This window comes from Xyrauchen texanus, chromosome 9, assembly GCF_025860055.1.
Source record: "Xyrauchen texanus isolate HMW12.3.18 chromosome 9, RBS_HiC_50CHRs, whole genome shotgun sequence".
NCBI classification, from domain to species: domain Eukaryota; kingdom Metazoa; phylum Chordata; class Actinopteri; order Cypriniformes; family Catostomidae; genus Xyrauchen; species Xyrauchen texanus.
The window spans coordinates 42852061-42924149 of NC_068284.1; the positions used below are offsets into that span (position 1 = coordinate 42852061).

General features: G+C 36.9%; 3 protein-coding genes across 4 annotated transcripts in view; all 3 read right to left on the minus strand.

Annotated features, from left to right (window-relative positions):
- The window catches only part of LOC127649739 (uncharacterized), a 16180-nt gene extending 5817 nt beyond the window's left edge, over positions 1–10363 (minus strand). Inside the window, exons 1-2 of the mRNA XM_052134966.1 lie at positions 9941–10363; positions 1–873 (exon numbers count right to left, since the gene is read on the minus strand). The exon at positions 1–873 is cut by the window's left edge and continues 2187 nt beyond it. Of these exons, the coding sequence (XP_051990926.1) occupies positions 1–873; positions 9941–10314 (1247 nt within the window). The 5' untranslated portion in view covers positions 10315–10363. The remainder of the gene's footprint in view (positions 874–9940) is intronic.
- Positions 10364–27920: 17557 nt separating this feature from the next.
- On the minus strand, positions 27921–55768 carry LOC127649542 (G protein-activated inward rectifier potassium channel 3-like). 2 transcript variants are annotated; one of them, XR_007971301.1, is made up of 10 exons: positions 55374–55768; positions 44965–45418; positions 44500–44713; positions 41069–41270; positions 39605–39797; positions 37352–37549; positions 37126–37256; positions 34548–34840; positions 32189–32235; positions 27921–31989 (listed from the first exon to the last, which is right to left on the minus strand). XR_007971301.1 is itself a non-coding variant. In XM_052134700.1 (9 exons), the coding sequence occupies exons 2-8, from the start codon at positions 45257–45259 to the stop codon at positions 34565–34567; spliced, it is 1509 nt and encodes a 502-aa protein (XP_051990660.1). In that variant the 5' UTR covers positions 45260–45418; positions 55374–55768; the 3' UTR covers positions 27921–32235; positions 34548–34564. The 2 variants fall into 2 exon arrangements, 1 of the variants encoding a protein (XP_051990660.1); XM_052134700.1 differs by having other exon boundaries at positions 27921–32235.
- Positions 55769–70914: 15146 nt separating this feature from the next.
- Positions 70915–72089, minus strand: part of cdc34b (cell division cycle 34 homolog (S. cerevisiae) b) — a 25106-nt gene continuing 23931 nt past the window's right edge. Inside the window, exon 5 of the mRNA XM_052134353.1 lies at positions 70915–72089. This exon is cut by the window's right edge and continues 613 nt beyond it. The gene's annotated coding sequence lies outside the window, so the exon portion shown is untranslated.

Genomic DNA, 72089 nt, shown 5'->3' on the forward strand with positions numbered 1-72089 from the left:
GCACTTTGTGAGTGGCTCACCAAGCGGTCTCTCAGTGGTTCTGCAGTCTGCGAAAAACAAATGGACCGATCTCGTAGAAGCTCAGTGCTCTGAGAGTAACAACCAGACCTGTCTCTTACTGGATCAAAATTCTGAGAGAAGCACATGGAGCGGTCTCTGGGTTTGGACACTGGTTCCGAGGACAAAGTTTCCAAGCTCCCCCTGTTTTGCTGGTGAGTCTCATAAGATGGAGGTTTGACAGGGCGGCTGAACCTTGGCTTTGGTACAACTGCAGCAGGGCCGTGACTGTATGTCTGACTACTCCAACGCTCTCCTGCTGGCCAATCACTATGGTATCGATTATATGGAGCTGAGCTGTTGCTTCTTAGTGAGGGTGGCTGACTTGGGGCACCACTTTGAGGCAGTTCTCCATAATGTGGATCCTCTGGGGAAAGGACTCGAGGGAGTGACTGGGACTTAGCACGCACTGTGGCAGACACGTTCCCCTCTGCTGGCCGCAGACGGTGTTGCTGTTCCTGAGACCAATGTTCAGCCTCCCCATCGGACAGCTGCCGGCCCAAGCCCACTGCAGGGCGCCACTCCTCTGTGCCCAGGCTCTGGCATTTCCTCTCCCCAGTCACACGTAGAGTCTCTGGACCTGAATCTATTGGTTCCCGTATCCATGGTGCTTCTTCCCACCGTGCCAGTGGCCTCTCTGCTCTCAGCTCCTCAACAGTAAGCACTGGGCCTCGCCACAATCCTCCAGACACTCTGAGCTCCCTGGGATCAGCATAGTCCAATAGAGCACTAAAGTCCTGTCCCCTCCTTCTCCAGAATGAAAGATCTCGCTCATCTGCATGCTCAGAGAATGTCAGGCTGGGAGCATCATAGAACCTAGCAACAGAGACAAATATAGAACATTAATTAAACCAGTTGTAGAATTTTCAAAAACTGCAATTCATTATTATTCATTATTAAAGTTTCCAAAAAGTAAAGTGGTGCAGTTTCAGCAGTCAGAAAATGTAACCTTAGATTGTAACTTTAAAAAAAGTTTTGTGGATTTAAGTCAATGTCTGTTGGACATGCTGAGAGGGAAAAAATGAACTTACACAGTCACACAAAGTGTATATGCAGTGCATTCAGAAAGTTTTATGACACCTTCATTTTTATTAAATTATTTTCTGTTGCAGCCATATGCTAAAATGCTTTAAATATCAATCAGTCTATACTCCATACCCCATAATGACAATGCAAATAACAGATTTCTGATTATTTGCAAATGTATTAAAAAGAAAAAAGTGAAATATTAAATTGACTTAAGTATTTAAACCCTTTGCTATGGTACTTGAAATTTAGCTCTGGTAAATCCCATTTCTATGGATCATTTTTAAGATGTTTCTACACTTTGATTGGAGTCCATCTTTGGCTAATTCAATTGACTGGATATGACTTGGAAAGGCACACATCTGTCTATATAAGGTCTCACTGCTGAAAATGCATATCAGAGAAAAAATAAGCCATGAGGTCAAAGGAACTGCCTGCAGAGCTCAGAGACAGGATTGTGTCAAGGCACAGATCTGGGGAAGGCTATACATTTATTTCGGCTGTATTAAAGGTTCCCAAGAGCACAGTGGCCTTCATAATTCTTAAATGGAAGAAGTTTGGAACAACCAGGACTCTTCCTAGAGCTGGTCGCCCGGCCAAACTGAGCAATTGTAGGAGAAGGGCCTTGATAAGGGAGGGGACCAAGAACCCAATGGTCACTCTGGTTAAGCTCCAAAGATCATGTGTGGAGATGGGAGAAACTTGCAGAAGGAGAACCATCACTGCAACACTCCACCGATCTGGGCTTTATGGCAGAGTGGCCAGACGGAAACATCTCTTCAGTGCAAGACACATAAAAAAGCACCTAAAGGACTCTCAGACTGTGAGAAACAAGATTCTCTGTTCTAATAAAAACAAAGATTGAACTGTTTGGCCTCAATTCCAAATAACAAGTCTGGAGGAAACCAGACACGTAATGGTACGCAACACCATCCCAACGGTAAGGCATGGTGGTGGTGGCATCATGCTGTTGGGGTGTTTTTCAGCGACAGGGACTACGGGACTAGCAGGGTTGAAGGAAAGCTGAACACAGAAAAATACAGAGATATCCTTAATGAAAACCTGGTCCAGAGTGCTCAGGACCTCAGACTGGGCCGAAAGTTCACCTTCCAACAGGACAATGACCCTAAGCATACAGCCTAGACAATGCAAGAGTGGTTTAGGGATGACTCTGTGAATGTCCTTGAGTGGTCCAGCCAGAGCCTGAACTTGAACCCAATCGAATATCTCTGGGACCTCTCCGTGAAGAGACCTAAAAATGGTTGTCCACCGAAGGTCCCCATCCAACCTGTCAGAGCTTTAGAGGACCTGCAGGGAAGATTGGCAGAAAATCTTCAAATCCAAGTGTGCAAAGCTTGTTGCATCATACCCAAAACAAACTTAAGGCTGTAATCACTGCCAAAGGTGCTTCAACTAAGTACTGAGTTAAGGGTCTGAATACTTATGTCAATGTGATATTTCAGTTTTTTCTTTTTAATACATTTGCAATGTTGTCATTATGGGGTATGGAGTGTAGATTGATGTGAAAAAATAAATAATTTAAAGTATTTTAGCATAAGGCTGCAAAATAACAAAATGTCAATACATTCTGAATGCACTGTAAAAGTTTAAAATTTACAGAATTTTCCTTCTGGGAATACGTAAAAAAATATTAATGACTCATCTTGCATTTACACATTTTGTGTAATAAAATTATCTCAACAGTGAGTATGTCCCTCCCCCTGATACCACATACTTCTGACTAGTGATGGCAAGTTTCAACTCATGATTCATGATTGTTATGTAACTAAAGGCTATTGGATTCTTAATGTTGCTCATGTGGGTTCCCAATGTTGTCATATAGTAGATTGTTGACAATGGGCTAAGTAGTCTAAGAATTATGGGTAGTAAAATAACCAACCTTTTAAAACCACAACCGCAAATAACATCCATGATCTTATAAAAATGTATGAAATTTCCTCAGTTTTACCATAATGACAAATAATACACTTTTGTTGATAGAAAAAAAGTTTGTGTTCTGCATTCTCACATGTCCAATCACTGTCACTTTACACACATACAAAACACTACTCAGGGGAAGCTATAGATGTGATTACATTCACATGACCGATTCCTTTCAGGCTACACTACATTGATGTTGCCAAAGAGTCTGGATATTTAATGGCATGTTCACAGTGGAATAGATTTGGCTACAAGATGCAAGAAAGATATATCAAGGTTAGTTTTTTGTACTGAAATAAGAGCCAGAAAAATCAGTCAGGTTTTAATAATAGAAAATTGTGGATTTTTGTGGATTTTTGTCCATGTCTATAAGCTATTGTACTACACCTAAAAGTTGACTAAATTAACTTATTATAGCAGAGATACAGATTTAAAATGTACAGACTCTCTCTTCCAGGAAAACTTAAATCTAAAATATTGATGACTCATCTTGCATTCAGGTGCGTGTATAAATTTCTGTCCAATTAAATGCTCTCTAGAATGTCGATGTCTCCCTAATACAAAATACCACTGACTAGCATTAACAAGTAGCAAATCATGATTCATAGCTGTCACATAACATAAAGACAATTGCCTATTCAAAAAAGGTGTGTGGTCAATGAGACCTTTGATATGTCCTGTCATAACTTCCTGTTTCAATAGGAAATATGTCAACACAGGAAAGAAAACTGCAATCGTCAAGCAATTTCATGGGGTCTTTTAAAAGAGCTCTCCTGAAGAGCGCATACACTCGAGAGCAATACACGTGTTCTTGCACATAGCAACATAAACTCACTGAGCACTTTATTAGGAAAACTTGTACACCTTCTTATGTGATTGTTTAATCAGCTTCAGTTAATGTTCACATCAACAATCAGAATGGGGAACACATTTTCTCTCTTTGCTTTGTACCCTGTAGAATGGATGTTGAATGTTTTGATAGCTTCATTAAAGGACTGGTTTGTTGATTTTTTTAACCTCACATTTTATTCAGACAGGTATTTTTGTTTTGCTTCAATGTTGCAGATAAGTGTCATTTTGAGAACAAATATCTACTAAAATAATTTTCGAACCTTTCACTGAGTTGAATGCACACAAATTGGTGTTGTTTAAAGCTTTAAAAACAGAAATCTGCAAAGCCGTGGTCTAGTCCCTTTAGTCAGTGTGTGTAGCCTTCTAAAACACCTTCCTATAAAACATGCTTTGCATAAGAGTTTCATGACTTTACTTGGATATTCGACCATAGGCATGTCTAGATGCCAATAACACGATGTTGGTGCTTCTTCCTTCATTATTAATAGTATTGGTTTATTTTATTATATTTTGAGTATGCAGAATGTGTGTGAATGTTTCAATTGGTTTTAATATGTTGTAGGAGTAGCAATTATTAAAAAAGGCCAGTTTGATAAAGTTATTAACTATATATCAACTACACATCAACTATATATCAATTATACATCAACTATATATCAACTACATATCAACTATACATCATCTATTTATCAACTACATATCAACTATACATCAACTATATATCAACAATATATCAACTACATATCAATTATACATCAACTATATATCAACTACATATCAACTATACATCAACTATATATCAACTATATATCAACTACATATCAACTATACATCAACTACATATCAACTATACATCAACTATACATCAACTACATATCAACTATACATCAACTATATATCAACTACATATCAACTACACATCAACTATATATCAACTATATATCAACTACATATCAACTACACATCAACTATATATCAACTATATATCAACTACATATCAACTATATATCAACTATACATCAACTACATATCAACTACATATCAACTATATATCAACTATATATCAACTACATATCAACTATATATCAACTATATATCAACTATATATCAACTACATATCAACTATATATCAACTACATATCAACTACACATCAACTATATATCAACTATACATCAAATATATATCAACTATACATCAACTACATATCAACTATACATCAACTACATATCAACTATATATCAACTACATATCAACTATACATCAACTATACATCAAATATATATCAACTATACATCAGCTACATATCAACTATACATCAACAGCATATCAACTATACATCAACTATATATCAACTATACATCAACTATACATCAAATATATATCAACTATACATCAACTACATATCAACTATACATCAACTACATATCAACTATATATCAACTACATATCAAATATACATCAACTATACATCAAATATATATCAACTATACATCAACTACATATCAACTATACATCAACTACATATCAACTATATATCAACTACATATCAACTATACATCAACTATATATCAACTACATATCAACTATATATCAACTATACATCAACTACATATCAACTATACATCAACTACATATCAACTACATATCAACTACATATCAACTATACATCAACTATACATCAACTATACATCAACTACATATCAACTACATATCAACTATACATCAACTACATATCAACTACATATCAACTACATATCAACTACATATCAACTATACATCAACTACATATCAACTACATATCAACTACATATCAACTACATATCAACTACACATCAAATATACATCAACTATACATCAACTATACATATCAACTATATATCAACTATACATCAACTACATATCAACTATATATCAACTACATATCAAATATACATCAACTATACATCAAATATACATCAACTATACATCAACTACATATCAACTATACATCAACTACATATCAACTATCACTATCAACTACATATCAACTATACATCAACTATATATCAACTACATATCAACTACATATCAACTACATATCAACTACATATCAACTATACATCAACTATACATCAACTACATATCAACTACATATCAACTACATATCAACTACACATCAAATATACATCAACTATACATCAACTATACATATCAACTATATATCAACTATACATCAACTACATATCAACTACACTTCAACTACATATCAACTATACATCAACTACATATCAACTATAAATCAAATATATATCAACTATACATCAACTACATATCAACTATACATCAACTACATATCAACTATACATCAACTATACATCAACTACATATCAACTACATATCAACTACATATCAACTATACATCAACTATACATCAACTACATATCAACTACATATCAACTATACATCAACTACATATCAACTACATATCAACTACATATCAACTATACATCAACTACATATCAACTACATATCAACTACACTTCAACGACATATCAACTATACATCAACTACATATCAACTATAAATCAAATATATATCAACTATACATCAACTACATATCAACTATACATCAACTACATATCAACTATACATCAACTATATATCAACTACATATCAACTACATATCAGCTATACATCAACTATATATCAACTATACATCAACTACATATCAACTATACATCAACTACATATCAACTACACATCAACTACATATCAACTATACATCAACTACATATCAACTATACATCAGCTACATATCAACTATACATCAACTACATATCAACTATACATCAACTACATATCAACTATATATCAACTACATATCAACTATACACCAACTACACATCAACTACATATCAACTATATATCAACTACATATCAACTACACATCAACTACATATCAACTACATATCAATTATATATCAACTATACATCAACAATATATCAACTACATATCAACTATATATCAACTACATATCAACTATACATCAACTATATATCAACTATGCATCAACTATATATCAGCTACATATCAGCTACATCAACTACATATCAACTATGCATCAACTACATATCAGCTACATCAACTACATATCAAATATACATCAACTATACATATCAACTATATATCAACTACATATCAACTACACTTCAACTACATATCAACTATACATCAACTACATATCAACTATAAATCAAATATATATCAACTATACATCAACTACATATCAACTATACATCAACTACATATCAACTATACATCAACTATATATCAACTACATATCAACTACATATCAACTATCAACTACATCAACTACATATCAACTATACATCAACTACATATCAACTATAAATCAAATATATATCAACTATACATCAACTACATATCAACTATACATCAACTACATATCAACTACACTTCAACGACATATCAACTATACATCAACTATATATCAACTACATATCAACTATACATCAACTATATATCAACTATACATCAACTACATATCAACTACACATCAACTACACATCAAATATACATCAACTATATATCAACTATACATCAACTACATATCAACTATACATCAACTACATATCAACTACATATCAACTATACATCAACTATATATCATACATCAACTACATATCAACTATACATCAACTACATATCAACTACACATCAACTACATATCAACTATACATCAACTACATATCAACTATACATCAACTACATATCAACTATACATCAACTATATATCAACTATACATCAACTACATATCAACTATACATCAACTACATATCAACTATACATCAACTATATATCAACTATACATCAACTACATATCAACTATACATCAACAGCATATCAACTATATATCAACTATACATCAACTATACATCAACTATATATCAACTATACATCAACTACATATCAACTATACATCAACTACATATCAACTATACATCAACTATATATCAACTATACATCAACTATATATCAACTATACATCAACTACATATCAACTATACATCAACTATATATCAACTATATATCAACTACATATCAACTATACATCAACTATATATCAACTACATATCAACTATACATCAACTATATATCAACTACATATCAACTACACATCAACTACATATCAACTATACATCAACTATATATCAACTATACATCAACTATATATCAACTACATATCAACTATACATCAACTATATATCAACTATACATCAACTACATATCAACTATACATCAACTACATATCAACTATACATCAACTACATATCAACTATACATCAACTATATATCAACTATACATCAACTATATATCAACTACATATCAACTATATATCAACTATATATCAACTATACATCAACTACATATCAACTATACATCAACTATATATCAACTATATATCAACTACATATCAACTATACATCAACTATATATCAACTACACATCAACTATACATCTACTATATATCAACTACATATCAACTACACATCAACTACATATCAACTACATATCAACTATACATCAACTATATATCAACTATACATCAACTATATATCAACTACATATCAACTATACATCAACTATATATCAACTATACATCAACTACATATCAACTATACATCAACTACATATCAACTATACATCAACTATATATCAACTATACATCAAATACATATCAACTATACATCAACTACATATCAACTATACATCAAATATATATCAACTATACATCAACTACATATCAACTATACAACTACATATCAACTATACATCAACTATATATCAACTGTACATCAAATATATATCAACTATACATCAAATACATATCAACTATACATCAACTACATATCAACTATACATCAAATATATATCAACTATACATCAACTATATATCAACTATACAACTACATATCAACTATACATCAAATATATATCAACTATACATCAACTACATATCAACTATACATCAACTACATATCAACTACATATCAACTATACATCAACTATATATCAACTACATATCAACTATACATCAATATATATCAACTATACATCAACTACATATCAACTATACATCAACTATATATCAACTACATATCAACTATACATCAACTATATATCAACTACATATCAACTATACATCAACTACATATCAACTATACATCAACTACATATCAACTATACATCAACTATATATCAACTACATATCAACTATACATCAACTACATATCAACTATATATCAACTGCATAATCATAATACAAATAAATAATGACAAATGATACATACAAAAAAATTGCTGTAATGAACACATTTACACCCTTTTCCACGGACAAGGTGAAGGTGCCACTGCACCAAAAGCAAAAAATGCTGAATCAATACTAGAAAGTTAGGTCAGGAAAAGTTATCACATTTATATCATGTTGTCACAAGATTTTTAAATGGCATACATTAACACAAATTATTATTTACAATGTTTTGATATTTTTGTATGTTACACTTTCTATTTTTGTTGTTTCATGAATTGTTTTGTGCCTCATAATTCTTTACTTTTTTATATTTGGCTGAAAAACCTATAATCGAATGTTTAATATGGGTGTAGAAATTAAGAGAGCCGTAGATTTTGTTTTGGTGGTAGTGATGTGGCGCAAATATTCCCCCGTCTCCTTTCAATGTTCACAGTACACCTACAACCACTGGTTTAATGGCAGGTTCCATTGCAACAACATGCCCTGCTATTGTTACAAAAGATTAAATTGTGTTCCATAAACTATATCTTTTTCCTGGCCAAAAATGGTCAGTTAACTTTAACCCTGAGAGTTAATCACTGGAGTAAAAATTGTGACCATGAGCTCCGGTCCTCCCTTTTTCTTTTAAATTAATGGCACTTGGTTTGATGTTTTGTTATAAACTACTAAGTCATACATACTGTATATATAGAAGTTTGGCATAAGTCTCAAAATATTTTTGGGGGCTAATGTATCAAATAAACACTTACCCACTGTCCGTAGCAAGAGAATCTCCCAGAGGCTGCAGCTCACCAAGGAACGCAATAGGAACCTCCAACCTCCTCTGAATTCTGTCGTGGCCCTCATTAATATTGTTGTTATTTTCAGGGTAGGCCTTCACCGGTGCCGGTCTGTACACCCCCATGCCCGCTTCTGTTCTTCCGTCCGCTCCCCCGTCTGTCATCCCAAACCCGTTCAGAGCACCTCCACTACCACCAACACCACCAGGAGGCCGGTTCTCTACATTATCACGCCGACATTCGTTGTTTCGATTGTCATAAGGCGCAGAGGAAGAAGAGGAGGCGGGGCCACTCCTGGGCAGTTTGTATCCATGAGAGATCAGCAGGTCCTCCACACTGTACATGATGTGTGTGTGTGTGTGTATATGTGTGTGTGTGTATGGACTGAGTTGGAAAGGGAGCCCAAAGGCGAGTTTAAGTGTGTGTGTATGTGTGTGTGTGGCCTATGGGCAGTGCTGGTGCAGCAGGCAGGAACACAGCTGCTCAGCAAAGGCCATCACTGGAGAATAAGAGAGAGACAGAGAGAGAGGAAGGAGAGAGAGAGAGAACATTACACACTTAAACAATAACCATCTGCTCAGCAGAGTCTTAACCATCTTCTTGGTTGGGATATGAGTTTAAAACTACATATAGTATTTAGTCTGTAGATCTACTATGGCCACACCCTATTATAGTATTAAACAACCAATGCACAAACTCAAAAGTGCAGATTAAAGGTGATGTCATTTTTTATGTGAAAATACTTATTGTATCCCAGCTTAATATGAAGATACAACTATAATTAAGACTTTTTTTTAAGTTGATTGCCCCAAAATGTCAACATCTTTGTGGTACTATTCAAATATTTCTCTGTTCGTTTGAGCATCCCAACCATAGCAACATTGGCTCAACCAATAACGTGAGTTTTAAGTGGTGCAATCTGTTTGGCCAATGGTAAAAAGGGGAGTGTTCGGGAAACTATTTCTGTGTTCTTTGATGCCACCAGTGTTTGGGAAGTTACTTTGAAACTGTAGCTTCCCAAACTACAAGCTACTAATAACGTTACATAGTTAAACTACAAGTAGTTAGCTACACTACAAGCTACTAACAAAAAGTACCTTGATTGAAGCAATTTAAAGAAGAATATATTTAGATTGCAGATTGCATATATAGAATATATAGATTGCAGAATTCAATCAAAATCACATGATAGTTATATATTTAATAAGGGTGACTATATTTTAACCATGATATTTGTAAACAATAACACCTGATCATGTGTTTGTAAATTGTGTATAAAATAAACAATTAAATAAGAAATACAATTATTATTTAATATTTATTTTTATACACAATTTACAATAATTTTTATTCAAACTACACAATGATGACTAAGAATTTATAGATATTACAGTTTCATTTTCTGTTAATGCATGATTTTCTGTAAAGCTACTTTGAAACGATGTGTGTTGTGGAAAGTGCTATACAAATAAAAATGACTTGACTTGACTTGGTTGGTTACTAAAAATACTATAGTAAAACCATGGTACTACAACAATTCTAAAGCAAAACATGGTTAACAGACTTGCACTTAACAGAATATTTTGGGTTCAATTGACATACAATCACTGATCACTTTATTAGGAACACTATGGTCTTATTCAACTCTTCAGCTGTTGTAGCCCATCTGCCTCAGGTATAGCGGAGATGCTATTCTGCTCACTACAATTGTACAGGGTGGTTATCTGAGTTACCATAGCCTTTCTGTCAGCTCGAACCAGTCTGGACATTCTCCGTTGACCTCTCTGATCAACAAGGCGTTTACATCCGCAGAACCGCCGCTCACTGGATGTTTTTTGTTTCTGGCACCATTCTTAATAAACTCTAGAGACAGTTGTGTGTGAAAATCCCAGGAGATCAGCAGTTACAGAAATACTCAAACCAGCCCGTCTGGCACCAACAATCATGCCATTGTTGAAATCACCGATATCAAATTTTTTCCCCATTCTGATGGTTGCTATGAGGATTAACTTTTGCATTGCACTGTTGCCACACGATTGGCTGATTAGATAATCGCATGAATAATTAGGTGTACAGGTGGTCCTAATAAAGAGATCAGTGACAGTATTTGTGTCATAATTGCTGAACATCACAAAAAATATTTTCGACTCGTCCCTCGCTTATTAAATAAAATGTCAAGGTTACAGTAAAGCACTTACAATGCAAGTGAATGGGGCCAGTCCTTAAACCTTTATATTTATACTGTACAACAGCCATAATTTATGCTTTTTTTTTTAATAAACGAGGGGCGAGTGGTAATCAACATTATGATTGAGCTTAACTGATACTGAACCCGGAATATTCCTTTGATAAACACTTATTAAATCACACATTTCACTTCACAAGATTATGAAGACAAAGTTTGTGTGTGTTTATTTTTATAATGTGCACTGATAAACCATGCACAATAAGTAAATAAATAAATAGTGTCGATTTAGATTTTATGTTGACAATAAAAAGCAGCCACTCTGTCATAAAGCAAAACGCAAGTACATAGTACACAAGGGGAAATGTTAATCTACTAACAATAACTTTTCATGAGCAATAGTAAAGTTTAAATATTATATACACACAAGAGATGCGTCTACTCGCTCAGTAAATAGTGATTGTTGAACTGATGTTGGAATAGTTGCTCAATAAGTAATCATACGAAAACTCTCCATGCTTCTACATTGTTGAGAGAGCAACACTGTCTGTTTCCATGGTGATTTAAAATGCCTGAACCACAACTTGGTGCTGAATGTATCCTAGCAATAACCTTTGATCCCAACCATGACCTTAACTTGACCTTGAACCACATTGAAAGGCAATGACCTTGACTCATGCTCTGTAGGAGCTCTATGCCTATGTTTGTCTGTTTATATGTGTGTGAGACTCTGCCTAAAAATTGTCTTGTTATCTTGAGTAATGCTCAGCCCGATTTGATGAGTGGCATTCAGTCGGGCTGAAGCAATACCGCCAGCTATGCTTGAGGCTTTGGCTAGATCCTCTTCTAACTAGTCAGGAGCCTGCTTAATGTCTCTGCAGTTTGCGTTGTCAACACCACACATGCACCTGACCTCTGGATGACCTCTGCTCAAAATATGTGCATGTGTTTGTCTATGCTTATAGTGTGTTGTAGAGTGCCAGATATAAACATTAAGTCTATTTTATACTGTCCAATCATGCAAAAAACTTCCAGCACAAAATAACACATAAAATATACTTGTTGTCAGTTTGCTGATGCTTCAAAAAACCTCTTAGTGTGTTGATTATCATATTGTGCAACCATTAAAACCCTGGATGCCTTAATAACCAACATAAATTTGTCAGATTACAGTGAGGTTGATGTTACATCTCCCATGCCAGCTATAACTGTGATTGGTGTGGTATGGGTGTGACATCATCACTGTGAGCAGCCAATCCCATTTCTCTTAATCAGCAGCAACCAAAACTCCAATCAGCCACAACCAAAACTCCAATCTAGACTAAAATTAGGCTTAATAAAATGATAAACCTAAAAAAGGCTGACTGATGCACAGCTCTAGCACTCTAACTGCCTAGGACACAGTTAAAACCAGGCACCTCCCTCCAAAACTGCATCCTGAACAATACGAAAACGGATGGGGGTACCATCGCAGGGTGACTGCATCAGGCCACGGAGTTGTGTTTCGGATGCAGTCGTAAAGATCAAGGAATATTGCAATAGTCAAAGTGTGATTTGACCATGACAGCTGCTGTCAATGATAGCACATCTGTGTTGCTGGGTAGAAAAAGGGGTGTTGCTGCCTCATGTTGATTGAATATGAGAGTGTCACAGCATCACCAGCGGAATGGAGGTTCATAATTACAACCATTGACTGTATCCCAGAGGGGGACTTCACAAAACACTGATCTGACAAAATTCATATGATTAGGGCAATACTCCCTTCATTCTGAACTCTTGAGTCAGACTAATATCTCAATTTGCTCACTACTAAGGGTCGTCATCTATAGATACATGTAAATAGATTCATTTATTTTTTTTTGACCGTCAAACAACTTTTAAAGTTATGTCTTTGAGCGTTATGTCACGCTCAAAAAGTGATTTTTTATTCTGCAAATATTAATGATTTGTTCTTGTTGTTTTTACAAATTTAATGTAAGTATCTTCTCATTAACTCTATACATACAATAATATACATGTTAAATATATTAATGCATGATGTAAATAGCCGCGTTAAATATACATGGATAAAATAGAAATAATATACCCTATACACCTAATTGGCATCATAGCAATGCCAGCCTGGACATTTAATGTAAAATCCCATACAGAAATCTGACATTTGGCCATATATATATATCATTTCAGTTAATATATTTGAGCATATATACTACATATTCAAATTCCACAACTTTTTGGAAAAACCATATTACATACAGTATATAAAAACTGCCTTTTTTCTAGTGTTTTGAAATGTTTGTTGCATATGTGTACAAGTATGTGACTCAGTGGAAACCATGTATGAATGCATTTCATATGTGTGTGTTTCTATAGTATTATCAGATTTCTGTATGGGAATACAAACCCAAATCTCAAATAAGATCTCTTTAATACTGCTATTGTTTATCCTACAAAGCACTGAGATTGAGACTTTTGCTCAAGTCTCTTCCTTCGCTGATTTTATTCTTGAGGAAATAACACCAGTATACTCACATGTCGTCTATAGAGTTATAGTAGCCCGGATTTGCCCAAACACCAAAGTCTTCATTTTCTGATATGAAATATTTCTCATCCAGTTCATCCAAGACCAAATGATCACATTCATTTATATGTCCTTACTCATATGCTCAACAATTGCCTCCTTTGTGTCTATTTTTGTTTTATTTGTTTTATCATAGGAGAAACATTAGAGACAAAGTTGTAACAGAAATGTTACTGAAATCTTTATTAAGTCAATAAAATCGTCCTTTTGTACATAAAAGAGCACAAACATTGATCAAATACTGCTTCTAAGCAGCAGGCCCTGTTTAATGCTGTAGTAGTGTATAGTACAAGGCATGTCTCTTTAGTCAGCACACAAGCAAGTGATCAACTCAATCAATGTTCCGTCACTTTTACAGAAGACAACACAGGAGCCAACCTGTGACAACCAAATGACATCCATCCATGTGCCTCTATGCCAGAATTAATTAAGAACTTAGTACAGAGTGTGTGTGTGTGTGTGTGTGTGTGTGTGTGTGTGTGTGTGTGTGTAGAGAGAGAGAGAGAGAGAGAGAGAGAGAGAGAGAGAGGTGTGGTGGAGGGTTGATGGTTAAAGCAGAGTAACACCCAAACGCAGACACCATTTCCCACCTATGGGAGCGGACCTTAATATTAGTTCAAGAAGCCCAACTCAAATGCAATTTCCACCGCTCACTCATTTCATTTCGCGGAGGATCTCCACTGCGCCACAAACACGCGCGCAGCTCTGATCTGTACATCAACGCGGCGAAGGTGCGCACAAGCGCATAATATGACCTACAGCAGCAGCAGCACAAACGTGCTATGCTGGCAAAGCCCATACTGCAGTGTGTGTGTGTGTGTGCCACAGTATACATCAAATAGGCCGCCCAAGAATTATCTTTTAAAGTCAGCGAGCGATGCACCAAGCCCGTGCCAAATAGCGCATGTATACGCAACGCAACGCCGCAGGTAGAGAAATCACATCGCGCAAACTGAGTAATCCAATTTCAATTCCTTACATATTCCTCCCAGATCGACATATAAACACATAAATGGCCTAAACGCGCATCTTAAACCCGGTGCTCAGCAATTGCTTCGCAAACGCCTGAGAAATGCGTTTCATTCGTTTTTGCAGATGCGTCTAAGGCTTGAGTGTGTGTTTATCAAGAAGCGCTTGCTTTAAGGGAGAAAATGCAGACACACACACATAAACCGCTCCTTAGAAGAAAAAAATGCATGCATGCACAGGCTGGCTGTATATGTACATATTCGGCGGTTAAAGGGCGCGACGCGCTCGGATGTCATTCCAAATGCATATAAACACCTTACCTGGTGCTCGTTTGGCGCGCGGCCGTCGCAGTTCGCCTGCGCCCAGCGTCAGAGGCTGCGAGCGGCTGCAACTGCAAGACGTTTCAGCTGAGCATGCCTACAGCAGCAGCGGGCCGGTAACGACACGGGCTCTCCTCTTCTCACCGGGGGAGAGAGAAAAAAAGCAACACGAAATGGTTTCTTCCAAAGTGTGCGCTAAGTTTATTTTCCTTCGCTTTCTCGTGGTCGAAGAGTTGACGTCAGACATGCGTGAAATTGCTGCTTGATTTGACATTTAGTGGAGCTCTGTGCGCCAGCACTAATGCAGAGCCGCCTTCCATGGTGGCGAGTGTGTTCTGATGTCAGGGTCTCTACAGTGAGCAGGGCTGGATACGCTTTTAAAAATAAAAGGTTCCACATAGAACCTTAAATGATCTGCCATTTATTCCCCAGTTCTGTGGAAAATCTATGTACTGCTGCTTTAAAGACCCCATAAACCAATAAGCTGATCTGAAGAATCTGATGTAACTTCATGTAGAAAACTCAAGAACTTTATATGGTGAATGACGGTTTGATAAAGAAACGTATCAGCAAGTAAAAACGCTGACTATCACCCCTGGAGTCGCGAGTTCGAATCCAGGGTGTGCTGAGTGACACCAGCCAGGTCTCCTAAGCGACCAAATTGGCCGGTTGCTAGGGAGGGTAGAGTCACATGGGGTAACCTCCTCGTGATATCTATAATGTGGTTCTCTCTCTCAGTGGGACACGTGGTGAGTTGTGCGCAGGGCTGGACTGGTAATCTGGCATACCGGGCATTTTCCCGGTGGGCCGACACATTTTGGGGCCGATCAGGAGCAAACTGGCCATCGGGAGAACCGAGCGGGTTGGTGGGTCTGCCGCGATAAGCTACAATGAGCCGCCAAGTTATGTAGAACGGATCACAAAATGGAACCCCCCCCAAACTTTTGGGCCAGTTGCTATGTAAATTCACGGGCCGATTTCTCTTCCAAGTCCTGCCCTGGTTGTGCGTGGATGCCGTGGAGAACTGCGTGAAGCCTCCACACGCGCTATGTCTCCGTGGTAATATGCTAAACAAGCCACGTGATAAGATGCGCGGATTTACGGTCTCGGACGCGGAGGTGTCCTCCGCCACCCGGATTGAGGCGAGTTACTATGCTACCATGAGGACCTAGCGCATTGGGAATTGGGCATTCCAAATTGGGGAGAAAAAAGGGGAGAAAAACAAAATAAACAAAAACAATCTGTATCGGGAATGTTCAAATGAATATCGCGATTATTCGGAAAATCTCTATTTTTACCCATCATATCTCTTGATTTAACTTGTCAACTCCCTTCAACAACTGTTTTTGTTGAAGAAAACACAGTTCTTAAAACTTCTAGTATTACACAAATAATTGTGAATAATTCATGTATTCACAGTCCTAGTATTATCTCTTAACAATGCTTGAAAACAAGGAGTTCGGTCATCATTACTGCAGGAGTACCAGAGGAAATGCCACATGGAGAGAGAAACAAGGGTTTCAATGACTCATATATCCATATGATGAAATCATGTGGCATAAAATGTTTTTTTTTTAATCTTTTTTTTAATTATATGAGAGACTTCTAAACATTAACATTCATTTGGCATATGCTTTTAGCTCATTTTTAGATATTTGATTACACTTTACAATAAGGTTGTATTCGTTTAATTCCATAAATTAACAATACTTTGTCAGCACTTATTAGTCTTGGTTAATGTATATATCAACATATACTAATACATTTTTGGAACACAAAAGGAGATGCTAGGCAGAATGTTAGTTTCAGTCTAACATTCTGCCTGGAAATACCTGTAAAAATGCATAAACACACAATGTCCAACTCCCTTGAGCATATCACACCATACACATTCTCTCAGAGACCAGCCCATTTACATAGACACAAACACACACACACTTACCTCATCACCGTGAAACACTGACCCAGAATTCCTGGTGCTCTTGATCAGATCAGCATGTGTGAGTGCAATCCAGAGTGACATTCTGTTGAGAAGTTAGAGGTGTAGAGAGAGAGAGAGAGAGAGAGAGAGAGAGAGAGAGAGAGAGAGAGAGAGAAGGAAAGCGCCTGTATGTTGTTTGTGTGCAAACTTGCCTTGAATCACCCGATCAGATACACAACCTCTCAATTTATCAGTATACTGAGTATCACAGTTAGTGAATGTATTTGTCTAATTTAATCTTCAGAAATGATGTTCTGTTCTTACAACTTTAAAAGGAGATTCAAATAATGTGATTTAAGTCTTATAAGGTTTATGATTATTGAAGTCTTTTTGGTGTGACATGCAGTAGATTACTGACTGAACCTTTTGTTGACATTAAACTTTTCTATTGACATTAATAGTTTAAAATAATCAATAGAAGCAAAAAACTTGGCTACTACAGTACATAATGCAAGGCTATAAAAGCCTAATGTATGGATATATGTATGCCAGTATTGTAATGAAGAAAGAAGTGGGTATAACACAGATATGGAGAGAGGAAATATATATATATTTGTGTGTGTGTGTGTGTCAACTTAAGAAGGAAAGTTGTTTAAATAGAACAAAAAGGTGACTTAATCAATATAACTTGTTAAATGAGCTTTATGTCTTTTTAAGTAAACTTGACTTTCTAAGTTCAATCAACTTCATTCTAATTATTTTCAAACTGAATTTACAAGTTCCATTTGCATTTAAAATGATTTAAATCCATAGAAGTTTGGGCTATCCCATTGTCAGAGGTTAAATAAACTGCCAGTTGATGATCAAAGACCAACATCTGATCTATCAAACTCTTGTCAAGAAGACACGCATGATGCTCAACACACTGTACAAATTGCAGGTGGTTTCAACTAATTATCATTTAGTAATTAGTTCCACAGCTTTTTTACATTCTCTCGATTTCTCTCTCAAAAATGTCACCTGAATTGTTATTTTTTTAGTTGGCCCAAACTCAACTCCAATTCAAAGTAGAATGTTTGCTATGAAACTAGTTTCATAATCCATTCAACTAGAATGTTTTATTTAGGCCAACATTTTGGAAAATTAAGGCAAAGAGACTGTCAATTAAAAAATGATGAGTTTTACTCCATACGTTCAGTCAAATAGGACTTATTATTTGGACTAGTTATTTCACAACTAGAAATAGCTGTGGAACTAGTTACTAAACCCGCTTACATAACATTCGTCGTCACTGTTTGAGTCAGTTAGCTACACTTGAATGAATCCAATTGAAAACACAATAATTAAATCACACAAAGTTTTTTATTTTCAGCCTGTATTTAGGAATAATGTGCCATCAACATATATTTGACACATGCTAAATACAATACAACTGCAAACATTCAGTTTACAAAACTGTTTTCGGAACTGAAAAGGGATTGACCCCAGAACTTATAACACTGGTACTAATTTGTGGATTTTAAAGTTCACTAAAACTTTAAAAAGCAATAGTAAAATAGACAATGAAAAATGACATCTCCTAAAAAGATATAAGGTTATTTAGGGATAGTTTACCCTAAAACGATGATCCAAACCCCTATGACTGATTTCTGTGGTCCGTAAAGGGAGATGTAAGGCAGAAATGTACGGGACTAAATGAAAGCGAATGGTGACCAAGACTGTCAGTCCCTAACATTTCTACCGAACATCTCTTTTTTGTGGTCCACGGATGTCAGTCATACAAGTTTGGAACATGAGGGTGAACAAATGGCCGTTTTCATTTTTGGGTGAACAATCTCTTTAAAATCAGCTGTTGTTGTAAACTGTCATTAATAACTTGCATTTCTATTGTCAGAAACAGTTGTAAGAAAAAATGCATATGTTCCAATAACAGCTAAAATGGGCATTAAACACTAATATCATCATACTAGGCTAGACTTACTTCTGTTGACCCCTGTTAAGAGCTTCATGACACCTTAAGCAGGCTCAAAGTGACAACCAGGCTCGAGAGTCGATTCAGTTACTTAATATTTCCCTAAATGTTTAATTTGACAATAAACATTTACAAAATCACTGGCAATAACTCCTTTTGCTATTAGCATACATACCACATTTAAGTACATAAAGATCAAGTTAAGAACACTGAAACATTGTTTTGAGTAGTGACTTAAAATAGTGTCACAGCTCTGTAACAATAAGGGTAATAAGCATTAAAAAACAACAAAACACCCTTTACAAGTTTGTAACAGAAATGGTCTCTTTCTTGAGGGAAAGGAGGTGGCGGGAACTGGAATAACACTCACGAAGACTTTAATTCAACATAAAACACTTACTTTCAACTCATAAACAATGATGCACACACACAAAGCTTTGTGCGTGTCTCTGTCTCTGTCTGTCTGTATGTCTGTCTGTCTGTCTGTCTGTCTGTCTGTCTGTCTGTCTGTCTGTCTCTCTCTCTCTCTCTCTCTCTCTCTGGGTCCTGCTTTTATCTCTCTCCTGCTGATTGGGCAACTCACTGCCAGGCGTGTATCCTCTCGGCCCGGCCACGCCCCCCCCCTCCTCATCACACACCCCCACCACCCGATTCAGGCCAGGGAAATAGTTTAAGCATGAAAAAATTGTAAAATTAAAATGACAAATTCTCCTAAAAATAATTAAATAAATAATAATAATGAAAATTTTCAGTGTGCAATGTAGTCACGACTCACAATGTGTTTCATAAGCTGATACCCAATGTACATTAAAACATAATTTAATCACATGAATTACTTCTAAATTTATTCGAACACGTCCACGCAGATTATCTTGGGTGTCTGCGGAAGGTTAAATCTCCAGTTACTGCAGGATAACATATTACTGTGACTGGGGGTTTAGAGGGGGCAAAATGAGCACCATTTTGGCTGTCGTTGGCTATTATTAGCCCCGAAGTTCATAAGTTTGCACTCACTGAAATACCATACAACACAAAAACATTCTAGCAGATGTTAGTCACTCTGCTAATTAAAACAGGCAGGGCGTACTATTAGTAGTACATTAAATACATAGTGATAAATAAACGAGGATGATAAATGACACGTTTAAACAAAAGGCATTTTATCTAATACATGTTTGTTAAATTAATATAAAATGTCAATAATTAGCCATTTTGAAAGCACAAACCTTAAAAATGTGCATGTGTGGGATCTTTACTGACCATGATATTAATATTATTGGATCTATTAGTCCAGTTAACATTAGACTCTCTACATGTGGACTGGATTTGAAAATTATTCACTTTTTGCTAAATATTTTTGCATACTAAATATAGTCTTCTTAAATAAACCCAAGCAAAAATATTGATTCAACTCGATATCTTTATACTTCCAACATATTATTAGTTGGCATTTTTACAGTGCACTTTACACGCAAATCACAATGATGGTGGCAATCATCAATCAAAAAGATGAGCATTTGAATTAATGCTACATGACAAATAATGACAAATAACTGAAAGTGGCAACAAACACAACAACCAACAGCATACAGTAGACACAAGCATCTCACAATAAGTTGTTGGAATTTTGGCCCATTCCTCCAGACAGAACTGGTGTAATGGAGTCAGGTTTGTAGGCCTCCTTGCTCGCACACACTTTATTCAGTTCTGCCCACATATTTCCTATCAGACTGAGGTCAGGGCTTTGTGATGGCCGCTCCAATACCTTGACTTTGTTGTCTTTAAGCCATTTTGCCACAACTTTGGAGGTGTGCTTGGGGTCATTGTGCATTTGGAAGGCCCATTTGCGACCAAGCTTTAACTTCCTGGCTGATGTCTTGAGATGTTGCTTCAAAATATCCACATAATTTTCAAGTGCACCAGTCCCTCTTGCAGCAAAGCACCCCCAAAACATGATGATGCCACCCCCATGCTTCACGGTTGGAATGGTGTTCTTCAGCTTACAAGCCTCACCCTTTTTCCTCCAAACATAACTATGCTCATCATAGCCAAACAGTTAAATTTTAGTTTCATCAGACCAGAGGAAATTTCTCCAGAAAGAAAGATCTTTGTCCCCATGTGCCCTTGCACACTGTAGTCTGGCTTTTTGTTGCGATTTTGGAGCAGTGCCTTCTTTCTTGCTGAGCAGCCTTTCAGGTTATGTCGATATAGGACTTGTTTGACTGTGGATATAGATACTTGTCTACCTGTTTCCTCCAGCATCTTCACAAGGTCCTTTGCTGTTGTTCTGGGATTGATTTGCACTTTTTGCACCTTTTTGCAAACTACTTTCATCTCTAGGAGGCAGAATGCGTCTCCTTCCTGAGCAGTATGATTACTGCGTGGTCCCATGGTGTTTATACCTGTGCACTATTGTTGTACAGATGAACTGGGTACCTTCAGGCATTTGGAAATTGCTCCCAAGGATGATCCAGACTTGTGGAGGTCCACAATTTGTTTTCTGAGGTCTTGGCTGATTTCTTTTGATTTTCCCATGATGTCAAGCAAAGAGGAACTGAGTTTGAAGGTAGGCCTTAAAATACATCCACAGCTACAACTCCAATTCAGTACACCTCCTATCAGAAGCTAATTGTCTAAAGGCTTGACATAATTTTCAGGAATTTTCCAAGCTGCTTAAAGGCACAGTTAACTTAGTGTATGTAAACTTCTGACCCACTGGATATATTTGTGATATAGTCAAATAAAAGTGAAACAATCTGTTTTTAAACAATTGTTGGAAAGATTACTCATGTCATGCACAAAGCAGATGTCCTAAACGACTTGCCAGAACTATAGATGGTAATATGAAATCTGTGGAGTGTTTAAAAAATGAGTTTTAATGACTTCAACCTAAGTGTGTGTGAACTGTCTTCAACTGTAAATAAAAGCAGCAAACAGTAAAAAGAAAAGTATGAGAGTTTGCATAATTTATTCATGCTGCAGTGCATGCTGGGAATCAGAATACGTGAGTGTGATGTGTGAAGTTCTATTGATAATACTGATTTCAGCTGAAGAGTTTTCTTAAGCTCAATAACTTGTCATGGTCAGCCAACAAAAACTTGGTTAATTGAGTTATCTCAAAGAAATCAATCCAGGGCTGTTATTCTAACTCAACATTTTAAGTTTTAATAACTAAAAGGCAAAATCACTTTTTAAAGTGTTAAAACAAATATATAAATATAAAAAAATATGTTTATGATATATTTACATTTTTATATGGATAAATATAATGAACAAAATAATAAATAGAAAATTATAGAAAAATATATAATATATATTTGTGTTCATTTATATGGTTTGAATCTACCTGGCTGTACTGATTTTCTGTACTGATTTTGGGGGGAATTCTATGTAATTCTATAGAAACTTGGTACTCTTTAAACTTTTTACAATTTGTTAAATGGAGCTGACATAGCTACTACACTCTTACTGATAGATGAAAGCGGAAAAGCACAATAAATAGAGCAAAATATGTCATAAATCAACATACAAGAGGTGAGGTATTTGTGGAACTATATTTTTGTCTTGTTTTCCAAAAGCAAAATAACATATTTAGTTTTGTTTTCAGATAAATCTAACATATTTAGAAATGTTTAGGCTAATAACAAGAACTGTATATATTTTTAATATTTTCCAGTGGAGTAAGGGGAACAAAACATGATAAAACAATTTTTTTTTTTAATTCTTGCCCCATAAACAAATGGTTTGTGTATGTGTGTGTGTTTTAGGCATACATATAACTTAATTTTGTTAGATTGATCTGAAAACAGTAATATTTCTTATTTATTTTTTTGCAGTGCACAGTTCTAAAGAGCTTTGTGTTTGAGTTCTCCATGCACAGATTCAGTGTGGGCCTTGTTTTAAGCCTTTCAAAGGCAACCCTACTGAGCTTTGGGGGCTAAAAACAGATCTGTAGGTCTGTTACCATGTAGAATAGTAAAATGTTGGATCTATGCACTCAGCCACAGTATTATCACTATGCGCTCTAGTGGCACTGCCAGGCGTTGCAAGTCAACTTAACTGGTTTGCAGAGCTGAACATATGGATGCTTAATAGCAGCACATCCAAACATAACACAACTTTAGTTGGTTTTAAATAGGCAGTGTATTATATAATGACAGGGTGAAATACTGAAGCTAAAGTACCAAATTCAGCTGTACAGAGTGAGTTAACAGAGAGAAATGACAAAGGACAAAGAGTCAGAAGGGTCAGAGAAAAGTCAATACCTTAACATTTACCCATAATTCCACTGGGTTAAGAAGAGGACACATCAGTGCATGTGAAGTACCTGTGATTCTCATAACTTGGACACAGAAAGTGATAGGGTTTGCATGCATTTGGCGGTAATATTACTTGTATTTTCCATAAAATAAAGAAATCTATTTGTTGTCGTTTTTATTACAATAACTTGGATTGAACAGCTTGATGAATGCAGTTAAGAATACAATACAAAGCAAGGTTGAGTGCAAAAAATGGACCACTGCTAAACATTTAGTTTTTGAAAATTAAAATAAGTTATTCATATGAACCTAAACATTACATAATATTTTTGGCATTTTAAGGTATTTAATTAGCTAGATGTTACCTCTTACATGCAAAACACAAATACAAAGTGACAAAAGTGGCTGTGCAATCAAGATGTAATTAAGTTGGCTTGTGAGAGCCAACTTACTGAAATCCTACTTAAACTTATTATTATACCGATTCTTCTTCTTATTCTTCTTAGCGGTGAAATTTCGGTATCTAACTCCTCCTAGAGCTTTTAAGCTACAGGCACCAAACTCGGCACAGACCTTCAGACTAATCCCGAATAGTGTGCTATATCTTTTCTAACTGATCGGACTTACGGTTTTCCTAAAAATGACGATCAAACTCGGAAAAAACTCCCATTGACTTAACATTGCGGAATGTTCAGAAATTTAAATCCCAACTGACATTTTCACACACACAGACAAAAAGAGGGAGAGATGTCAGCCCTGCATCTCTCCCTCTCCCTCAGCCCTGCATCTCTCCCTCTCTCTCTCCCTCAGAGGATTTATTTTATCAAGCAGCCAAAAAGTAATGACCTAAAATCTTCATAGCCACATGCTAAAAACGTGCTAGCATCATGCTAACACATGCTAGCATCGCCTAGCGAAGTGCTAAAACATGCTAAAAACGTGCTAGCATCATGCTAACACATGCTAGCATCGCCTAGCGAAGTGCTAAAACATGCTAAAAACGTGCTAGCATCATGCTAACACATGCTAGCAACGCCTAGCGAAGTGCTAAAACATGCTATAAACGTGCTATCATCATGCTAACACATGCTAGCATCGCCTAGCGAAGTACTAAAACATGCTAAAAACGTGCTAGCATCATGCTAACACATGCTAAGCATCGCCTAGCGAAGTGCTTAAAACATGCTAAAAACGTGCTTAGCATCATGCTTAACACATGCTTAGCATCGCCTAGCGAAGTGCTAAAACATGCTAAAAACGTGCTAGCATCATGCTAACACATGCTAGCATCGCCTAGCGAAGTGCTAAAACATGCTAAAAACGTGCTAGCATCATGCTAACACATGCTAGCATCGCCTAGCGAAGTGCTCAAAAATGCTAAAAACGTGCTAGCATCATGCTAACATCGCCTAGCGAAGTGCTAAAACATGCTATAAACGTGCTATCATCATGCTAACACATGCTAGCATCGCCTAGCGAAGTACTAAAAAATGCTAAAAATGTGCTAAGCATCATGCTAACACATGCTAAGCATCGCCTAGCGAAGTGCAAAAATGCTAAAACGTCGTTAGCATCATGCTAACACATGCTTAGCATCGCCTAGCGAAGTGCTTAAAACATGCTAAGAACGTGCTAAGCATCATGCTAACACATGCTAGCATCGCCTAGCCGAAGTCGCTAAAACATGCTAAAAACGTCGCTAGCATCATGCTAACACATGCTAAGCATCGCCTAGCGAAGTCGTTAAAACATGCTAAAAACGTCGCTAGCATCATGCTAACACATGCTAGCAACGCCTAGCGGAGTCTTAAAACATGCTATAAACGTGCTATCATCATGCTAACACATGCTAAGCATCGCCTAGCGAAGTACTAAAACATGCTAAAAACGTCTGCAAGCATCATGCTTAACACATGCTAAGCATCGCCTAGCGAAGTCGCTAAAACATGCTAAAAACGTCGCGAAGCATCATGCTTAACACATGCTAAGCATCGCCTAGCCGAAGTCTAAAACATGCTAAAAACGTCAGCTAGCATCATGCTTAACACATGCTTAGCATCGCCTAGCAAAGTGCTAAAACATGCTAAAAACGTGCTTAGCATCATGCTTAACACATGCTAGCATCGCCTAGCGAAGTGCTCAAAAATGCTAAAAACGTGCTAGCATCATGCTAACATCGCCTAGCGAAGTGCTAAAACATGCTATAAACGTGCTATCATCATGCTAACACATGCTAGCATCGCCTAGCGAAGTACTAAAAAATGCTAAAAATGTGCTAGCATCATGCTAACACATGCTAGCATCGCCTAGCGAAGTGCAAAAAATGCTAAAAACGTGCTAGCATCATGCTAACACATGCTAGCATCGCCTAGCGAAGTGCTAAAACATGCTAAGAACGTGCTAGCATCATGCTAACACATGCTAAGCATCGCCTAGTGAAGTGCTAAAAATGCTAAGAACGTGCTTAGCATCATGCTTAACACATGCTAGCATCGACTAGCGAAGTGTTAAAACATGCTAAAAACGTCGCTAGCATCATGCTTAACACATGCTAGCATCGCCTAGCGAAGTGCTAAAAATGCTAAAAACGTTCTAGCATCATGCTAACACATGCTAGCATCGCCTAGCGAAGTGCTAAAACATGCTAAAAACATGCTAGCATCGCCTAGTGAAGTGCTAAAACATGCTAAAACGTGCTAACATCATGTTAACACATGCTAGCATCGTCTAGCGAAGTGCTAAAACATGCTAAAAACGTGCTATCATCATGCTAAAATCGCCTAGCAAAGTGCTAAAACATGCTAAAAACGTGCTAACATCATGCTAACACATGCTAGCATCACCTAGCGAAGTGCTAAAACATGCTAAAAACGTGCTAGCATCATGCTAACACATGCTAGCATCGCCTAGCGAAGTGCTAAAACATGCTAAAAACGTGCTAACATCATGCTAACACATGCTAGCATCGTCTAGCGAAGTGCTAAAAAATGCTAAAAACGTGCTAGCATCATGCTAACACATGCTAGCATCGCCTAGCGAAGTGCTAAAACATGCTAAAAACGTGCTAGCATCATGCTAACACATGCTAGCATCACCTAGCGAAGTGCTAAAAAATGCTAAAAATGTGCTAGCATCTATCTGTCTGTCTATCTATCTATCTATCTATCTGAGGGTCAATATCTATCTATCTATCTATCTATCTATCTATCTATCTATCTATCTATTTGAGGGTCAATATCTATCTATCTATCTATCTGAGGGTAAATATCTCTCTCTCTCTCTATCTATCTATCTATCTATCTGAGGGTAAATATCTATCTATCTATATCTATCTATCTATCTGAGGGTAAATATCTATCTATCTATCTATCTCTCTATCTATCTATCTATCTATCTGAGTGTCTATCTATCTATCTATCTAGCAACTAAGTTAAACCTGAAACTACTTTAAACTACAAACTACTTTAAACTTTAAACTAATTTAAACTACAAACTAATTTAAACTTTAAACTCATTTAAACTATAAACTACATTAAACTTCAAACTACTTTAAACTATAAACTACTTTAAACTAATTTAAACTAATTTAAACTTCAAACTACTTTAAACTTCTTCAAACTTTCTGGTCCAAACTTTCACAAGCCAACTTAAAGTTTGTCTCGACGAACTTTTTCAAGTTTAATGTTGTAGTAGTATGCCACTATCTCATTACATACTCAAAAGTATGTACTTTCCCCTTCACAAGCATGTAGTAGAAGTATGCGAATTGGGATGCAGCCAGAATCAAACAAATTAGATTGAAATACAGAATTAGAACAGAAGAGTTTGAAGATTTTTGTTGAGCAACCCTTACGATACTTATTTCCCAATTTATCCAAAAGTGGTAAACATAATATACTAAAAATATAACAGAATATATACTATATACAGTATTTATACTATACTACAGTCAATAAACTACTGTCACTTTTCACTCGAAACATCAGAATAAGACATGTTTACAATTACAAGAAAATGAGCTCTTTTAAAAAGAACAAATAACAGCAATAAACATTCAACTGTACACAATTTCTATTGTATCCAGAATTACCAGACTTTAGGTTTTATATATAGTTTTATTATTACTTGTAATACAGGAAATAATAAAGCTTAAAAACACAGATTTTAAAAATGTCAACAGCAGCAAAAGCAATAGAAGACCTGCATGGATCCAGATTTGTGCTTATAATGTGCTAAAGACATTAAAGTGAGCTACAAATCACATACAAGTCAGCACACACTAGAACATTTCGGGAAAAACACTTAACTTTCTCAGTACCTTTATAATTACTGTTGGAGCCCATTCAGTTGCAAATCACCCTCTTTGTAACTTTCCGAGCACATTTTAACTTTTTGAACTAAGAACATTGAAATTAAATGAATTCAAAGTCTCTGTCTTCAATGACGAAATCAAAACTTGTTAATAAAATGTCACAAAATAGCCCAGACTGACTGTTATATGTTACCACACATAAATTACACTACTTACGCAAATCAACATAAACACACATTCGTTTGTTACCATTAAGGTGTTTCCTACATTAAATTTCATAAGTGCAAATATGGTATTTTCAGCTGTTTTCAGCATAAGTTTATGTTAATACAACATGTACCATGTAACAGGCCCAAGATAAGTCTGATTTCTTCGACACATTATGAATAAGTGTTGATATGGGATCACTGTTCCGAAATCATAACATTCAATGCGATTGTCCCAGAGGAAACCATAGTGACTAAATTAAAAACTGAAAACTATATATATATATATATATATATATATATATATACACACACACACACACATACAACAGTTCCTCGAATCTGATTGGATGAGAGACGTTCCATGAGCACTGATAGTCTGACACCATCAGCACTCCGACGCTTCACTGTGTGTTTCACTCCGCTTGTGTTCATGCCATTCTAAACTAAAGTGTAAGAGCAGTGCAGATCTGTTAATAGCTGCTGTTTATATATTTTACATTACATATGTTAACCAGCAGGTGGTGGCAAAAGATCATTTTTGTGTGTAATATGAGCCAGTTAATTGACGTGAATCTGCGTCAGCCAGTGTTTACATAAAACAGCTATAATCGCTTGTTTTATTACTACTAAAGGTAGGAAATAGCTTTAAATGGCTTTAAACGAACAACTTCAGCATTACGGCTCATCACAGCTGAGAGACACAACAGACTGATTAATTACACAATGGGTGCTGTTTAAAATGGCAGAGGACATTGCAGTTTCTATAGTGATCGACACTTGTGCACCAGCTACTGTGAAATAGGGAGAAATATCCCCGCTTGGACACTATTTTTCCACTGAGAAACCTGATCTTCAGAAAGCTGACAGCATCTCTGCTGGGGAGTGGCAATAGGTGATTGCACACGCTACATCTCTTTTTCTCTCTCTCTCTCTCTCTCTCTCTCACACACACACACACACACACACACACACACACTCACTCCCTCTCATTCATCCTTGTTTATCCAATAACTAGTTCGAAACAGCACAAGCCGTGATACTATTTCTGAAGTTACATTTTTGAATTACTAACGGAGGCTTGGACGTTCATCATTAGGTTTGAACCAGTAACAGCAGATTCTAATCTGTCACGTCAGAAAGTAGTTCCATGCACAAATGCATTTTTTATGACTACTAATTTTTTCCAAATTCGTTTAAATTTACTTGTTCATTGAACTGTTGTATATAAGCAATATCACACTCGCAGTCTTGTTATATGGCCCTAAATCAGCACTGTTGTGATTACCTGTGGCTGAATCACAGCAGTGCTGATGTAGGGCCAAATCACACTCTTGCTCATGTGATATATATATATATAGAGAGAGAGAGAGAGAGAGAGAGAATATTTGTTCTAACCGGTAACCATTTCAAAGGAGGCTGCGGAACTTTTGAACCGTAAAGGAAAAATACAGTTTTTGCTCAGAATGAACCGAAATGGAAAAACATTTTGTTTTTAGTCCCTGCTTTACATTTTAAATGTGTATTTGCTAAAACACCTGACATTTTTATCTGCTAAAAGTTAATTTGGTCGACTTTTAGGAGTACACTGGCATATAGATGCTTCAAAGCTAAAAGATATTGAGTAAAAGATCAAACAAATCTCACATTTTAATTTAATTACAATTTATCTATCGCTCTCATTCTTTCCTGCTTTCTGACTTGGCGTGTTATGCTTTTTTTTTCCTGAAAGTGAATGGCACTTTACTCTACTGCAACAGTATGTGAGCAATTAGTTCTTGTATTGTTGCTATGGACATATTATAATCAAATAAAACAAGAGGAAGACAGAATAATAATGTGTCCTTTGTATTCAATCATTTATTTTGGCAACAGTTCATCAATCACTGGATGATGTTCATTTCTATGTCAGTTTAATTAGGAAGTTGCAATGTAAAATCTCCCTTTTTTATTTTAATGAATTTGTTGTCTAGTGACATGCCTCTTAAACTCTGAATGCAAATTGAATGACTTTCCCAGGCAAAACTCTGGACGGCGGTCATTTGAGCGTTCCAATTTTATCATTGCTTTGCTCTTAGCTAACGCTACACTCTGCTGTGATGTTGCAAACTGGAATGTAATGTCGCCATAGTAACACTTTCAACATCTTTTTCAGGTACATGTGAATCTAACCAATGGTACAGTAAACAACTTGCTAGCGATTGCTAGCTTCTAAACGATTGTTTTAAAAATAGTGCTGGTTCGTACCTCAGAACCGCTCTGGCTGAACACTTATGAAAGAAAGGCAGTTGAAACGTTTAACAGGATAGTTCACCCAAAATGTAAAATTCTCAAAATGTACTCACTCTCATGTTGTTCCAAACCTGCATGACTTGTGCACAAGCTTCTCTCATAGCGCTCATGGGCACACAACATACAAGATTTTCGCCAAAAATGATTTAGTTTTTGGGGTTTATCACTAAAACATATTGCATGCCACCAGAAGACTATGACGCAAGAGTCGCATAGACCAACCCTCTATGGAGATGCAAGAGAAAGAATATCCTTTGGCTAGTAAATGTTTGTTTTTACTTGCTAGACTTTTGACGACATGTGAACGAAATGCAAATTAAACCTGAAAAAGAGAGCAAATCAAAAAGGGGCCTAATCACATATCTTTAGTATTCATATATATGACTTCACACAGTATAGTATGTGGGATTGTACATTTTATTTTATATTTCACTTTTCATCATTTTAATCACATTCACATTCTATCAATTGCATTTCAATTGCATGATACAAGCTGTTTTTACAATTTGATTATTTCATACACATTTTTCAACAAAATATTCACAAGGTTGGAACCTAATAGTGAACATAGAATTACAAATATAATAATTATTTTACAAAAATAATAATTTAAGTGCTACTATATCAAAATGACTATGCAAAAAAAAAAAAAAAACAGTTTTACCAAAACCCTGCATAGATTCTGCAAGAGACTATTTGTTAAATTCTTTAATATTTACAGTGTTTTCTGAAGTTAAAATACTTCATAATGTATGATTGTGCCTTTAAATAGTTATGTATATACACATTTATTACACTTGCTACATAACACATTTTTTTGTAATTTTTTTTATGCACTTTGCAGTTTACATTGATACTGTAGCATATGTATAACAAGCACTAAAATGGTCTCTTCGTGAGAACCGGCAGCTCTGCGAGCAAATGTTCTTGGTTGTTTTCCCCTCATCCGTGCAATGTATGAATAGAATTAATGTTTATTTTGTACTTTTTGATCACAACTGACTGTAAATAACAGAAAGGATAGACTATTAAAAGCATGAAATGAGAATGGGGTGCCTGCATCTCGTCTTTGGACACACAATACACGGCATGAAGCAAAAGAAAACTTTTACTTGCATAATGTGAACTGACTTGCTTGTACAAATATATATTGTACAAGTTTTCAAATTCAAATCTACAAGCCCTCGAAAAACTTTTTTACCTTCTAACAGACGTCCAACACAGGCGCATTACTGGTCTGTATCCATGCTGCAAAACAAAGCATGTTGTGAAAACATTCAGTGGGAAAGTTGAACCAAAATCAGATTTGACGTAGTTAAATGCAATGTAAATGTAGTTATGGCATATCATGGCTCAACTAAAGCGATGGTGACACCGCGATCCATGACACTGCAGCCAAATAAGGTACATTTCCTTCAGAGTGCACGCTCACGAGACACAACACGCAGTAAAAATGAGGCTGAATCCAGCTTCTTAATTGCCAGCTATATATTCAGTGAAAGTATCTTGGTGCTTCGCCACTACACAACTCAATTGGCGAGTTAAATCAGAGGGCCGATAGACTACTTTAAAGGTGCATTATGTAAGATTCAGGAACCCTTGTTATTAATGACACCTGTGGCCATTAAGTGAACTGCAGCCTGCTACCTTTTGCTCGTGCTCGCGCTCCTGCACACACACTCCATAAGGATGCGAGCATCGACCAAAACAATGACGTAATGTACAAAGTGACTGAACGTGATTCACCTACATCATGCTGACAGATGAGGTAGCATAATTAAAATGACACAGTTATGATTGTTTTACTACAAACTTTGAGACTGTATATTATATTTGACTCTCCAGTGCTGGAACAGGGTTAAAACACAGTGTGGATATAGGTCTGACTTTTCGAGACTGTAGTTTGAAGTAATCACTTTACTTTGCATGATACATTGACTGCATTTATACGATAGCCTATGTCAGCGTTAGCTAGCTAGTCAGCTTCATCAATAGCTGTTGGCTAAATTTGGTGGATGATGACAGCAGCTGTTTATTAAAAAGACTGTACTTTATAAATATGTTGACACAATTCAGTATTGATGTGATTCCATCACAACTGTCATTTTGATATATCGATGCGCTATTGTTTAGAATAATAGAATGTATATATTTTCTGTATAACCAAGTTACATTACTAATGAATGGGTATTTTTGCATTACCTTGAACATTGTCTAGCATTCATGTTCACTCTAGTTTTTTTTAATGTTTTTTTGGCTTACTCTGAGTTTGTGTAGGAGTCGGTGTTGTGCTGGGAGCCGGATGTTTGCTGGATTCCATCTCTAAGATAATGTTATCTAATGTTGCAGTTTGTTGTCGCTGTTGAATAGCGGAAGAGAAGCACTGAGGCAAGGCTCTCGGGAGCGTGCATAAGCATCACATCCTTTGAATATTACCAGCAAAAGCAACCTGCTCCCATCGCATGAAAATCAGTCTACAGGCTTTAATAGGCAACCCAGGAAGTCCGGGAAGGGCTCATTTTTTAAGTTGCGTTACAAGCGTTCACACATCGGCAAAAAAAGCTGAATATTACATGAAAATTGTTACATATTGCACCTTTAAAGATATTTTGGGTCATTTATTTGGCCTTAGAGTATGTCATTATCGACAACCATTGTATTAGAAAGCCAGGACTTGATACATTAAATATCTAATTTTGTGTTTCATGGAAAAAAGTAAGTTGGGTTTGGAACAACATGAGGGTAAATGAGTAAATGATAACAGAATTTTCCTTTTTTTGGTGAACTATCCTTTTAAGACTGATAGTTCACTTCTTTGATTGATACAAATACAAATCAGACATTAGCTCTGTTTCAAAACCTAATGAAATTATATACTGTATGCGCTCCCAACGCAAAGGCTGTTCCTAAAGTTAGGCAGATTATGCAGCCTACTAAGTGCATGTTTTCCATTTCCTGAAGTCATTGTTTTCTGAAGTATGAAGTACTAGGAAATATTTTCAAAATCGAAAGACTTCGTTTTTCGGTGGAGGAAAATGCAAATGCAAAATCAATGTTTCAATCGAAAATGTATTAGTGTGGACGTGGTTTACGATATTTTTTTATGGCCAGATTCTAAAGAGCATTACTTATAAGAGTTATTTTTAAGCTTAGTAAAGCAACATGCAAACATAAACATTTTGTTTTGAGTTGCTGCCTATGCAGAGTGTTCCAAATCAGTCATTTATGATGGTCCATTTCAGTTAGGATGATGCCTTAGTACTATAATGTAGAGTAACTGCCTATGTCGACAGTAGACAGCAAGGCGGCTCACTAAAGTTTGAAACAGAGCTTATGTTTGAATTCAAAGGCAGTGTTGCATGAAACATCTGAAGTTTAAATCTGACTGAAAACACAACATGGTGACACAAGGAATTCCCCGTTGGGGAAAGTATTCTATGCAAGGAATTAGCGACTATACGCTGAAAAATCTAACTTAAAGAAGGTGGCTTGGATTGCTTAAGAATCCGATCTAAGTTAAATTTACATGAACAGTGGACTCCTTCGAACATTTTCCGTACCTTTTCCTTGCATCCTTTCAAGCCTCAGACTCTGATTGGTCAGTTGTGACACTGCCGTTCTGCTCCCCTACAACCGATTGGTCCTGGGTATTTGTAACTCCGCCCACAATAAACGTTGGCCCGTCTCCCTCCCTTACAGATTCCAAATCAGAGGTCTTTCCCGTCTGCTCAGTCAGATTAGGCCCCTCCCATTTCTCTTCATCAAGGCGACTGGAAATTGACCAATAGAGATGAGCGTCCAAACGAGCAGCAGCTAATTCCATCTCTCTTGCAGAGCAGGAGGGCGTGTTCACCTTTAAAGGAAATGAATACCGATGACCTTATTATGCTCTGAATGATACTGTAGCAAAAATAAATCAATCCTGTAAAACATGATTGCATCTGTGCGTTTTCATACATTTAAGTATTTTATTCACACATGCAGTTACTACACAAAACATATTCCAAAAATGTAAATACTAAGTGTAAACTAGTTTCGATTCCATGTTAAAGGGATAGTTCACCACTCCCGAACACCACCCTGATGTCATCAACACAAGCTACAGGAAGTTTTCTCTTCCCCCTTTAAATTGAAAACCCTATTTATTTATTTGACCAATTATATATATATATTACCCCATTTATTTCCATTCAAAATTTGAATTTCAAACGGAACATACACCGATGAGCCAAAACATTATGACGACCTGCCTAATTTGCTGTTGGTCCAAAACAGCACCAAACCGCCAAAGCATGGACTCTACAAGACCCCTGAAGGTGTCCTGTGGTATCTGGCACCAAGATATTACCAGATCCTTCAAGTCCTGTATGTTGCGAAGTGGAGCCGCCATGTTGGTCCATTGAGATCTGGGGAATTTGGATGCAAGGGCAACACCTTCATTATGTTCCTCAAACCATTCCCGAACAATGTGTGCAGTGTGGCAGGGTGCATCATCCAACTGAAAGAGTCCACTGCCATCAGGGAATTCCATTACCATGTGGGAGTACCTGGTCTGAAATTACATTTAGGTAGGTGGCACGTGCCAAATTGACGTCCACATAAACCACAGACCCAGGGTTACCCAGCAGAACATTGCCCAGAGCATCACACTCCCTCCACCTGCTTGTCGTCTTCTCACAGTGCATCCTGGTGCCATCACTTCCCCAGGTAAATGGCGCACACGTACACAGCCGTCCATGTGATGTAAAATAAAACAGGACTAATTTCTCCCATAACTATCATTCAAATTTCCAATAGACCTTCTGTCGGTTCAGTCCAGACGGGATAGCCTTCGTTGCCCTTGCTGAGCCTTGGGCGCACAACACCCTGTCGCCGGTTTGTGGTTTGTCCCTCCTCGGACTGCTGTTGGTAGATACTCATCACTGCTGACCGGGAGCACCCCACAAGCCATGCAGTTTCAGAGATGTTCTGACATATTCATTTGGCCATACCAATTTGACCCTTGTCAAAGTCGCTCAGGTCTTTACTCCAGCCCATTTCTCCTGCATTCAACACGTTGACTACGAGAACCGATTGCTTGCTTACCATCTAATCTACCCAGAACTTGACATGACGCATTGTTAGGAGATGATCAATGTTATTCGCTTCACCTGTGAGTGGTCTTAGTTTTGGCTCATCAGTGTATGTATATATAAAGCAAGCACAACATCACTTCACAAATGATTTATAATGTACATGTAAATACAAACAAAACTAACTGAAAAATGGTTGAATGTACTGTACAGTAGCTACACACAGTAATGCTGCTTGGCTGGAGGGTAAAAAACTGAAATATGACTGCGCAAGTTTTACTCCAATTATGTACACTCATGACTCATCCAAAATCTACAAAAAATGCAGTGAGCAGCATGAATCAGAGTCTTTGATCGATCTAGCTCAAAGAATCCCCAGCAGTAAAGAGAGAAATCTATGATCTTGGTGAATAATAAAATAAACCTTGGGCAGAACTTTATTCATTTTATTTATTTTAATTTGAATGTAAATGTATTAATGAATAAAATCAATTGATCATAATTATGTAAAAAGTTTCAACCCAAATAATTCTCTTTTTAAATCTTTTGGCTAAACCTACAGTATATACGCTTTTTGGTTGTGGTACTAGCTAAGGCAAGCATGTCATTTATTATTGCTTGCCTATACATATGGTTAAAGGAATGTTCCAGGTTCAAGATAAATTTAGCTCAATCGACAGCATTTGTAGCATAATGTTGATTTACACAAAAATTATTTCAACTAGTCCCTATATATATATATATATATATATATATATATATATATAAAAAGGTAACACTTTACAATAGGGTTCCATTTGTTAACATTAGTTATCATTATTAGTTAACATGAACAATACTTTTACAGCATTTATTAATCTTGGTTCAATTCAACAACATCCACAACACTGTGGCATCAAGGCATTTGAGTTTTGCACAGGCAAGCACCGGTCATCTTTTCCTCCATCGTTGTCCCTCTCACACATGTTTATTAGCTGTACCGCTCAAGTCACTTTTCACCAACGACGTAATGCTAACCATAATCTTACATCTAATCTACCATAAATTCCCACTGTATGCCACATACCTCAAATGTGTGGTGAAAAGCCCCATAGTCCACGTCAAAGAATCCCTCAGCCAGTGACATCATCGGACTAAACCTGTGACCCCATAACAGCTCTTCAGCCAGGTACGAGCTCCTCGCCTGACAGGTCATACCTGCCCATCAAATACACCTGTTTGTTATTAAATACTCAACAATGCATCACTCTTGGATGTTGCATGATATATTTTGAGTGTTTTTGTGTGTGTACCTGTAGCTTCCACCATCCCCTCCAGGATGACGACAACCTCAAAGTCCTCTTTCTCCAGCTGGGATTGGGACATGTCCCAGAATGGAGAGCGGTTATCGATCTCATGAGAGATCACCAGTGGAGACACCAGGAACAAACGATCATCCCCCGTCTCAAAGCCCACGCTGATATCTGTCTGATCCAGAGGAATAAACTCACCTATAAACAAAGAAAGAGACATAATGAGAGTTTAATGAAGGTGAAACGTAAAATATAAACTAATCTTTAAGTATATATTGAATGTAATTAATTAAATATGGTATATATATAAAAGTCAACGTGAACTCAACATTTACCCCACTTACTTTAATTCATTAACTAAAATTTTTCTCACTAATGTTCCTGGTTGAATTGTGTACAACTCATCAGTTCACATTTATCCAAAGAAAAAAAGAAGTTTGTCTTCATAATCTTACATCAAAATCAAATAACTTGCTCCACCCCTGAAACTAGCCTGGCTCCATTTCTTGTACAGAATGCTCATTATTCACGATTAAATCAATTTGGAAATGTATCATATTGGATTCTGAACGCTGTTTTATGTTCATGTTATGTTTTTTAACCTCATGCCACCCCAAGAACACATGTGTGGACATTGTATTTTGGCTTTGCTATATACAGTTCATAATTTTAATTCATTTAAACTGGCTGATCTCAGTTCAGAAGACTCTGGGCTGTCCATAGAGGGTTAAACTTTCAATGTATGGAGTCAAAACAACATGGCGCTGATCACAGCGGAGTCTTTGGGAGAAACGCCCTCATAACTACATTGGGTAAAAATTGTAATCAAGTTTTTACATTGAAACCTATTTGAGTCAAAAGATTAGAGTCTCTAGTTTCATCCGATATGCCATTGTGGTGATATGGGCATTGCCGGGAGGCCAGGAGAGGAAGAGCGGTAAGGATTGACACCTGTGGGAAATCACCTCTAACAGCTGTTTTGTGTTGCAGTGAGAGCTGGAGGGGTTAAAAGGGCAGTCCAGACCGCCAGAGGGGAGTGAGAGAGAGAGACACATGCAGCAAATGTGTGTATTCATTGGTTTTGCTGAAAAGCATTAGTTTGTTTGTGTCACTGAAAAGTGTACAATAAAAAGACTGACGTGGATTGTTTATCCGGCTTCTTTACAAGAAAGCTAGAGATTAATCACAGCCATTTTTTAAATTTGAGCGATTTATCGCGAAACACCACGCTGATAAACACAATGTTCACTATTGCTTACTTTAGTACATTTTTTCCTTTGAAATCCTATATTAACTGTGCATTATGTCACTGAAAATAAATGAGTTCATCCAAAAGTTGAAAAATATTGCTTTCAGAGGCATTATGTGGAGTTAAAATAAAAATAAGGTGCATTTCGAACTGTTCTGAGACCAGTGCAGACAGACAGCACACTGGAGGTTAAGTCATTCACTAAATAGGGAGCAAGGGAGCATCCTATAGCTCTCAAAAAAGTTAAGTGCATTCACTCGTAAAATTCGACCAAAAGTTCAGTTTCAAGCTACAGATGATGTTTGGACTACTCAAAATGTTTGGCAGACATGGGACAATGATAATCAGTACATAGGTTTAGAATTTATAATGTATCGTTTTATTTTAACATGGTTGGCAGTGATTGGACGATGCTGGCCATAACTTTGAACCAGAATTAATTATGATAATTTCTGATGTAATGTCTGTAACATCTCAATAACAGGAATAACCAACATTCCTGGATACTTAATACACAATTGGATAATAAATCTTAATCTCTTTAACTTGGTATTATTAAAAATTTTACGACTTAGATCAGTTGTTCACATATGTTGCCATTAATTTGCTCTAGCAATTTTTTTTTTTGCATGTTTATTAGCTGCTACTAGTTACAAATCAAAAAGGGAAATGTAAAATGCACACAGCATCACACTTGGATCTCAGGAGGTTAAAGAAGCAGAGAAGTCTAGAAATTGTTTTACCTAACAACTAATTGAAACTGTCTGAAATAATGAATTGTGAACCAGTACACTCTAGCATTGGATCATCAGGCTGGTTTCAATTTAATGGATAACAAAATGATTCACTGATTTGTTTGAAGCCTCACTCAAAAAAAACACATTGTCATCACAAGATGTAACCACCAGGTGGCGCCACATAGTCTATTACAAAGACTAGAAGGTGCTGATATTGCAGATGAGACGGTTCCAGTATTGTATTGCCTGTGGTGCATACTGTCTTACCCTCTTGTGTCTGTTTGGATTTGATAAGTTTGGCTCGCATGTTGGCGCCCACAATGTGGGAGGATCTCAGATCCCCGACGCGGAACATTAGACAGAGCTTGTCATCCCGCAGTGAGATAACAGCGTTACGTGAGAACACCAACGTCTCTGCGCGCTTATTCGGCTGTGAGATCTTCACAAACATACATCCAACCTAGTAAGAGACAAAAAGAAACAAACAAACTAGAATGTTACATTGTGGACTTTTTCACCTGTTTTATCATCCACCAGGTGAAAATAGTAAGTCCAAAATCTTACAAGTGTAAAAGCACACAAGCCACCCAAGCAACACGATTTGAGGTATCATTCCTATCCATAGCACCGAAGTTTAATACTTAAGGTTTGGGGTTTGTTCAAATCAGTAACCCAACTCAACTAATGTACTGTAAACCCAGAGGACATGGAACTTAGTGAGTGTGTGTAATTTGAGTATTGAGTATTCTATTTGAGTATGTGACACAGACCCATGGGGGCAACATTTAAATCAGGACAGAGATATAAATGAGCTCATCATTAACACAAAAAAAACATGAAAATAGGCCACACAAAAAATGAGAGATTGATGGGGGAGTAAATTACTAAATGTGACAGAATTAGCAATGGAGAGAAAGAGACAGACACAGAGAAAGAGAGAGGGCACACATCTGTGGTCCAAATCGCATGACTCATTTGCTCCAGGTTATGGATGATATAACGCGACACTCAGCAGAGCCGTTTTGGAGGATAGATAAATGAACGAAAGCCATGCGTTATAAAAGCAATCCTTTTCCAAAACATATCATGCATGGAAGACATGCATATGTACATGTGTATGCACTAAATCTATAGTTTGGGACAAAAATTGTCTCCAAAAGTGAGCTAAATCTAACAGAACCTCCCATTGGTAAATTGGTAAATCCCATTCTCCTTGTTTTGAAAAAACGTTTCATAGATAAAGCAGCAATTTTTTGAAAACAATAAAAAGGCATAAAATATTTATTTTAGCTGTAGGGTTGGGGTTAGGGTTTGGTAAGTAAAAACTTTAGAAGAATGACAGCAAAACACGTGTGTGTGTGTGTGTGTGTGTGTGTGTGTGTGTGTGTGTGAGCGTGTATTTATCACTTTGTGGGGACCAAATGTCCCCATAAGGATAGTAAAACCCGAAATTTTTGACCTTGTGGGGACATTTTGTCGGTCCCCATGAGGAAAACAGCTTATAAATCATACTAAATTATGTTTTTTGAAAATGTAAAAATGCAGAAAGTTTTCTGTGAGGGTTAGGTTAAGGTTTAGGGGTAGGGTTAGGTTTAGGGGATAGAATATAAAGTTTGTACAGTATAAAAACCATTATGTCTATGGAAAGTCCCCATAAAACATGGAAACACTATATGTGTGTGTGTGTGTGTGTGTGTGTGTGTGTGTGTGTGCGTGTGTGTGTGCACTAACCATGAAAGCATTGACCATAGATCCCAGTATAGCCTGCAACAGAAGTAACATGGTTCCCACTGGACACTGGTCAGTAATGACACGGTGACCATAGCCAATGGTAGTCTCCGTTTCGATGGAGAAAAGGAACGCAGAGACAAATCCATTAACATTATTCACACATGGAGTCCACGTCTTATCTTCTAAATGATCCAGATCGCCCCTGCAATGAAAGAATTACAGAACAAGAGATAGATAGAGAGAGAGAGAGAGAGAGAGAGAGAGAGAGAGAAAGACAGACTTAGAGAACATGCAACAGAGACAAACTTTTGTTTCATTTGCAGATGTGTCCTTGTCTTTTTATAAACATGTCCTATAGTATATTGGCTCTGCCATCTTACTGCACTAAAAACGTTTGTTCTCTAGTGTCCACCCACACAGATCAACTGTGGTTTCAATTTAGTGAGGACAAAATCTTTAGTGTTTCAAAAACACTGCATGTAGACCTATGAATTTCTGTAGATGGGCGAGTGGAAATTTCTAGGGATGCACCGATATACATATGGTTAGTGCCCATAACAGATAATAATTTGAATTTTTTGGCTCATGAGCAATTATAATGGCCAATATCAAACAATTTTATTGTTTTGTGTGTTGTTTTAGAAAAACAGTTTCTACTATAAAACATAATGTAATTTTAAGAACTCAAAACTTAATTACCAATGCAATAAAGGCATTTATTGAAACCAAGCTGCAAAAATTTCTCTTTCTAGGGGTACATTCATTCATGACCGCCTTTACAGCGAAAAAAACACCTTTGGCTCTGGCGCTCAGTTTGTACTCCATTTGAGAGAAGGACAAGCAAAGCCTTTCTATGGCGTAACTATTCCTGAACACCAAAGGGGATCCATCTGGTCTACTTTAAATAATTTTTGTTTATATTCATGCTCTAGACAGACATATTTGACCACTTGATATGTATCTCGGGCTGCTTTAAAAAGACGCTGTGTCAAGTAACAACTCTGAAGAGGAGAAACCATTATCTTTCATTCATCTGCTCTGCCTTTGGTTGTTTTGAGCACAAACATGTTCTTTCGCCCATCTGTGCCATTTTTAATTGTTGGTGTATGTAAACATGCGCTAGATGAATGTCTTTGATGGTTTTGATATGTTTCCAGCGATGTGATGCGGTATGTGTGTGTGTGTCTAGTTCACACCGTGTATTGGACTATGTGTGTGCGTCATGTGGATGTATCTTCATTGTATTTCAGTGTGGATTTAATGTTTTTTTGGATCATATCAGCGTGGATTGCTTGTGAACCAGTCACAATACGATTCAAGCTTTGCAAAGCAACAATTATTGAAGGATGGGACAGTTAAAAACACTTGGACCCGATGCAAAACAGTAAGTAAACAGTTTCATTCATGAATATTTCAAATGCCATGGTTGTTTGATAGTTTATGGTGCTGAGTGTTTACTGTTGTACTGTTGTGATTAACAGTTTAGTATATTAGTATGCAATGTGTTGGATGTGTGTTATGTGTAAACCCTGGAATGCAGTTTTATAATATGCCGATTAATTTGAAATAGGGCTGATTTCGAGGGGCTGCACAATGTTAGCCAATCAGAGCAGTGGCTGGTTATATTGACATTTTAGGGAGGCGCTTAAGCCAAAACCAAGTTTTCAGTCAGAGGGCCAGAGAGGAAAATGATCATATCACTAAATTATGACTGTTTTGGTGCAAAAAGTGTAAGATAATAAAGGGTAAGATAATATAACTATAAAAAAGAGCATTTCATGACCCCTTTATTTGTGAGTGATATATTATACGTCAAGTGAAATCAGGACTCAAAACAGTATACTGTACAGCCAATAACCGATATGACAAATATCAAAAACTCTATACTGCTTAATGTGTTATTTTAAAAACAGTTTTCTACAATAAAGCTTCTAACTAGAACTTTACATGATTCAAATGAAATTTAGGCATCAAAACAGTATAATGTACAGCCGATAGGGATGGAAGATATGGTTATCTCACGAATCGGATCGATATACATATGAGGTTCACGATTCGATATAATCTCGATTCAATATAATAACACTTAAATGACAAAATATTTTTTTTTGTAAATGTTTGAGAAAAATGGGGATTTCTGAGAGAGAGAGAGAGAGAGAGAGAGAGAGAGTGAGAGAGAGATATGCACACAGTAGAGTTTTGTGTGTGCGCTTTTGTTATGTTACAGTGTTTTATGTTGAATTAAAGTCTTTTTGATTGTTATCCGGTTCCTTGTCTGCCACAGTGTACAATTTACAAGTAATAACATTGAGCTTAAATTCATTTGTATAAGAAACTATGTCACTTTAAGTATTCAACAGTGAACATCAACGAGAATCTCTCTTTAGCGCATCCATGCTGCATGAGATTAAAACGAATATTTCTATTCAATGACAGTGGAGTGCGCCTCATCTTTGATGGACACACATTACACGGAGGAAACGATACGTTTTCATCTCAAGCACTTTTCATCAAAACAAGGTGACTTTCCTGGTATTCCAGCACTTAAAGTTCTAAAAGCTAAATTCAAGCACTTTAGGACCTTGTGTGAAACCTGTAAAGCGTGTAGAAAATAGCACAGTAGGGGTCAAAAGAGATTATGATGTTTGACGGGTCATTTCATTTATGATCACCTGGACAGAAAACATTCTTGCAAATTTTGAAATATTGAGTTATGCCACAATATGGTTCATAAATTTGTTGGTTTGCGATATATCGAAATTCAATATATCGTCCTATCCCTTACAGGACAATTACTGATATGAAGGCCAAAGTTAAAAGTCCATACTGTTTAGTAAGTGTGTTATTTCCAAAACAGAGTCTAAAATTAAGCTAACTAGAACTCTACATGATTCAAATTAAATCAGGCCAATATTACAAGTCTGTACTCTTAATATATTATTTTAAGAACAGTGTCCACAATTAAGCTTCAAATTAGAAATTTTCTTGCTTAAAATTAAATACAAATTTCAAAAAGCACTAATATTGACCAATACCAATATGGTCACCGATATTTCATGTATACTGCATTTTTCACATTTGTAGTGAAAAATTATACAAAGTTTGTATTATGTATTTTTTAGGCTTTGAAAGTTTAGTGTAGGCTTATTCTGCTATAGTTTGTCCCCAGAAGTTAACTAAATCACAGCTAAACAAGTGAGCCATCTCCCATGAGGGACACCTGGGGAAGTGTTTGTTTGGAAAAATTAAATATACTAGAATTATTTTATTCTTAAAATGCAGGGGTAGGTTAGGGTTTGGCGAGGGTTAGTCTGAAGACATTATAATTAGTGTTATATAAAAGCAATAGTAGTCTATGGAGTCTATGAAAGACAAACAGTATGTCCTCATTTAGATTGCTAAGTAAACATAAGTGTGTGCATTATTCGTACCTGCAGTATGCAATGAGGTACCATATTGCTCCAAAAAACAGCCAGGTCACTGCATATGCCATGACAAAGACGAAGAGAGAGCAGCGCCAGTTCAGATCCACCAGGGTGGTAAAAATATCCGTCAGGTAACGATATGTCTTACGCATGTTACCATGCTGCACGTTACAACGTCCGTTTTTCTCCACATAACGCTGCCTCTTACGCTTGCTGCGTGCTGGAGAGAGACATTGAGAACATTTAGAGCAGTAGGACTAAAAATGGCCACAAAAAGAGGGGACACTTTTTAAATTTCATACATACAGATACAAAAAATATTTAAAATTAATAGTCTAAATGAACAAGTGGCAGAACATTTGTTCCAGTCTGAAAAGGCTTTAGATAAAGATTGTGAATGTGATGAGGACACTGTCTTTGACAACTACCAACTGCACTTTGACAGCAAGATCTAGAATGATGGATTCTTACCCCATCCAAACCTGCCCCTCTCTTGCCCCGTCCCCTGAACTTTCTTCCGGGGTTGATTGGCTTGTGCCTCCCTTGCAGCCAATTTGTCTTGGAAAGACATGTTGTTATTGGTTGTCGACTTTGGAGGCGGAGCCGTCTCTGTGGTTACCATGTTCCCCAGCTCCTCGGATGTGTTCTGTGCTGTTGGAGGCGGAGCATCTTTTTGAGCCTCCTCCACTTGCTCCTCCCCTTTCTCTGGGACCGGGACAGACAGGGATTCGGGACATGTGGAGAAGCCAGTGTTGTCCAGTGCCATCTGTGTGTATATTTGTCTGTGTGTGTGTGTGTGTGTGTGTGGGGGGGTTAGGAAGGTGTTATAAGTGTATCTGTATGTGTGTGTGTGAGTGAGTGTTTAAATTGTCTCACAATGCTGTATTCTCAGTTGCAGAGATTCATCTGTTCATTTGTAAGATTTCTGCAAGAAAAGAGACACAGGAGACTATCTATAACACTGAAAAAACCAAGAACAACTAATGAATTACTTTTCAAAAGGACTAAAAAGTTTTATAACATACTTTCATATCATTTTCAAAGATTTCTAAGTAATTTACTGTAGAACCCTACAGAGCTTTGTGCTGCCTCCACCAAGCAGGAAACAAATTTATTCCACTGCAGATTTTTGCTTAGCATTCATTTGACATTGGCTTAACCTGAGCTTTTCGTCTTTATGCATTAAGCATCCAATTAACTGCCTGAAATGTACTTAAGTAGATTATTCTGATGACATTCAATGCTACGTAAAAATAAATAATAATATGAAAATCCATCGATTGTCATTGAAAAACATTGAAAGGTCTGTTTAATACACACCTAAGTATCCATTCTTTTATCAGAGGGACTCTTACCAAAATGGAAAACCAAACAAAAGTAGACTATTATGTACACTGGTGCCCAAAAGTTTGGAATAATGTACAGAATTTGCTCTTATGGAAAGAAATTGGTACCTGTATTCACCAAAGTGGCATTTAACTGATCACAATGTATAGTCAGGACATTAATAACATGAAAAATTACTATTACAATAAAAAATAAAACTACTTCAAAGCGTTCTCATCAAAAATCCTCCATGTGCAGCAATGACAGCTTTGCAGATCCTTGGCATTCTAGCTGTCAGTTTGTCCAGATACTCAGGTGACATTTCACCCCACACTTCCTGTAGCACTTGCCATATATGTGGCTGTCTTGTCGGGTACTTCTCACGCACCTTACAGTCTAACTGATCCCACAAAAGCTCAATGGGGTTAAGATCCATAACACTCTTTTCCAATGATCTGTTGTCCAATGTCTGTGTTTCTTTGCCCACTATAACTTTTTCTTTTTCTTTTTCTGTTTTAAAAGTGGCTTTTTATTTGCAATTCTTCCCATAAGGCTGCACCCCTGAGTCTTCTCTTTACTGTTGTACATGAAACTGGTGTTGAGCGGGTAGAATTCAAATATATTTAGAATCAGCTTTATTGCCATTTATGCTTAGACATACAAGGAATTTGTCTTGGTAACAGGAGCTTCCAGTGCACAACAATACAACAGCAACAAAACATAGATAAAATATAGACATATTCAAATAATTTGAAATATAATTAAAAAAAAATTTGAATAGAAAATAAAGTATATATAGAAAACACAATAAGACAATATACTGTGTATATATATATATATATATACACATTTACACATACACACACACACACACACACACACACACACACACACACACACACACACACACACACACACACACTTAATATTCATAAGAGGGCACATTGTTATATAATACAATGTGTTCTTGTAAGGGCACATATAATATATATGTCATTCTAAAATTACCATTAAAAAGACAAAACTTGAGGTGATTTTATTTCTATCCCTTTCTTGTCCATCATTCAAAGATTTAATATGACAATAAAATAAAATAATAAATATTGTCTGTAGGGATGAAGCAGTCACTATTTGGCTTTGAAAGGCAGTGTTTTATGTTACTGTTGAGCAACAAACACATTTGACCTGTAATATTTTAATTAATATTGTCATTCATTTCAGAAGGCAAAGGCTTTGAAGAACATAACAATGAGTGAAAAATACCTTAAAGTATCGTTATGAAAGTAATACTTACTAAAGTTCAGCACTATTTTACATTGAGTGGAAAGTTTTCATTCATGTTATACATTTTAAAAACTATCGGTCTATTTCCCCACCAGTTATCGGTATCGACAAAACCCACTATCGGTCAACCTCTAGTTTAGAATAAGTTAAAGGTGCTGTAAGCGTTTTAAGCCATTCTACTTACACGGGACTGAGCCGTTGGATTTGTCATGCCCGCTCTTTTCAAAACCCTTCACTTCAAAGATAACCAATGGGCTTTATTGAGAGCAGAAACTGTTGTTAAAAACAACAGCTGCAAAATAGCGCCCTCAACTGAATACTGTTGTGAACAATATGACATAAAATGCATATAACCTCAATAATTCACTGCAACCATAACACAGATGAAAAGTGTCAGTGAGACCGCTGACTCATTTATGTTTGCTGTTTACAGATTCTACAGCTGTCACAGAGGCCGATGAGATATCTCAGGACTTATTTAATCAATATCTTTCAGGGAGTAGGAAAATTTTTTGCATACATTTTCATGAAACGAAAATCGCTTACAGCACCTTTAAGCTATTTCAACAGCATCTGTATTCCAAAGACATTACTTTCGACTTGTCCAACAAACAAACAAAAAATGTTTATGGTAAAGCATTTGCAATGAATGTCTATTGGGCAAGGCATTTCTTTTAGTTCAAAGCAGCAATATGAAGCTTGCATTTTTGTTGTATTTATATGCATTCTTAATTAGTAATGAATTAATGAATTCTTCCTGTAAAATAGGCTTGTTATTTGAGCAGTGAATTTGTTTAAATTGTCCTTTTAGTCCTGGGATTACTTTTCTAAGTGGATGAACATCTGGCTACATGTTACCAATGTGTTTCCTCTAGGTGGATTTTTCTGTGAAAACAGTCTTTCTTGTCACCGAGGTCCGGACGTCTTTAAATTCTTTCTATTCATAAATACAGTTTACAGCTATATGGAAAACCAGCAGTTGAAAATTCTCCTTTGTCTACATGTATAGTTCAGTTTAGACAGTTGGCTAGATTGTTCAGTGTCCGCTGTCTTTGAGAGGGTTGTGAGCACGTGCGCAGCCTCTCCCTCCTAATACTTTTCATCGACGGCACTTAAACTGAGAGTAATCAGACCGATCTCTATTCACCCATTTATGTCAAAAATACTAGAAACAGTAGTGTCCTCCCAACTACAATGATTTTTATAGTAAAATTGTATATAAGAAGAAGAGACTGCATTTATCAAGAGTCACAAAATGACTTGCTCTTCTCTTAGTGCTGCATTGTACACCATAGATCACAAAATTCTCTTGGCTAGAGTTGAGAATTATGTTGGCATTTATGGACAGGCATTAGATTGGTTTAGGTTCTATTTATCCAGCTGCTACCACACTTTGTGTAAATGAGGAATTGTCAGTAACTAAAGTTAAGTATGGAGTGCCACAGGGGTCAGCTTTCGGGCCTCTGCTTTTGTCAGAGTGTATCAATGATATCAAAGATTGGATGGCTTCAAATTTTCTTCTACTCAATTTGCAACAAAACCTCTAAAAATACGCCACTAAAATATATTTTGACTCTTAATGGATGTACTGTTACATCGCCTTCTGAATTTCAATCAGATCAATCAAATCAAATTTTTATATAACTTCTGAATGATATGCACTGATCAAAAGTAACATACATTTTGATTATGTGTTGGTGTAAGGCCAATGCCAAGATGTCTGATAGCCCAACACACATCAATTCATGGAATAACAAAGAACTTTCGACTTCAGACAAAATCTGTACTCACTCAAAAAAGATAAAATCTTCACCTGGATAAATTGCAAATTGCCTTTGCATTGTTTTACAAAGCTGAAATCTTCACTTAAATATAACCACAGTGTTATAATTAACTATTAAATAATTAGAGTTATTCATTTGGTACACAATGTTTTCTGTCTGGATATTTAAAGAGCATCTATTATGGTTTTTAAACGTGCCTAGTTTAGTTTTAAAGGTCTCATACAAAAGATTTACATGCATTCAAGGTCAATAAACACTTTAGTTTGCTCATAATTTAAATTGCAGCGTTACCTTTTTTTCCCCTGTGTCAAAAAACGAATCGTTCAATGATCCATTCTACAGGATTAATTCTAACCTCCTTTCAGAGTCTAGTCTGCTTTGATTGGTCAGATGTCCCAGTCTGTTGTGATTGGTCTACCACTTAAGTGTGCAAAATAGTGCAGTCCACTTGGTGATTTTGTGTTCATGAGATCTATATAATTAATCGGTCGGCATACGACTCCGAGCAACAATTGGGACCCCAATGAAAGGATAATGAAAGTTAGGATGATTCAGAGTAATCAATAAAATGTATTGATTTCTGATCATTCTTTTAATTGAATCTTTTTAAGCTTAAATCTAAATTAGAGGTTCAACGTAAAATTGGAGTCAGATAAAATTAATAACGGAGTGCAAAATAATAATAAGTGCTTCAGCGCTCAGAAAAGACAGAACAATGCAGAAACCTTCAGCCATTTTATTGGAATCCGACATCAGACCAATAGTTTGGCCCCTTTTACATTGCCTTTACCTTGTTTTTAACCTAGAACATTCCCTTTAAATAAGCAACCCAATAAACAAACTGAAAATCCTTCAAAAGCAAATACATCCTATATCATTATCAGAGCAGAAAAACACATTGTGTTATGTGATCGCCCCTTCTTGCGTCCATTTCACATCAGTTCAACATCCTGCTTCAATTTCACATATCAATTGATTCTTCAATAAACCAAAACAGGGGCATATTTCACAGCAGCATCAATATCCACAGTTACAAACATCTGTCTGACTGTGGCTGATTTGTATTGCAGTGTTTACACAGTTAATGTAAGGGTGTGAAGTCCACTAAGGCGCTATATTAAGCTCTGATAGTCTGGCAATAGTAATCGCGCCTACTCAAAGATTGATCGTGATCTTTCTTCTCATTCTGGGCCACATTTAGACTCATAAATCTTTCATGGATTGAGTGGATATTCCTATGTGAGGATATTCCTACTAAAAAGACCAGCTTAACCAGCGTGCAATTTCCATTCTGGTCTGGTTTCTGCTGCCTAGTGCTGGTTTGTGGCGGACCAGCATAGCCATGCTTTTCACCAGTAACGCCTACCTGGTGAAGCTGGTTGAGCAGAATGGTCTTTCTGATGAATCTGGGGAAGCTTGTTTAAAATCCTGAAGGGGACACCAGCACATCATAATCCCATGCTGGGGGATCAGCACCCAAAACACAACAAAAGCTGGTGACTAGCAATGCTGGTCTTTTCAGCAGGGATGTGCTCATGTGCTGTTACAGCGCTGGAATAGAGTGGATTTTGCCGACTACCATGTTTCAGATACCATGTGTCACACAAACACAAACACAAAGAAATCAATCCTATTAGAATAAAGCTGAATAAAATCATTTAATACAGCTGAAAATGTGTGTTATGTGTGTATATGGAAGGAGAGGGCAGGTTTTGCCTACAGTGTGGGTACCAAATGACCCCACAAGGATAGTGGGCTGACATCAGCCACATACAAGTCCACATGAAGAAAGAAACATACTACATAATGTTTTAATTAAAATTTAAGAAAGCATATATGTTTCTGTGAGGATTGGGTTTATGAGTTCTGAATAAAAACAATAGAAGTCAATGGAAAGTTCTCACCATGACCCACCAAACAAACATATCTCTGTAAACAAAAATAAATGAATTACCTGTTGTCACGTTCCTGCCTTGCTAAGCCTACATAGCAAATAATGCGTACAGTTGATAAACAAATACATAACTAAAATGGAGAAAGAGAGAATTTCTGTGTATTTGTGTTTTTTCTGTGATTCTGTGTTTGTGTGTGTGGGTTGTTCACAGTCCTGATGGAAAGTGGGTTTGTCATGTTTTCTTATTTTAGTCTAATTTTAGTGTCGTTTACAGACACTAAGTTGAAATTACACGCATACATTTTCCACAGGAACATCTTTTGCACACACAACCAGTGCCTGTATGTATCTGGGAGACCACATTATCACTGTCTGGTGTCTATATGACTATTACAGTCTCACTGGAATATAAATGGCAGCAAAAACATCTTGTTTACTTTGCACAACTTTGAGAATCAGGAATGAGATCCTGCATCAGAAGCTAATGCTATGGTAGAACCCATCAAGGGGCGGGACTTTGAAACCTTATACTAGGGATGTCCCGATACCACTTTTTCCACTTCCGATCCGATTCCGATAACGATAACGGAAATCTCAGTATTGGCCGATACCGATCCCGATCCGATACCAGTGTTGTTTTATTGCATAATCAGTTTATAATATCTTTACATTATTGTGTGGAATTAATTGGGAGTACTCTTTAATATGTAAAGAAACACAAACCTTTAACTACACATTATTTCAATATAAATGTATAGCTTATTAAGAAACACTTTATTATTAACTAGCCTACTGGATACTGGCACTCCCTGAGTTCTGATTACACGCACCTGCATATCATTAGTGGCTAATCAATGACTGTATAAATAACCCGCTTTCTCGCACGCACGCTCACGCACACACACACACACTCTCTCTCTCTTTCGCTCGCTCTCTCTCTCTCTCTCTCTCTCTCTCTCTCACTTTCACACTCTGTGCCTGTTCTCATCGATAGTAGAAAGTTCTGGAGTCTCAGAAATACTATGTCAAACATGTGTCTTCATTATTGCCTGCAAGTATCATAAAATTGTTGTAAGTTATCTCTTTCATCGTGTCTATACACTGTCTGGATATTACTTACCTGCTGTTTACCACTCTGCTTAACTGAATTTACTCACAATGTTTACATCACTGTTTCAATCCTCTGCTCAATAAACCCTGCAGAGTTCATATCTCTGCTGTGAGTCTCTCCATGACAGCTTTAACTTTTAAACCCTCACCCTTTTTATTCACAGTTTAATTCGCTTCTTATTTATATTCTGGTTAAATGCACCTCCAGTGCCGTTCTAAGTCCATATTATAAGTGAACCGAACTGCTGAGCATCTACATCTGAGATGTTCGTTTGTAGCGCTCAAATATTGTGCACGTGTGAAGGCTATAAATAGCCGCGCGTGTGTGTAAACCGAAGCACCATTCACTAACGGGCTGAAGCTGCGTGTGCATTTATATGTTTACTTATTAAACACAGCCTATTGCAATTCACAGAGCTATCGCGTGTCTTCAAGTGGCTTTGAATAAAATGCACGAGTCATATGAACCGCTTTAATGGTGTTTTAACAGTTCTTTTATGTCATTTTTTAAGCTTGACAGTAACAAACATGACTAACACAGAGTATCGGATTTGGGTCGGGCTCGTCAGACCGATACCCGATCCGTCTAAAAACGTCAATATCAAAGCCGATACCGATCTAGGTATCGGATCGGGACATCCCTACCTTATACCATGACGCCAACTTGACTGGCTGGTGAAAGAGAGTGCACCGCCTATGCTGACGTCATTGTGAGCATATAAGCGGAAGCCCAGCTTCACACCGCCAGGATTTTCAGACTGTAGGGAAAGAGAGCAGATCTATGCAGCATTTCGTTCCCTCCTTTCTGGGAACCAAGGTTACGCAAAGTAACCGATACATTCCCTTTAAAGTAGGTAACTTCGACATGCGTCAGAAGCTAATGTTACGGAAGCTGTATGCCAAAAACACTGTAGCGCTGATGTGAAATTTCCTACTGGCCATATAGGGTAGTCAAAAGCCTTGTTTTAGCCTCACCTTTATATTAAGAAATTGGAAGGGAGATGGAAACAATAAACCAATGGCTCGATGCCAAGACAGAGACACTAGCCATTCTGGGTATTGGAGCAATATCTCCAATACCCAGAATGTATTGGAAATATATCTCAACACATATTCCCTGTTAGTAAGAAAGAGGGATCGCCTGGCCAAGGGCTTTGGCACAATTATCCTAGCCGACAGGGTAGTGAAACACTGGCTTTGGCACAATGACACTAGCCAACGAGGTAGTGAAACATTGTACACATGCTCTCATTTACCACAGTGTGAAAAAAGAGACCATAGTGTAACACCAGTACCAACCGATTGAACAGTGATCAACCTTCTTCCTCTGTAAAGATCTGGGAAGAGAGGGAAGATACATGTAGGGGTGGCACTGGCCAAATTGATGCCCTATATAGAGCTCTGCAATCCATAGGAAGGGGGTTGTGAGCAGTGCGAATGCAAGGCGATCGTCTGTGTTCCGAGACTGCTACTGAGTCCTTGAATAACTTTTAATGTATGATGAAGGGAAGCCGGTGGTGCCCCCCAAGGGTAAGATGCTGTCCCCCTAGGGAGTTGGTGTCCTGCACAGACTGCCTAAGATGCATATAGGGAGTGGCAGTACTGCATGCAGGTTATAAAACCTGGCAACGGTGTTAGGTAAGCCCAACCTACAGCCAGACATATGTCTTCTAGAGACTTGTCCTTTGCCCAATGACAGGAGGAGGCCATACTCCTTGTAGAATGGTCTTTTCTGCCAATGGGACATTGTATGCCTTGGGAGTCATATGCGAGCACAATAGTAACCCAGTGGGATATTCCTTGCTCAGACATTGTAATGACCTGTGTCACGCAACAAACTCATTCCCGGCTCGCAACATCTGGAAAACCAAGGGGCTGTTTAGGTGACACCTAAAACCTCTTTGTTGTTACATGGTAGTCTTCTGGCATGGCGGCAACAACAGTAAAAACAGGGCTGGCCGTCCAGCGTTACTGTGGCAATATCACACATCTTGTTCCCAGCTCACAACGGCATGGAAAGTGAGAAGTAGATTTCTGACACTTTTAGCTCCACTAAAGTCACTCCACTGACATCAGGCCGCCAATATATACCTGCCAATTTCATGGTCAGAGATCTTGGTTACCAGAGTGACAATTCGTGCCATGGCACTTTTAATAAGCACCGCAAAGGTGACTGCACTAGAGACTTGAACTCTAAATGAATAGAAAGAACATAAAGTCGAACGTGCAATTCTGGAAGGGGCAGCACAAAAGCTCGAAGGCATGGCGGCACGGTGAACACCTTCCGCCTTTTTCAATGGCAGGGCTCTCTCCGGCTTAAACCTTCTCGAGCTTCACAGGAGAGTGGACCGAATGTGTTAGTGGGTAAAACCGAGTCTAATTTTATTCTTATGAAACTCAACACCTACATGCTCTTTATCCAGTTGACCTTGTTCTTAAGCTTAAGTGAAAACCTCTAACAACTCAAGTCTCAAGAGGCTTTTATTGTCCAGATTTCCACCCTCAGGGGGAAAAAAGGTAGGTGCCTCACCTGAGCGCATACATTTTTCACTAACGAGAGCATCCATTTCATCTCCACCGAATGTGATTGTATCATGCACGCAGATTGTGAGGCACCGACCATCACGTTCAGGCTCAGCCCAAACTATATAAAGCTCTTGTACTGAACAGGGAAACAGCTTAACAGAGAGAAAAATCTCTCCGCTCTATATCCTCTCCTCTTGGGTCTTACTCATTTGGCCCCCGAGAAGCATGAGAGAGGTCTATGCTGCCCTGAAAAAGGACATTTCTGATGATGCAAAGCTGGGCTTCCACTTATATGCTCACAATGAAGACAGCTAAGGCGGACCATTAAGCTTTACCAGCCAATCAAACTGGCGTGATGGTAAAGGGTTTCAAAGTCCCACCCAGTCAGGTTCTCCCACTGTCAGCTTCTGACGCAGCATCAAAGTTACCTTCTTGAAAGGGAACACAATGTTATTTTTAATGTTTTTTTTAAAGACCACAAACATGCTACTACTTTTATGCACAACAATTACTAGTACATTTTTATTCAATCATTTTGAGGTACATGCAACAATAATACAAATAAAATAAAAAATAGGCCGCAGAAAAACTAAAACAATGAAATATTTGAAATTATACATTTAAAATACTTTCATCCATATTTTTAGTTACATTTATTTTTATCATTAGATTATTATCTAATGTAAATTATGTAATGAATGTTATTTTTATTATTTAATCATATTTTATTGTTGTTGTTTGTTATTATTATATTATTAAACATGACATTTTCCAGCTCCCATCCATACTTAAAATATTTGCGAGCATAAACAGGCAGATAAAGCAAAAACCACAATTTTGGGCCGCAAATAAGCATTTCACTCATGCATATTTACTTATGTCTTATTTTAAAACATACCGCTTCGGTCAACACATACACATTAACCATGAAAGAGAAGTGTACAACTAACCCTTACCTGCCAGTGACGCGTTAACTTCAGTATTATCTCGAACAGCGTTATAAACACTTAAGATTTTGACAGAACTCCGGTTTTATTAGTCCAAATTGGTTCATTTTGGGCTCTTCGATCAGATCCATACCGGTGACGACGATGATGTTGATCTACAGCGGGTGGAAAGAGCGACGCAGCATCACTTGAGCATCATTTCACCTCCAAACAAAAGAGCTAGCCAGCCAATCCACGCAGAGCACAGACAGGGAAAGAACTTTTATAATATTAATCGAAACGCAATCTCGGGATGCATATGGTGGCAACTGAATCCTCTTTCGACTGCGGAGAGAGTCCTGGTTAAAATGGAGGCGATTGGACTGTCAGGAGGGATGAGAGATTGGAAAGCAAAGCGGGTTCGGCGTGATTCACCGGCTCTGCTGCGCAGGTGTTAGAGAGAGAGAGAGAGAGAGAGAGAGAGAGGAGGGAATTGGGTAATAATTAGATGTGGGATTGAGAAAGGGAGAGAGATGGGAGAGAAAGAAGGGGGTGGGGATAAGGTCAGTGGCACATAAAAATATCTGTCACAGGAAATTAACCCTTGTGTGACTGCAGGGACATTTTTGTTTTTGTTTGTACGTTTTAGTTTTTTCGATCATTTTGGCTGTGTTAATGCCAACGGAATACATTTTTGCCAAAGGTGTGTATTTCCCCAACCTCAGTTCCTATAATACCTCTATAATACAATGTGTACACAAAATAGTTACACTCAGGACCTTAAGAACAAAAATGTCCAAATTGAAACCCATTAAAACTGCAATATTAGATCCCAGTGCCATCAAAGCATAAAATCATGAATTATATGATGCTTTCATTCTGGAGACCTGGCTTAAAAATTTACATTTTTAATATTTTCCATCAGATGGCGCCATTTTTCTCATGTTTAGCCTATGGAGCAAATACATGCTTTTTTTTCCTATTTTCTGTTTGCTGTATAATAGAGCACTGCAGACCAGCTGCATAAATGATGAAGCTAAAATAGTGTGGGTGTGTTGGTATGAATGTCAGAGTGTGTTTTGTATGTGTGTGTATTGAGAAATGTAAAAAAACAACAGTGGCATCATGCAAACAAACTGGCATTTAAAGGGTTAAAATCATGAAAATGAATGAATATTTAGTAGTTATGATCAGGACTGATGTTGGTTAAAAAAAGTAACTAATTGAAATTGAAAAATAATACTAATATATAATAGAAGGATGCTGGTTCGATTCCCACAGCCACCACCATTGTGTCCTTGAGCAAGGCACTTAACTCCAGGTTGCTCCGGGGGGATTGTCCCTGTAATAATTGCACTGTAAGTCGCTTTGGATAAAAGCATCTGCCAAATGCATAAATGTAAATGTACATGTAAATATAATATTATTATGGCAGTTGTTTTGTTGTCCTCTAAGGAACTTTTTTAAATTTACGCAGAAGGGTTTAAAAAAACATGAGCCACCAAAATGTCTTATGCATTTTTATCCCATTTAGGCTACTTTAGATATTTTATTTAAACATATTTAAATAAATAATTAGCCTACATATTTAATTTTACAATCTAAAAATAGAATACATTTATGTAATTTATAGAATATACTCCAAGTAAAAAAATGAAAAAATAAACAGATTGAAATAAATTTAAATAATTGATTATATAATATACAATTATTTAATACAATATTTCAAAGGAGACATTTTTTCAAGATAAAATTGATTGAAAAAGAGGGTGATCTAATTTGAATGCTTTTTAATCCTGCACTGTCAAGTATTGTCAATGTAATCCTCTTATCATTGCTTGTTAGTTAAAATGTACTTTAAAAATGCAATTTCATTAGGTTTAAACTGCCAGCCAAGCCTAATTATAGTGCAATGGTGTTTAAGATGAAATAGTAATTTGTTTACTAGAGCCAGTAGGAACACACAAACAAACGCTAAATTATTTCATAAAAAAGAAATAACTTTTTTGTGTATGTTTGTTTTACTGTGCTTTATAAAACATTATCTTTATCTTGTGCAATTTATTTTAATTTAGGCTACTGACATTTATGTAGGGAGTCTATCAGTATGTACCACACATTATAGATGTAGAAAATACACAAGGATATACTCAAATTATAGTCTTTTATCACTTTTAAAATCAATATTTATACTGTATATATATATATATATATATATATATATATATATATATATATATATACTGTATGTAGGTATGTATGTATGTATGTGTGTTGTATTGCTTGTAGTTATCTATTTACAGTATTGGTGATACACTTTAGAAGGGAAAATCTAATCCTGCCCTCTGCTGGCAAAAAGTGTGGCACATTCTAAACATGATCAGCAAAAAGCACAGAAAATTGAGATGATGTGCTATAAGTCTTCAGAATGTATTATCCAAGACGAGAGATTGTAGAAATACTGTGAAGTTATCAATCTAAACCCTCTGTGTGACACAGCAGAAATATTAGGCTGCCACTTGAAGGAACACCCTATACAGGGACTGGGCCATAGCTAGTGGGAAAAAAAACACTAATCTTCAACATGTTTTACACTAAACAATCCTTTTGGAATGAGCTGTGTGTTTACTATGCTAAAATTGCTGTTTTATCCACCTTATTCCTGGCGGTCTTACTGGGGAAACGGATGTGTGATGAACTTCCTCCGGAAGTCATTCTGTAGCATTCGCTAATGTAGGCAGCGGTCATTTAGACCCCGTTTACAGGTGGTATTAGGATGTGATTCGGATGATCCGATGACAAGTGATCAGTACTATATACAGGTGTAAATGGGGTGCAAAATCTTATGTGATTGAATCACAAAAAACACATTTGAAACGCTGTAAACACTGTCCGTGATGCAGCAAAGTGCCACTTCGTATCTGTCAATCAACCGCTGCGCTAAATCAAGCGTTTAAACAGGTGACACATGGCTTTAAAATTAATTAAACTCATACATGTACGAGATCTTTATGCATCTTCTTCAGTGTCTTTGTGTGCACTTAACCGGGGTGTAAAGTAACGAATTACAAATACTCACGTTACTGTAATTAACTACTTTTCCTCAAAGAATTGTACTTTAAGTAGTTTCAAAATTGTATACTTTTACTTGAGTATATTTTAAGTGCTGTAACTGTACTTTACCTGTGCTATTTTCTCACCGTCTGTGTTCGCTACTTCCCTATCCTGATTTTATTTTTATCTATCAACATGATTGGCTGGGGAGAGTCTTGTGACTCTCGATAAATCAAATCACTTGTAAAAAAAAACTTGAACGGCAGCTGCAGATCTGGCGTCAACTGTGGAGAATGCCTCAAGCAGTTTACAGCTGAACATCACAGCAGCGCCTAAAAGGGCTTTTCACAGTGAAAAATGCCAATTGCTTGATCGTGTCATGTGAGTTTAACTTGCTCAAGCCAGATATCAGCATTAATCCTGCCTCTAATTTAAAGAAACTTATCGAGGTACATTTAATATTTCTGTTTGCTAGATTTTGTGTGCCTATAATGTAGCCTGTAATTTAATCTATCACTGAGATTATTGGGCTGCTAAGAGATTAATACAATGTTATCAATAGGGCTGGGCAATACAATTATCTAGATGTTTATCGAAAAAAAGAGAGATGTCCTAAACATTTGAGAAATGTTTTTATATTTAGCCAATGCTCTACATCTAGAACAGGGGTGTTCATTACATCAATCACGATAGCAAGACAACCACTGGTTGGTTGATCTAGATGAAATATTAAAGATTGACTTTTTATTTCCTGTCATCTATAGCTGCACGCTGTTTGATTGGCAGGCCAGCTAATGTTTGTGCGTTAATGCATAATTATAATTCCGACAATGCCCGTCTTGATGAGGCATTAATGTAAATGCAGTCATTTGTGTCTAAAGTTAATTTAAACAGTGGGACAAAAAGCGTATTTGCATCGAAATGTTGGACTTGAAGTGTACATATAACCGAACTGAGCACCGTCTAGTAGGCTATGACATATAAAGGCTATTAATCAAACAACCTTAACAAGGAAATGAGAAAACCACTCACTACTTTTGGCTGAATAACTTGAATAGCTTTAGAAGTATTAATGTAATTGAATAAAAAGTGACATATTTAATAAAATGTTTTAACTATTATTATTTTTTATAATACTGACCCCTGATGTAGAGAGTGTGTTAATTGCTCTAATAAATTACCATGAAAGTAGAGATGATAAAATAATTTATAATTATGCTTAGCCTTTATAAAGACAGAAAAGTATCAACATACAATAACTAAATCATTGTGGAACATTGTATCTCAAAAGGAGGACAATGTGGCCCCCCATGTGCTACTTAAATAATTAACACAAAAATAAAATAATTCCCTTATTTACTCACCCTCATGCCATCAGTCTATGATTTTCTTTCTTCAGAACACAAATTACATGTACATTTACATTTATGCATTTGGCAGACACTTTTATCCAAAGCGATTTACAGTGCACTTATTACAGGGACAATCCCCCCGGAGCAACCTGGAGTGCCTTGCTCAAGGGCCCAACAGTGGCATCTTGGTGGTGCTGGGGCTTGAACCCCCAACCTTCTGGTCAGTAACCCTGAGCCTCAACCACTGAGCCACCACAGCCACAGAAATTAATATTTTTAGAAGAATATTTCAGCTCTGTAGGAATTTTGCCGCTCTAAAAAGCACATAAAAGCAGCATAAACATAATACATACAACTCCAGAATTGATATGACAGGTGTGGGTGAGAAACAGATCAATATTTAAGTCAATTTTTGCTAGAAATTCTCCTCTCTGCCCAGTAGGTGGCGATATGCATGAAGAATGTGAATCACCAAAAACACAAGAAGAGAAAGTTAAAGTGGAGATTGACTGGGCAGGGAGGAGAATTAATAGTAAAAAAGGAATTAAATATTGATCTGTTTCTCACCACATCTATCAGGTAGCTTCTGAAGACATGGATTAAACCACTGTAGGCACATGGATTAGTCTACTTTTACGCTGATTTATGTGATTTGTGGAGCTTCAATATTTTAGCACTGATTCACATTCATTGTATGGACCAAAAGAGCTGAGATATTCTTCTAAAAATCTTAATTTGTGTTCTGCTGAAGGAAGAAAGTAATACACATCCAGGATGGCATGAGGGTGAGTATATGACAGAATTTTCATTTTTGGGTGAATTATTCCTTTTTAAGCATGATGCATCCCCTGTACCAAACAACTTTTCCCATGCCTGCTCTACCTCCTCTATTGTGCAGGACATGACATGCCAAGTGATCCTACTTATTTAGGATTTTTTTGCATTCCTTGCATTGTTTGAACATGTTTTATGCACAACAATAACGCTCTGTCTGCATTAAGGGAAATTTAGACCCTACACAAACTGATTTTATTGTAATTGTTTCATACATTACGGTTTAAAATGGTGATCAGTGTATTGAAAATTACTTTTTAATCTTTTAATTTCTGGTCTCCCTTTTATTTTTTGGAATCAGATTCATGTAGTGTTTATCATAGATAATTGATGTATTTTAAATGTTGGCATACAGTGTTCATTATAATGGGGCATAGGTTTTGCAACTCGGTACTAAATACTCTCTACTCATGAGTACTTTTAAATGAGCTACTCTTTTACTCTTACTCAAGTAGTTTTTAGAACAGCTACTTTTACTCTACTCACACTGCATTTTTTGGAAATTAACATTACTTCTACTTGAGTATGATTTTTCAGTACTCTTTCCTCCCCTGGCACTTACAGTGGGCGACTGTGGCTCAGTTGGTAGAGCGGGATGGTGGTTCGAATCCCGGCCCACATGACTCAACATGCCGAAGTGTCCTCTGAAGCCCAAGTTGCTCCCAATGGCAGGCTAGCACCTTGCATGGCAGCTCTGCCACCATTGGTGTATGAATATGTGTGTGTGAATGGGTGAATGAGTCACAGTGTAAAGCGCTTTGAATACCCTTAAGTTAAAAAGGCGCTATATAAGTGCAGACCATTTACAGTAGACATTTGAGCTGTACCTGGTGCACCATTTTCCCAAGCTTCTTTGTCTTCTGTGACATTTTTCCAGTTCATTAATTAATGGTGTAGTGTTAATTATGCTCCGTCAGACTGTGCTCAAATATCTAGTAGTATGAATGAATGATCAACACCACAAAGAAAAAGTGAATGAACGTACAACGCAACTGTGTTTACTTCTTAGCGGAAGTAATTCCCACATTTCGTGCAAAGCATCACGGGGTGTAGGAATAAGGTGGATAAGAGAAGACACGGACAATTTTGTGACAGTTAGGTGACAGTTTACAGCTTTCCTCATTCATATGTATGCAATCTGCAAACGGTGACTTACTGTCGTAGCACAGTAGTTGACCGTTAAGCTCTCTCCAATGTTAAAAATGCAGAGGTTGTTATTAAATCTTCCCACTGACCTGGAACAAATGATCAGATACTGGAAACACTTTACATATTATATACATTTCAGAGTGCACTGTATTATTAAAGATGTTTATTTGTGTTTTATGCGTTTCGTGTTCATATATTGAAAGCTAGCAGCGATTCAAAGTCTCTCCTGCAGATGTATAGATCAGGCCTCTGTTATAGGGATAGCCTTGATATGACATGATTTGATATGCCTTGTGCTGTTTATTATGGTCTGTAATGTTTCCCTTATAAAAATTCAGATAAACAGAAAGGAACACAATGAAAGCTAAAATATTTTTTTATTTTCAGTGATGTGATTCAGGGTGTAAAATGCTTATGTGATTTATTGATGCTTAATGTTTATGCTTGTAATAGGTACTCGATTTTTGTAAATGGTGTTTTATATGTATACATTTTTAAGATGTGCAAATGGTAATTGATTGCCATTATTTGGCAGGACACTGGCGACAGCCTTGTCATTCCGGAGTAGTTCAGGGAGGAGCAGAAGACCTCAAGGATTTGGTAGAAGCAGCTGGTTGCTGGGGCAACAGCAGGAGCACTTTCAGTACAAGCACCACTTCTCTGGACTGACTGAATGTTCTGATTCTAATTGTAATACATTAAAGGAATATTTAACCCAACGTTTTTTTTTTATATAAATCTCTTAACGTTAAATACGTCTCATTTTAGGGATAGGGTTTCGGTTGGGTTGTCATGCCAGCCATGAATTGTTCCGATATGGCTGAATGTGTTTCTGAAGAATAAGAAGCATCTGTCATCAGAGGAAATAAAGCTGCGTTCACACAGCAACTCAATGTGGCCCAAATCTGATTTTCTTTTCACTCACATGTGACACAGATCTGCTAATTGGATGATCATGTGAATAGTCAAAAGCGCATTGAATCTGGCATTTTTAAATCTGGGCCACTTTCATATGAGAAAAATTAAAAAGGATATGTATCTGAACTCTACAAAACAAACTCTTTGTACCGTGTTTGCTAATGTCACTCATGCAACTCTATCAAAATGCGATTGCATGGTGATGAAGTTCCACCAAATGAATTTATTTAAAATGACTTTATCCATCTAGTCTTCCATCACTTGATATTATATTAGATAGTCATTAAGTGACCTTTTTGGTTTAAAAAAAAATAAAATAATTGCTAAAAACAAAAGGTGAATTAATGAATTGTCTGGGTTTGTCATTTGCTTGTTGCTCAGGTAATGTTATACACATGCGGGTCAGTCAATGAGCACCGTTTTTGTAGACCAGTGTCTGATATGGGATACATGGAAGAAATCATGGCTGGCTGTTAATTCAAAATTTCTACAATGGCATTTGAAACTGAAAACTATTGATTTTAAATGATGCTGGATCCAAGCGTTAGGTGTCAGTTACTGAGTGCACCTTTAAAGGTAATGTAAATGGTAAAATTTCTGCACTTATTTAGCGCTTTTTCTAACGTTAGAGGTTACTAAAAGCTCTTTACACTGTGTCCCAATCACCCATTCACACATACACACACCAATGATGGCAGAGCTGCCATGCAAGGCGCTAGCCTGCCATTGGGAGCAACTTGGGATTCAGTGTCTTGCCCAAGGACACTTCGGCCTGTGGAGTTGTTTGGGCCAGGAATCGAACCACCAACCTTGCGATTAACAGCCGACCTGCTCTACCACATGAGCCATAGGTGACCCTAATGTAAATTTCTATGGTGAATATACTGGACATTTTTAGTTTCACTCAACTCTGAAATATTTCATGAGCTAGATATTGCTCTTGTGTGTTATAAAACTTGCTTGCAAATCATATGTCTGATCACTTCGGATAAAAGGGCCCGCTAAATAAATGGCTGTGGCCGAAATGCTAATTATTTTTGAGCGAATCAATTCGGAGTCCGTTTTTTTCCAATGCATTGATCGAAATGGTTCAAAAACATGTTTAAATGATTAATAACAAAATCAGTCTGAATTAAATGGTCTTTAAAAATATGTATTTAATAATTGCACATTACTGAAAAAAGCTAATGGGAAAAGTCATTGGTCAAAAAGGGTGGGAAATACAAATTAACCAAATCATTGAAATGAACCAACAAACCAACTGATACAGATTGAATGTTCAGTTCCTTTTAATATACTAAATGTAATAATAGATAAACCAATATGTGAACAAGGAATAAATATAACTATAAAAGTGATTGATGATTTTCATACGTAATATATGGCTCCATTTTAGGTTCAGAAGAGCCAACAGTGCAAATATGTGACTGTGCAAAAAAAAAAAAAAACTCCTTGGCATTATTCCATATGCAGGCATCAATCTTGCCATTTATGAGGTACTTACAAGAAGTCAGTGACAGTACCTATAATTAAATATCTTGTAATGGAATTGGATTGCCATTTTATCCTTGTGTAATCGACTCCATCGGGCTCTTGTTCCATATCTCTGCCGGTCGCCGTATTGATTCTCTGTAATGTAGTACACCTCTATAATGCTGTGTCACTGAATCACAGAGGAATATATAAGAATGCGTTTGAGATATTATTAATGATGGTGCCCACTTGAAGAGACACCATTGGTGTTTATCACAGTCATAGACAGTGGTGCATTTCACCCATCACAAAAATCACATTAAAATCTACTTAGTCTCATCAAATGCTCGACGTGGGATTACAAATGGTACAATGAGCCTATAAATAGCAGTCTGATTCTAATTGTCATCAATGACACAATATAGTCTAATACACCATATATATGATTAGGCCTGCTGGTATATTTTTAATAAACATCATGCTGTGTCACTCAATCTCTCTTAGGTCTCTGCATTTAAACCGATCCACATACATTTTAAAACGTTTTGTGATCATTTTTGAAAGTCTCCATTTTTAGTGCCGTTCCAGTGTGAATGAGAGCTGTAAACATAGCAAAATTAAGGCGTTGTGAAACTAAAACATTAGTGTGGATGTCTACAACAGACTCTTTGGCAACATCCACACTAATCTGTTTTAAAGGTGCAGTCATTATTTTTTTTAATATGACATTTTGGACTTAAACTGACACCAAGTGGTGTGGATGAAGCATAATTCAAACGCAATAGTTTTCAGTTACCGGTGTCATTGTAGAAATTCACTAATCAACCATAATAAATTTAATCCATGAGTGAAAGTGCTCAATAACAATACGGTTAATGAGAATAAGAGAGTAGTATTCGGCTGGTCATGTGATTCTAACATGGCACCCTCCATGTGCGAACCTTCTCCATGTAGATTAAAACAGCCTTTATAAGGTTACTGATGTGACTACAGACATGAGTCTTTATCTCATGATTTTATACAAAGTAAAACTTTTTAAATAAGTAAAAAATTACAGAGTGCACCTTTAAGGCAACATCCACACTAATATTTTCATTTGAAAACACATTAATTTCGCTACATTTACAAATCTCTTCCACACTGGAATGGCACTGAAATCTGAGAGCATAAATTGGAAAACGATGAAGTGATGAAACCGAAAATGGAGTTTGAAACTTGAACGGATTTGTACGTTTTGAACCTCCTTTTTCAGTTTCCTAACGTAAACGTTCAGCAAAGTATGTGGTTATGGAGAGCACACACGAAAGTCTACGTTTTAGACTAGGAGTCCAGTGTGGATGAAAGATATAGAAATCAATGAAATTTGAAACAAAAATGTATTAGTGTGGACATGGCCTTTAAAACACTAAGCTCTTTGAATAGGATCCGATACGTAGCCTAATATACAGTGGGTACGGAAAGTATTCAGACCCCCTTAAATTTTTCACTCTTTGTTATATTGCAGCCATTTGCTAAAATCATCTAAGTTCATTTTTTTTTTCCTCATTATTGTACACACAGCACCCCATATTGACAGAAAAACACAGAATTGTTGACATTTTTGCACATTTATTAAAAAAGAAAAACTGAAATATCACATGGTCCTAAGTATTCAGACCCTTTGCTGTGACACTCATATATTTAACTCAGGTGCTGTCCATTTCTTCAGATCATCCTTGAGAAGGTTCTACACCTTCAATTGAGTCCAGCTGTGTTTGATTATACTGATTGGACTTGATTAGGAAAGCCACACACCTGTCTATATAAGACCTTACAGCTCACAGTGCATGTCAGAGCAAATGAGAATCATGAGGTCAAAGGAACTGCCTGAAGAGCTCAGAGACAGAATTGTGGCAAGGCACAGATCTGGCCAAGGTTACAAAAAAAATGTCTGCTGCCCTTAAGGTTCATAAGAGCACAGTGGCCTCCATAATCCTTAAATGGAAGACATTTGGGACGACCAGAACCCTTCCTAGAGCTGGCCGTCCGGCCAAACTGAGCTATCGGGGGAGAAGAGCCTTGGTGAGAGAGGTAAAGAAGAACCCAAAGATCACTGTGGCTGAGCTCCAGAGATGCAGTCGGGAGATGGGAGAAAGTTGTAGTAAGTCAACCATCACTGCAGCCATCCACCAGTCGGGGCTTTATGGCAGAGTGGCCCGACGGAAGCCTCTCCTCAGTGCAAGACACATGAAAAAACACCTGAAGGACTCCAAGATGGTGATAAATAAGATTCTCTGGTCTGATGAGACCAAGACAGAACTTTTTGGCCTTAATTCTAAGCGGTATGTGTGGAGAAAACCAGGCACTGCTCATCACCTGTCCAATACAGTCTCAACAGTGAAGCATGGTGGAGGCAGCATCATGCTGTGGGGGTGTTTTTCAGCTGCAGGGACAGGACGACTGGTTGCAATCGAGGGAAAGACAAATGCGGCCAAGTACAGGGACGAAAACCTTCTCCAGAGTGCTCTGGACCTCAGACTGGGCCGAAGGTTCACCTTCCAACAAGACAATGACCCTAAGCACACCGCTAAAATAACGAAGGAGTGGCTTCACAACAACTCTGTGACTGTTCTTGAATGGCCCAGCCAGAGCCCTGACTTAAACCCAATTGAGCATCTCTGGAGAGACCTGAAAATGGCTGTCCACCAACGTTTACCATCCAACCTGACAGAACTGGAGAGGATCTGCAAGGAGGAATGGCAGAGGATACCCAAATCCAGATGTGAAAAACTTGTTGCATCTTTCCCAAAAAGACTCATGGCTGTATTAGATCAAAAGGGTGCTTCTACTAAATACTGAACAAAGAGTCTGAATACTTAGGACCATGTGATATTTCAGTTTTTCTTTTTTAATAAATGTGCAAAAATGTCAACAATTCTGTGTTTTTCTGTCAATATTGGGTGCTGTGTGTACAATAATGAGGACAAAAAATGAACTTAAATGATTTTAGCAAATGGCTGCAATATAACAAAGAGTGAAAAATTTAAGGGGGTCTGAATACTTTCCGTACCCACTACAGGCCAATATCACTGATATCAATACAAATACCTCTTCTTCATTTTAAATATTATATATAAAATGCATATTTCTTTTGTTCAATATTTGTAGGCCTAAACATTTAGACTTCTGTTTTGTTGTATCATTTAATAACAACAATTACGGATTCTACATTTTTTACCAACTTTTAGCAAACCACTGTAATGTCAAATTTTTTATTTGTCATAATATCGTTTTTTCGGTGTTTAAATGAGTGCTGCCTGTGACTGCCTGAGTGCTAAATGGGACTGCGTCAGATTCGTGAGCGGAAAGAACTAGTTCCTCTTCTACACAACTATTTGTTATAATTAATAAATATGTATATATAGTCCTAAAAAAAGTGCTTGACGTGGTCTTCAGCCGTTGTAGCTCATCCGCCTCAAGGTTCGACATGTTGTGCACTCTGAGATGCTATTCGGCTTACTACAATTGTACAGAGTGGTTATCTGAGTTGCCGTTGCCTTTCTGTCAGCTCGTATCAATCTGGCTATTTTCCGTTGACCTCTCTCATCAACAAGGCGTTTCCATCTGCAGAACTGCCGCTCACTAGATGTTTTCAGTTTTTGGCTCCATTCTGAGTAAACCCTAGAGACGGTTGTTCGTGAAAATTCCAGGAGATCAGCAGTTACAGAAATACTCAAACCAGCCCGTCTGGCACCAACAATCTCATCATGGTCGAAATAACTAAGATCACATTTCCTGCCAATTTTGATGTGAAAAATTAACCGAAGCTCGTATGTGCATGATTATATGCATTGCACTGCTGCCACACGATTGGCTTATTAGATAATCGCATGAATAAGCAGGGTGTACAAGAGTTCCTAGTAAAGTGCTCAATAATTGTATATGTTATATAATAATTTTTTCCCCTCTTCAAAGCTTATTATATGCATTATTGTCACAGTAATCATGCTAAATAATAAAATCTTTCGAATCAATATTTTTGTGAGAATCGAACCTCGATACAACATCAGTATTGTATGTATAAGTACTTTAGGATCAATCCACCGGTCCGCATTTCTCACTACGCCAGACTCTGCTGGCTTGCGGAACCATCTTTATGGTAGATAGCCAGCTATCCCCTAGCACTGGAGCGCACCCATATGCAGGCACAAGGCAGGCTCTGTGTTCCCTGAGAGAATCCCCTTTCAGGCACTGAGACAGTCTGTACATCTAAATGGAGGACAAATCTGCCACCGTCCAGCGAGTGTGCGTCTGCAGGCTTTACACTGCTGTCACTCAAGAAGAAATTAAATGAATGGAGTTATAACGAGGCACTGAGCTGGCAGACACTAGATGTTAAGATGTTTTGTTCTAATTCTAAGCAGCTTACGGTTCTTGTTTTCCATTTGATTGATTGTAGAAGTGCATTAGTAGAACGGTTATCCTGATTATTAATTATATATTTTAAAGAATACTTTTACAATATTACAACATTTGAATTACTTTAAAGGAACTGTTCACCTAAAAATAGAAGTTTTGTCATTACATTAAGCATGTATGACTTTCTTCCATAGAAAAATGGAGAAGTTTAGCATAACGTAATCTTTTCCATACAATTAGGTATTTCTTCAACTTGTACACATTTTTTATTTATATTTGTCTACTAAAAACATCCAACAGTGTAAGTACATGCACCACAGTGGATTTATGTAAGGTTTTCTGTAAAAAAAAAAAAAAGTAATGAAAACTCCCACCCCAGTGTCATTTCCAGCACATCTCAAATTCAGTGAACAAAAACCTTGATTCTAAACGTCTAAAGACAACAAAAAAAAATCTTGGTGTCATTTTGGAGGCAGACCTTAATTTCAGTAGACGCATCAAAGCAATAAAAAAAGAAAATCCTCTAAAAAAATATAGTCAGATTTAGAGAAACTTGTTCATGCATTTATCACCAGTAGGGTCGACTACTGCAATGGACTCCTCACCAGCCTTCCCAAAAAGTCCATTAGACTGCAGCTCATTCAGAATACTGCTGCCAGGATTCTCACCTGAACCAAAAAAGACTGAGCATATAACTCCAGTACTTAGGTCTTTACACTGGCTTCCAGTCACATTTAGAATAGATTTTAAGGCACCATTACACGTTTATAAGTCAGTCAATGGCCTAGGACATAAATACATTGCAGATATGCATGTTAAATATAAACCTAACAGACCTCTCAGATCATTAGAATCAAGTCAGTCAGAAATACCAAAAGGTTTACTCGGAACAAGGTGAGACTGCGTTGAGCTTTATGCCACACACAGCTGGAACCAGCTTCCAGGAGAGGTTAGATATGCCCCAGCATTAGCCACATTTAACTCCGGACTGAAAACACTTCTGTTCAGCTGTGCATTTATTCACTGAGCATTGTGCTGCGCGGATTGATTGCAATGAATCATTTTGCTTTTGCCTTTCATTTTAATAATTCCATTACTTTTATTTGACTATTATTATATTTTGATAACCTAATTGTTATGAATAAAAAGTTATCATCTGTGTTGTCAGAGAAGATTAACAACAATTAACAATTTTAGCATTAGCAATTTTAACAGGCTGTATGTGCTGCACACTTCAGAGTGCTTTGCTTTTATCTCACACACACACACACACAAGCACGTGTGAGGATCATGATGAGGTGTTTTCACTGTATGAGCGGCCGGCTTCACACATTCATTTTGAAGCATTTTATAGCTAATGCCATTTTTATGACTAGATTCTTTGATACATCTGTGTTTTCTGCATTCTACATGTGGCAACCGTGGTATAAACAGACTAAGATAATTGAATTATCAAAAAATTCATTCACATCAAGGTATGAAGGCTGAATAACCACTACAAACTCTGTGTGAATGTTAAAAATCAGTTGTCTGACCCTCATTAGTTGTCTAAAGTTTATAACTCAAACGTTTTTGTGGTTAACACAACCGCAATGTTGGAATGGAAAAATGTTATTTTGTATTATATCAATACTTACAAAGTCGATGCCAGCAGATGAGCAGAGAAAGTTTGTGAAAGGGATTCATCCATGACACTTAACCGTTGAAATCGTTTCACAATGTGCAGCCGCCAGCAGTGACAAATCGATATGAATTTATGTATTTGACTCCTATTCAGAGTCCTGATCATTACCATGTTTTTGAGTATGTACACTGTGCAAAAATGTTTTGTTAGCAAACAGTACAAACAAACAGATCTATTATCCTAAAATAATTACCAGGACAAATTATTTTCCAGGAGATTTAGGTATTTTTAAAATTTTCCAAGACTTTTCCATGACTGGAAAACTGCATTGCAAAATTCCAGGATCGTGTGGATCTCGTCTTGGACACACAGACAAACAAACTTTAGCTCCAAACATGTAGTGAAATGATGCTGAACTTCTTTGATAATGAACTACTCAATCACTGGCGAGTGAAATCTGAACATTTACCAGCCAGTGGCAAATCGTATTTTTAGTTGCAAAACACGAAATGTGGTCTTCTATGGGAGTGATTTACTAACATTGTAGAGAGGTGCGCTTATAGTGAAAGATCGATCTTGGGATTTAAGAATCGATAGAGAGAATTTAAAAGAAGATCACGATGCATCAGAAATTGTTTATTTTTAAACAGTCCTACTAAAAGACAATGTCAGGACTGAAAATTTGCTTTAAAATGGAGCACAACAGAGAACCAATAGTGTAAAGTAACCCTGTAGCAATACTGCTTTTAAAGAAAAGAAATGAGAACTATTCTAATAAAGATCTTTATTCAGTTTTAAATAGGCCAACAAACCCTAAAAATACATACAGTTCAAATAAAATGACAAATCAGCCGAATCTCCTTGTGTGCATCTCAGCCTCATGGGATACGGTTGTAAATTGTCCACAAAACACTTTTGACAATCTTGAAAATATGGATGACTTGCAGGTGTGAAATAAAATATTTATTTTTGTTGGAATTTTCCTTTTCCGATTTGCTTATCACGAGAGTCTGTCGGTAAGAGCTCGAATTCAAATTCCAAAGTGAGAGGGACACCAGCCTTCTCCAGCCTCCAGGGAGCGAAAAGGACAGTTTCAAATATGACATCACATTGCAGGATGTGCCATAATTTTACTGAGCAATAATGCAAAAGAAAAAAACACAATCATTCAATAGTCCACAAGTCACCCTACATCCCAGATGAAAGATTTAACGCTTTAGTAATGACAAAGAATAATCATACATCCTCTGTGAATAATAAGAATAATTAAAAAAAAAAAAGAACAGATTAAATAAGATTCACTTGAGAGGACAACACAGGAATATCAGCAATGAAAATATATATTTTTTTTTAAACTCAGCTCAACAGAAAAGTCTAAACATCCACTCACCAACCCACCCAATTAACTTGGATTATATCCATTTTCTGGTAAGGTCCTATATGGACTATGAAATACATAATTACAACAATTTAAAGTGACACTATAAGTTAAATAATGAGTGGCTTTTAAGCACATTTCAGAATTAGGCCTCAACATTGAAATATCTTTTCCCTTAATTTTTACAATGCCAAAAGTTTATCAACGTGCCATACTCGCATTTTTATCAGGGCTTCCTCAAAGTAACTTCCAAATAATAAAGGGGGAAAACAAAATTAGATTTAGAAAACCTTGACCCCAAACTCCATTAGCTTTATATTGCTTGACTGTTCAGACCTGCTGAAGGCCAAAAAAAGAAACTGCATGTGGGTGATCCAAGTGATTAAAAGCAATACCAAAGATCACAGATATAATCTGCAGTATTCAGAATAAAGCTTCTTTTAATTAATCACTCGAACCTTAAAATGTACAGTTCACACAAAAATGTCCCCACCCATTGGACTTACTCCAATGGAAAACAAAAGGGAGAATGTTCAACTTCAGTCTCCATTCACTTTCATTGTACG

Bases quoted from the DNA above. Each gene is read 5' to 3' on its own strand.
- LOC127649542 (XM_052134700.1), bottom strand. From the start codon at position 45,259: ATGGCACTGGACAACACTGGCTTCTCCACATGTCCCGAATCCCTGTCT. The intron at 41,271-44,499 runs GTACGAATAATG...CTTTCATTGCAG, and splicing joins TACCTCATTGCATACTGCAG to GGGCGATCTGGATCATTTAG. The intron at 37,257-37,351 runs GTACACACACAA...TTTGATGGGCAG, and splicing joins GGGGATGGTGGAAGCTACAG to GTATGACCTGTCAGGCGAGG.